This window comes from Sapajus apella, unplaced genomic scaffold (assembly GCF_009761245.1).
Source record: "Sapajus apella isolate SASKATOON/1434 unplaced genomic scaffold, GSC_monkey_1.0 scaffold25, whole genome shotgun sequence".
NCBI lineage: Eukaryota > Metazoa > Chordata > Mammalia > Primates > Cebidae > Sapajus > Sapajus apella.
Window position 1 is genome coordinate 22,691,487 of NW_022436965.1, and position 72,089 is coordinate 22,763,575.

Sequence of the window (72,089 nt, forward strand, 5' to 3'; positions counted from 1 at the left end):
GATGCATTGATGGCCAAATGGGGACGTTTAGACTTCTTTCATTTCTCTCACTTTGCAGGCATTCATAGCTGGTCTCAAAAAGATCTTTTCAAATAGAACCAACTTCTCATTCCACTATCCCAAAATATCCTGTAGTATGTTTTAGAGAAATATAGCAGGTGCTCCTCAGAACCAGCAGACCTGAGGGGAGAGTGATAAATAACTCATTGGTTGGTTCTCCTAGACAGAGATCTTAGGTCATAAAATCATAGAGAATTAATTGTCACTGAACATTGTCTTAGACCAGAAATTCTGAAATGCAAATGTTATAGGAATCATTTGTGGATCTTCCAATGTAGATTCTGACTCTGTAGGTCTGAGATGAGATCTGAGATGCTGTGTTCTATCACACCTCCAGTTCATGTTCATGATGCTAGTCTAAGAACCACATTTTCAGTTATGCTCAACTTTACTTATAATAGGAGAACTGCAATTAAAACCCTAGATGCCATTTTTCACCATTTTGTCACCACCATATACATTTCACCAATGTGTAAGAGAGTTACAACTGTTGATAAGGATATGGATTAACTGGATCCCACATACATTGCTGATGGAAATATAAAATGTTCCAGTCACTTTGTACAATGCTTTGGCAGTTTCTTAAAACGTTAACTATAAATTGAGTTATTCCTATGTTCTCATTTCTAGAAAAATTGACCTAGACCCTAGAATAAATATGGCTCAACCAGATATTTTCTATGGGTTAACTAGAAGTAGCTGTGGTGTAATGAAAAAAGGCCCTATCTTGGTGTCAGAAGTCCTAGATATGACTCGTAATCTTTCTGAGTCTCTCTGAGCTTCAGTTTCTTCTTCTGTAAAATGAGGTCAATAAAACCTACCAGAGTTTTGGGGAGATACAGTGTAACTATAGACTGTAAATTGCATGAACCCAAACAAGTAAAAGTTATTTTGCATCCTGAGATTAACCCAGTGGTGATTCAGTGTGCCTGGAAACACTGGAGGAGGGGAGACAAAAGTGGAAAGCATGATACACAACATGGTTTTTACAGTCTGGTCAGGGAGATGAAGCAAGTACAGGCAGAAGGCCCCAAGGTTTTTGCTATTTTAAAAGAATATGGTGTTAACTAGGTATTTAATTGCTAAAGAGATTCAAAGAACCAACTGTTGGACTTGGATGGAAATAACCTGTGAAGACTGGTAAGAAGTATTGAGATGGGGCATGAAAGAAATGAGGGACATGGATTGATAGAGAGATGAACAAATTGCTTAAGCAATCTAAGTTATTCTGTCTGTCATCTGTAAAATGAAAAATAAAATAAGGGCTCTTGTGAGGATTAGATGACATAGTTACAGGTTTAGCACAGTATCTTAACACACGCTAAGTACTCACTGCTTGAATTTTTTAATCTTTTTTTTTGATTGGAATGGGTGATATGAACCCATAATTCAAAGAACCAAACCAGGTGCAGTGGCTCACTCCTATAACCCTAGCACTTTGGGAGGCCAAGGTGGGCGGATCACTTGATCAGGCTGGAGTTTAAGACCAGCCTGATCAACATGGTGAAACCACATCTCTACTAAAAATACAAAAATGAGGCTGAGCACAGTGGCTCAGGCCTTAATCCCAGCACTTTGGGAAGCCAAGGTGAGCAGATCACCTAAGGAGTCTGAGACCAGCCTGGCCAATATGGCGAAACCTTGTCTCTACTAAAAATACAAAAATAATTCACCGGATGTGGGGTCGGGTGCCTGTAATCCCAGCTACTCAGGAGGCTGAGGCAGGAGAATTGCTTGAACCTGGGAGGCAGAGTTTGCAGTGAGCCAAGATCATGCCACTGCACTCCAGCCTGGGCAATAGAGTGAGACTCTGTCTCAAAAAGAAAAAAAAAAAAAAAAAAAACAAGAAAACAAAGTAATAAAGTATGTATTGACAAGTCTTGCTCTAGTCTCTTTTCCCTTCTAGCAGATACTTCCTTTCTGAATAGGTAATTATTCTTAGCAATTTATGTAACTTTTCAGTGCTTCTTTGAGCAGATACAGGCAAATACAATGTAAATAGTCTTAATACTCCCTTTGTTACACAATGTAAGATACTATACACACTATTCTGCACTTGAGTTTTCACTTTCTTCTTTTTATAAAAGTAACTAGAGAAACTTTTCTCTGTGTGTTTTTAAAGCAGAATAGTATTTTAATGTATGTTTGTACCAGTTTATTTATCCAGTCCCCTACTCATGGACCCTTGGATTTCTTATTATTGTAAATTACAATAAATAACTTTTGCATACCTACTATTTTGTATGTGTGCACTTAAGTCAATGGGTTACAAACCTCAGCATCACACAATATATCCAGGTAACAAACCTGTGCATGTATGCTCTAAATCTAAAATAGAAATTGAAATTATAAATGAATTATTGCTAAAGAAATAAACAAATAAAAAGATGGAAAAACATCAAAATTATTAAAAGTAGGAAAAAAGTAGCAATCAAGAGATTCTGCTAACCTCATTGGGTTGGAAAAAACAAAATAAATGAGCTCAGGACTAACTACCCAGGAAGCTGGTATTTAAGGAAAAATAAAAATACTTCAAGATAAACAAAATCTATGTGTTAAATTCTCAGAAATGGGATAAATGCATTTGTAATTTTAACAAATTATCAGATTTTCCTCCATGGAATTGGAGCCTTTACCATTTTCTTCCCCGCAGCCTTGCCAAAAGAGTATACTGTCAAACATTGGATTTGATATGACCTTCACCAATGATTCTACTACATTCCTTTGTTAATCAGTTCTATTTCTGAACTTTCTAGTCTGTGTTATGGTCTGTTTGCCTATTCAGGCATCATTATCTCTCTCTTTTACATATTGAGATTGTGTAATATGCCTTATTATCTAGAAGGACTAATCCTTCTGCACTGCTGTCATTTTCAGAATTTTTCTGGCTATTCTTGTGTATCCATTTTTCCATATGAATTTTAGAATCAACTTGTCCAATTCCAGAGAAAGAAGGAGGGAGGCCTTTGTTTTTACTTTCATTAGGTTTGAATTAAATTTGTAAATTAAAAATAATTGACCTATTTGTGATGTTTTTAGGCTTCCAGTTTTAGAACATGATATGTCTTTCCATCTATGTTGTTTGTGTCATTATTAAGCACATCTCATACTGAGTAATTGACAGGTTAAAAGGCATGGAAACAAAGGCTAACACATTATTGCAGCAAAGAGCAAAAAGATTAATATGTCCAAAAGTCAAAGAGCCATAACTCTAAATTCTGGCAGAGTGGTCAGAGGCAGGATTAAGTCAGAAAGGAAAAAGTGGGAGAAAAAAAAAGTCATTATTTGGGCTTAATGATTTAAATTGGTTACCTCATTGAATCCTCATTTCAAAGATTATAACAATATAATAATAAGAAGACATATCTGTTAGGATTATTTTACTCATAAATGCAAAGCATTTAGCATAGTATGTGCCACATAGAAAGTACTCAACAAATGTTAAAGATTATAATGCTGATGAGGATGGAAAAATGAGGAGAAATCAAGGTTCTGAATTACGAAATAATTTGTCAAATGTCTTATAGATCCACAATTCAAACTCAGATCAGCCAGTTTCTAAAGCCCAAGCTCTTTGCACTGTGCTATTCTGCCTCTGGGGAAGTTCATTTAATTCAGTTTAATAAATGTCTATTAAATATCTGCTATGAATAATTTGAGTATTGTGTTCCATTCCAAAAGTCACACTAGTGAAGGCTTATTAATTTATAAATAATAGAAGCAAATTCAACTTATCCAGGTATAAAAAGTGTAAAGAAGTATTTATCAGCTAATATAACTAATTATGGAAAAGACTAGAGTAAGGTTGGTCTCAGGGATCTCTTGGTTCAGGGAGTGGAATATTGCCAGGTTCCTTTCTTTCTTGTATCTCTCCCTCCCCTGTTTCTAGCTGTTGGTTTTCTTGCTGCCCTGGCTCTCATCACTGCATCCTTGTACTTTGTGCTTTCACACTGACTGTCCCGGTGAGTCCAGGCTCAAATCATTGCTCCAGGCTCACATTCTCACATCAAACTTTGCTGTCCAGCTCCTGGGAGTTTTCTAACTTCTCAGAAAAGCTCTCTCATCAGCTGAACTGGCTTGGCCCATATTCTCAGCACTGTGACCAGAGGGCTGGGGTATAGTGATTGGCAACTCCACCCCCTTTTGGAATGGCATGGTTGGAGAGGGGAAAGAGCAGTTGCCCAATTAAGATTTAGACAGAGAGAACAATGAACGACAATGACAAAAGTAAATTATAGTATAGCCATTCAGTGTACCGTCATGCAGCCATTTAAAAGTATGCTTTAATTTTAATATGACATGATAACATGGGAACACACTATGCCATGAGAATAGATTAAGAAAAGCAGAATAGGGTGAGCATGATGGCTTATGTTTGTAATCCCAATACTTTGGGAGGTCGAGGCTGGCAGGCCACCTGAGGTCAGGAGTTTGAGACCATCCTTGCCAACATTGTAAAACCCCGTCTCTACTAAACAAAAAAAATTTAGCTGGACGTGGTGGCAGGCCCTTGTAATCCCAGTTACTCAGGAGGCTGAGGCAGAAGAATACCACTGTCCAGATGAGTCACTTTGAACTCTCATGCTGTTTCTTCTAGAGAGTAATTTTAAATTATATACTCATATTGCTATGTCTTGATTTATAGAGCTTAGACAGTATTTCTTCTTTTCCTGATAATTGAAGATTTAGTTTTTAAAATCATCCAAACAAATATCTCTTCTAACCATTGTCCCTAAACAATTATACTAAAATTATTATCTAAATAAGTAGGGAGAGATTATATTATGATGATGATATAAATACAATTTACTAATGAGCAATCAGTGTCCTTCTTTCTTCCTTTACTGACTTGCTGAAAGCCATCCCAAAGTAGCTTCTTAAAGGATGTGTAAAGATAAACATTTAGAGCTTTTTTAAATATATATAAATATATTCTACCTTCAATATTGATAATAATTTGACAAAATATAGCATTCTTCAGAAGCTTCTCTTTATCTCTAGTGGTCAAAAATTTCAAAGTTGTGTCTCTTTTCTCTCCAATTCATCATATCGCACTTGATGGGCCCGTTCAAACTGGAGATGCATCCTTTCAATTCTGGGAAATTTCTATTTTCCTTGGATAATTTCTTTTTGTTTTCTTGGCTTTCTCCTCTGGCAATCTTGTTAGGATGATATGAGACATTGGTATTGATCTTATAAGATTATAACTTTTTTCTGCTATTGTCCATTTATTTAATGTTTTATAATTCTTTCTTCCTTTTTTTTAATTGAGATGCATAGTGGAAAGGTCTTGCTAGGTTGCTGAGGTTGGTCTTGGACTCCTGGCCTCAAACAATTATCCCACCTCAGCCTCCTGAGTAGCTGGATTACAGGCACGATTCGCCATGCCCAGCTCATGTTTTATAATTTTTTTTCTGGGATATTTCCAAGTGTCCTTCACTCAGTTAAATTTTTTAATAATATTTTTAATTTTTAGGAGTTCTTACTGCTTTTCTGTTCTTTTGTCATAGCATCCTGCACTTGGCTTGTGATTAAGGCATCTTTTATACTTTTGAGAGGATATATTGTAATTTTGTTGGCTTGTTTAGATTTTTCTGTTCCCTGGAGAACTATTTGTATTCTCTAGGAGAGTTTATTTTTCCTTTTGTTTTTCTTAGTTGTTTTCTTGCTCCCTTTTTTATATTTAAAGTTTTTACAAATACCTAAAGCTTACCTTATATAAAGAATGATCCTTTATTTTATGTTCATAATTTTATGGTAGAGGTGATTGTCAATTGTTGAGATTCAGAATAGGGTGAACAGGAAGTAAGGCAGGCTTGTCATTGAATACCCCCAAATGTCAGTATTGGAGGTCTTTTCTCCAGAGAAGAATTCTTCAATTTCCTGCCTGGGAAGAGGGGGAACAGGAGGATGATTCTGCAGGGCTCAACCTACTGCGAGGAGGAGGAAGAATAGGTGCTGAGAGTCTCATGATTCAATATATAGACTGACTCCTCCCCTTTTTAGCTCCCTCTCCTTAGAAACTCCCATTTCTGGAGAAAGAATCAGATTGGAAGGAGACTTGTAGTCACTTGGATGTGCAGGGTAGGTAAGAGAATCTGGGGGAAGTCTCACCTCTCTGTAAAACATCTTTCAGTTATTCCTCCTCTCCAGCAAGCCAGCCCTGCCTTTGCTGCATTGGGCCACCTTGAGATATCTGCTAGGTGAATTGGTTTCCTTTCCATCAGAATATTCTCTAAAGGCAGTTGAGTAAAATCTCTCCACTCTGCTTGGTCAATGAGCCCCCTTCATCTGCTTTCCAATTCTGAAAACTTGTTGATTTCTATTCTTTTTGTTTTTCTAGGTTCATGCATTTTAAAAAGCATTTCACAATCATTTTGGTAGACTTTCCAGAGAGGATTAAAACAAATGCAGTTGACCAACCATGCATTATTTGAAGTTTCATGTCTTATCTTTGTTTTCAAATTTTAAAAATGAGTATATACTGTGTTTATAAAGGGGGAAATACAGTACACTTTATTTTTTTAAGTTTATAATTAAGCATTGATAAGGAAAGACTAAAAACTAGATAGAAAATGGACGAGAGAGTTGACATGAGGTTTACATAAATAAATTTATGCTCAACTTTACTCCTAATAGAATTGCAATTAAAGCCATAACTAGAAGCCATTTTTCACAACTTTCTCACCATATACATTTCAATAATACATGAGGAAAACAATTATTTACAAGGATGTGGATTACGTGGAACCCACATACATTGCTGGTGGGAATGTAAAATATTGCAGTCACTTTGTAAAATATTTCGGCAGTTTATTAAAATGTTAAGCCAGAATTTACCACATACCCAACAATTCCACTTCCTGGAATCTCCGAGAGAAACAAAAATATATGTCTACACAAAGACTCATATGTGAAAGTTCATAACAACATTATTCTCATTAGCCAAAAGAAGAACCAACTGAATATCTATCATCTGATGAATGAATAAATAAAATGTAGTAAATTCATGCAATGGAATAGTATTCAGCAATAAAAAGAAGCAAAGTACTTTTTAATGCTACAACATAGATGACCCTCAAAAACATTATGTTATGTGATAGAAGTATAATTAATACACTACACAATAAACCACGTGTATGACTTCATTTACATAAAATTTCCAGAAAAGTTAAATCTATAGAGATAAAAACTATATTAGTGATTGCCTGAGGCTGGCAGTGAAAACAGAAAATGACCATCCATGGGCATATCGTTTCTTTTTGGGGGTGATGGAAATATTCTAAAATTAGATTATTGTGTGAGTTGCACAATGCTATAAATTTAGGTCATAAAATTGTGCAATTAAAACAACTGAATTTTGGGTAACTAAATTAGACCTCAATAAAGCTATGAAGAAAGGAAAGAGTGAGAAAATGAAGGAAGGAAGGAAGGGAGGAAAGAAAGAAAGAAAGGGAAGGAAAATGAGAAAGGGAATGAAGGAGGAAGGGAGGGCAGGAGAGAGGGAGGGGAAAAGCTCTTGGTTTTGGTAATAATTTTTTGACCAGAAAAGTCACCAGGCATCTAAAGTTTCTGGTTGAGAGGAAAAAAAGAATTAAATATAAAATTTTCAAGTGGGATACATGCAAATTTTAAGGCTTCAAAGAGGGGAGAGGCTTGGGTTTTCTAAATTTTAGTTACTAGGAAATAAATTTATTTAAAATATCATATAATACAAAATAATGTTTGGTTAAATTATAGTAACACAGTAGAATATGCATACGTCAGATTAAGCTAGTCCCAGTATGAGTCAAATAACAAACCACAGGAATTTATGATGGCAAGTAAAATACCTAAATGGTGCAAGAGATATCTTTTTATTCATCTTGAAATTGATCAGATGGTAACTCCCAGGGAAGTAAATAAAATTTTAGATCTGATTATTGCAGTCTATATATGTTGAAGGTACTGTGTCATCAGAGTTGATTTGACTTTGCCTCCCCTCTTTTGGGAAGAGGTTTTGAGGAAAATGTTAAGCCAACTTTGTCTTGAAATGTTATAATTGCAAAAATACAGAAAATTTTTGGAAATCTAAAGAGCAGAAAATATTCTTGAAAGAACAGGCTCTGCTGAGAGCCTGACAGATCCTTTGGTGCAATGAGTGCATTCTGATACTTACCTTTGCACAACCAGAAGAAATTATTCTATTGGTAAGTTCCCACCTATTTCATGACTGGCTGACATAATGACAGATCCTGGTTAGGGATGATTTCACCATCCAATTTCACTGTTCCATTAAAACCAGAATATTCTTTTTTGACTTCTCCAATCCAACAAATGGCAACAGTAGTTATAAGTGTATGATCTAGTGTCTAATGACTGGGTTCACATCTGGCTGTATCCTTTATTAGCTGCAGGGCTGTCAGGAAACTACCTCATCTTTCAGGGTCTTCACCTTAACATAAAGGTGGTAACAATAGAACCTCCTCATAGGGGTGTTTGTGAGGATTAAATGAGATGGTGTGCATGAAGTGCGGAGACAAGCACCTTGCACTTCATGGTGACTCAATAATGTAGGCTAGGGTTTCTTCCAGAAGTAAAATTTTAATGACATTTACTACCTATTATTTGCTGCTATGTGACAGGCATTCTGCTAAGCACACATCATGTCATTTAATCTTCCTAATAACTCGTCAAAGTAGGTTTTAATCCCCACTTTTAGAAAAGGAAACTGAGTGTGAAAGAAGTTAAGTGACTCACCATAGCTCACAGACTTAGAGATGGGATCTGACCCCAGGTCTGTCTTACACCAAGTTGTAGCTACTTCTTAGATATAAAAATTAAATCAATACCACCTCTCTGACTGGCCACAGCTGATCTTGTGGAAACCTAGTACAAGAATTTAGTTCAATCATGTGACATATTTTGTGAAGGTCCTTTTGTGAGTAAAGCAGTAAAAGATGCAGTAATGAACTGACATGGACCCATGACCTCAATCCTGGAGTATCCAAGGGGGTTGCAGGAAACAGATGTGTAAACGTATTGCATTTGGATGAAGCAGAACAGAAAAGGTGCTAAACAGAAGTACAAGACAGGGCTGTGGGAGTATGGAGGAGGAAGCAATTAATTCTGGTAGAGCAATAAGGGAAGGCCTCAGGGAGAAGCTGAAAATGAGCTGAGCCTTGAAGGTTGCATAGATTTGATTAGTAGAGGAAGAAATGGGCATTCTGGGCCTAGCAAAGGTGAGGAGGAGTGAATATCACATGTGTTTGGGGACCAGGCAGGTGATCAGTGAAGGAGGCTACAGAATATACTGATGGATATATCGGAAATGAGACTGGAAAACTGGCAAGGGGTAAGGGCAGCACCAGAGGACCTTGAATGTCTGTTTAAAAGATTGAACTATGTTAGAAGGTCAACAGGGAGTCATCGAAAGTTTTATGAAAACAACTCTAGCACTGCCTCAAAGATGAGTTGGTAAAGCAGATTGATAAAAACTGGAGGCAGAAGAAGCAAAGGCAGAGAAAGGCTCCAAAAAACAGTCCAGCTCATTTTTCCAGATAACTTTTTTCTAAACAATACTCCAAACACAGACATCTTTGTGCATTTATTTTAAAAATATACTTTTCATAACTTCCTCAAAGGCAAGATGCTGGGGATGAGAAAGTGGAAATTAGAGAAAACAACTATAACCCTAATTCCCTCTGAAAGTCTACAGAGCAGTGATTTTCACAATGTATTTCAGAGTGCTATTTTTGCACAGAGGTGGTTGGGAATGGGGACGTAAAGAGAAAGACAACCAAGGGCATCTCTGAGTTTCCTACCCTTTCAACCAGAGCAGCAGCCTGTAATAGAATGTCATGACAGATGTTTGCCTCTTGTTTACCACTGAGCCCTCAACCTGACACAGTATTGGGGACAATAGGTATCAATATTTGTTAAATGAGTGAATGGATGAATGGAATCACCTGGATTATTCATCGCAATAATCATTTACTTATTGGAGGCAAATAATAAAGGTTTTGTTTTTGCCTGTATTAACCACTATTCACCAGAGCATGCATTGTAGGTCATGAACACAATGGTGTTCCCTGGGAGAAGATGCTGGTGCAGTTGCTGGGTGAAGGGTGTCCATGAGACCAACCTAATTAAGAAATCAAGGCAATATAGTATATTGGAAAGAGTGCAAGCTTAGGGAGTTGGCAAGACTGGCAGCCCAAATCAATCCATTTATTGATTGCTTGACCTTGGTTAAGTTACCTAACTTTTCTAAAACTCAATTTCTTCTTATCAAATGAGAATATTAAATAATGCCCAGCCTGTATGCTTGTTTTGGGAAGTAGAGCTAAGGTATATTGAACAGCTATTACAGTACCCAAGACATAAGAGTGCTTAATAAATGGTGACCATTGTTTTAATGTTTTACACCAGATTAGACCTCTCACTTTCTATAAAAGATTTAAAATATTAGTAAAACTTTTCTTGAAACACAACAATTGGTTTAAAACTGGCACAATTGCCTACACATACACACACACACACACACACACACACACTCAGAGAGAGAGAGAGAGAGAATATTTGTAAACTCAAAATTTAAAAGAAATCTCAATTGTCTTAGAATACTTAAGAATTTTAATTTGGCAGTACCTAAGACTACGTAGAATTCAGGGATTAAGAATGAAAATAGAGATCCCAGGGCAAGGGCCAGTTCCTAATTTCAGCCTATGGAGGTTAATGACAATGCCAGTCTCAGTACCCCTAAGAGGGATTCATGCTTAACAGGGAGGCCCAATAAGGGTGACATCATGGTAATATTTATTCATCTATTCATTTAATACTGGCTTTATGTCAATTTGATTAACTGAGCCATCTCAAAGAGTGAGAGTGTTCCAGAAAGAAGAAGGGCCAACAACAAAGGAAATTTCTTACTAGCTCAAAGAAAATAGAAAATGTATACTACTAAGAACGATATAAACCAGTTAGTATTTGAGATATAATTGCTAACCTCTGGCAGTGCCCTTTTCCATTCCTATTGCTACGTGGTACTCTATGGTAGTTTGAATTAGTGGCCCAAATTCCTTCTCCCTCCCTGCATCCACTGCCACTTTTCAGTATCTTTCAATCAGACATGAGGGTAGCAGAAACTTGAAAAGCACTTGTGAGATAAAGCTTCCTCTCTTCCAGGCCAAGAGAAGAGCCTGCTTAAATTGGTCCCAGACCAGCCAGCTGGTCACAGAAAGATGGCAGACATATGGCAGAACAAAGCTGGTCCCCGCTAATCTCTAAACATGTGAGACCAACCAGAACCGGCATAGTCATCCAGCCAAGTGCAGACCAGATCAGCCAACATGCAGACTTAGGAGAATAAATGACTGTTGTTCTAAGCTAAATTTGGGGACGATTTGTTATATACTATGTTCATGGCAATAACTAACATACATATACTTTCTTTGCCATAATTCTTTTACTTAAGAGAAATTATAATATGCTGAAAAATCTGAAATTTATTCAAATTAAAGTTTAAAACATTTCTGTTAAAGCTGAAAAAATGAGAGGATGTTAGGAAGGAGTAAGCTGCATAAAATTGTCTCCTCAAAGGAAAACTTACCTAGAATCGTGATATGTAAAATTGATAAAAGGCCAGCAATCTGCTTGAAGATGAGATGTCCTCCCCAGGCCTCTAAAGCACATTTTCCAAAATATGAGAGCTACATGAGAACAGTCATAAAAGTATAATTCTAGGTAAGAAATTCATTTTAGAATGTAATGCTCTAAGAATCATCCACCTTAGTTGGGCTATGCAGAATGAGGCTTAAGATGGTCTTTAGATATGAATCTCCTGGACATATAAGCAAGATTGCCAGGAGAGATATAGTCTGGTGTTTTCTGGATCTCAAGAGACCTTACATAGTGTATATAGTTATGGGTTATTAATTAAAACACAGTAGATGAGTCCATAGATGGTTATAAATTACAAATTCAGTTTTTGATTTAACTTATTTATAATTGATTAATAAGTGAACAAATACAATTTCTTATAATAAACATGTTTTATAATAACCTGTAACAAATCTCATTGTTAAAAGTTACAATTAACCATCTCTAGTGATTAATCAAACAAAAGAAAAATTGTAGATAAAACTTGGTACTTGCCCTTCCTTTAACTCTTTCCCTTTCTTTTCATCTTTCCCTTCCCTTCCCCCATAATTTAGTACATAAATTAGATGCTCTGGGTGACATTAAATGGAGCAGAGCAAGGTAGGCATCCATGCTGGAGGGGCATCCAGAGTGAGCTTCAGGGTCCCAAGCAGGATATTCTTGCAGGGAAGTGGACCAGCATGAGGTGCTGAGGACCAAGAAGGGTGAGAAAGCTGTGATTTCTCATAACAGCCTGACATGAGGAATCAGAGGCCAAGAAGAATGAGGAGGGCACCTATGCATAAGCATAGTATGGCATGCAGGGTCAGAGCCTGAGAATAGTGACAAGGGCATCCATACCTGGAGGAGTTTTGGTGTAGATTGTCAGGAGGTAACCTGGTGTGAGAGGCCAGAGTCGAGAACATTGATAAAGGTGTCCAGGTAGAGGGGCATGGCATAGGGAATCAGAACCGAGGTGGGGTGAGGAGGTCATTCCCATAAAGGGAAAAAGGACAGTTATTGTGAGGAGTCAGGATCCAAGGGATAAGGGGGTCACCCCTGAGGAGGGATGGCCTGCCCTGATGGGTAAGGCAGGGAAAGGAAGGTGTCTAGCATGATGTGGGGGTAGCCAGCTGAAGGATGTGATACCTAATTCAGTGTTCTTTATGATTACCTCCCAGAAGAGAAGCATCTGATAGGGAGGATCAGTTTCCAAAAAGAATAAGGAAGGTACTCATGCTTGGGACATTGGGAGTCAGCAAAAGCAAGATGAGGTCAGAATCTGTGGAGTGGGTAGACTAGCATGAGGTGTCCTGGCTCAAAATGGGTGAGGAGGGTGTTCAGTTCTGGAAGAGGTGGCCAGGGTAAGGAGGCAGAACCCACGAAGCAAGGTGAAGATAAGGGCAACCCAACATGAGAAGTCAGACCTAAGCAGGATGAGAAAGGTTTCCATGCAGAGGTGGAAAGAGTCAGATCTGAAGTAGGCTGAGGAAGGCGTCCACATATGGGGGTAGACCAGTATGATTATTCCAGTCGAGCAGGGTACAGAGAGTTTCAAATAGAGGGTAGTCTAGCACAGAGTTTCAGAACCCAAGTTGGGGTGAAGAGGACATCCTTGCAGGAAAAGGGGTGTCAGCAGAGATGGAAAACTGATTTAAGGAGAGGAGCTGATCAAACAAGTAGATATGTTAGAGATAATGATAGCCAGGTTTTCATTTTTTTGAAGAAAGAAGTTACAAATATCAGAAGGAAGAAGACAATAAACTCAGTGAGTTGGATTTGACTTAGAGATACTCATGTGAACTACAGACTTTTAATATATTGAATTAGTTATATAAATAAATATAAAAGTAAATGTGTGAATAAATGTATTATATTTACATACATATATCCCCAGCTCTGTCCTCTGAAAGGGCCTGGGAACAGTGACACCTCAATTGTAATGAACATACCTGGCACCCAGATCATGGCTTCTATATCCCATTCTCAAAACTAAGAGAAACATGGCCCCTTTGGAAAAATGATTGATTTCAGATCTGGGACAGAGAAAGTAAATGGTGAGGCTAACACATTTATTGTGCCAGAAGGCAAGAAAGCACTCCAGAATGATGGAAACATGTCAAAAGACACAAAAGTCTGCTTAAATAGATTTTCACTGGAAAAACTGAAGACAATTTGATCATCAAAATAAATAATGATAATAATGGATCATAACTGATTGGATACCATAGGCTATCATGAGCCCATAGAAAGATAAGTAAATAATTAGATAAACTGAAAGTTTGATGAGAAATGGGATATGTATATAGTTTTATAATACCTCCATACAAAACGCTTAAGTGAAAAAGTGGAAGAATAAGCTCTCAGTGGAGAAGTCTGGCAGACACTACCTTAATCAAGTGATTAAAATGACTCATTAGTAATGGAACAAACAAAATTATGTGCCACTGATAATAAGATACAGGAAAGGGAGCACAGCATTAGTTCTGTGGTATTCCTGCCAAAGATACACAACCTGGATCTAAGCATGAAGAACCACCAGTCAGATCTGAATTGAGAGTCATGCTACAAAATAACTGGCTTGTTCTCTTCAAAAATGCAGGGAGTTGAAAGTAAAGAGAAGATTAATGAACTATTCTAGACAGGAGGCTGAAAAACATGACAATCAAATGTAATGTGTGATTCTGAACTGGAGCAGCGTTTTGCTATACGTGACATTATTGGGCAATGGATCTGAGGGTTAGATGGTGATTTGTCAATGTTAATTTCCCTATTTTGCTGATCAGGTTCTGATTTTATAAGAGAATAATCATTTGTAGGAAATACTGGCATATTTGGAGGTGATGGGTATTGGATTAGCAATTTCCTTGCAGGTGGTTCAGGTTGGAAATCTTTATTTTTTGTTATAAATTGTAATTGTTTCAAAATAAGAAACATAAAAATAGAACTTTATGATTAAATATCATGGAGAATATCCTATTCCATATCAGTAAAAGTTAAATAGAGGAGTTATGAATACGATAACATGATTAAAGCTAAATAAGACCTTTGCACCATTAGCTTCTGGCAGGAGTCTCTCAGTGCCTTTTGTTCACGGTGCTCCCACACTCACTGCAATGGAAATAGTCTCCAACCTGCTCTTCTCTATATTGCTGAGAAAGATATTAACCAGCATAGCACTTTAAGTTCTTAAGTACTTATGTCAACAGATTATTTTTCCTCAAGTCTTCTCCCTAAAATGTGAACTGTGTGGTTTTTTTTTTTTTTTTTCCCATTTGATCCAAGGCTGAATCAAATTTCTCAAGGCTTTTAATTTTATTCCATGAGATGTGCCCATGAAAGGATCCATGGTAGGATAGTCTTGTGGCTAGGCTGTACCTTCAGGGGTGTTCTCTGAGATTAGCTACAGGGGCTGCTGATTTGGGAAAGTCAGTGTCACTCCTGTGTAAACAAGAGGGCTCAGCCTCAAATCTGAAACAGGAGGAAAAGACAGGAAGAGCCATACTGGCACCCTGGAGACTTGAGAAAGCAGCATGGTAATATGACACAAGGGTCAGGAGACCAGTTCTGAGCTCTGCTCTCCTATAGGGGAGGTTTCATCAGCTGCCCCTTTTGCATAGACCCCAGCATGAGATCCAGACTGGACTGGGCTGCTTAAAAGACCCAGATGGGGCTGATGTACCTCCTGAGTTAAAAATATGTCTTTCTTTGGGACACAAGGAATCACATAATTCATTCTAGTCCAATTTGGTACTAGCTTCCAGGAAACATGAAGTCAAACTTACGGCCAGCAAGCCCTCCAATTAGCTGACCAACCCTTCCTTTACAGAAGCAGAGAAGATCCAGAAGACAATGTCCCAGAATTCTCCCAAATTCCTGCTCTCTTTTCTGTGCCCAGTAGACTTCTTTGTATCCCCCTCCTTCTTTCCTGTCACATTCTCACATCTACTTAACTGTCCTATCATTTCCTGTATATATATATGAAAATATTTGTTCTTTAGTGGCCCCTGTTCTTCTACATTTAAATTTCTCACCTTTTGCTAAACAGATCAATTTTTCCCCATCTTTCCCTTACTTGCCTTTTCTATATTTTATGTAATATCACCGTGCTCTCTTTAAATTTTTTACCTTGGCTTTCATTTGTCTACACTCTACACTCCACTGGTTTCCCTCTTTCTCCTTAAGTCATCCCTTCTCAGCAACTTTTGCAGGCTCTTTACCCCATTCATCCATTAAGTATTACTCTTCCCAAAGTTTTTTCTCATCTCCTTTTCTTACTCCATCCATACTCTAGGCACACTCTTTTATCCCTAAAGTATCTACACATGTACTCAAGTGTCTGTGTGTGTGTGTGTGTGTGTGTTTTATACTTTTTTTTCTGAAGAAAATAGCTTTCTTTATATTCTCTAAGGGATTCATGAAAACACAAAGTTTATTCCAGCATATGTTAATGCTCTGAAATCTATATACTCAGATTGTATTTCTCCCTGAACTCCAGTTCATATATCCAGCAATATAAGCAGCACCGCCTGAACAAGTCATCCTTTTCCTCTCCAAGCCTCTCCCATTTTCTTTTATCTTCTGTTGATGGCACTGCCATCAACTCAGTTATCCCAGTAGTATATCTTAGAATCATCTTGGACCCTTTCCCATGTCCACTCATATCCAATCAAACTTCAGAGTCCAGCATTTCTCCATGCTTAAGATCCCTTCACTTGGCCTGCTTTTCTCAATCTCTTAGGCATCATTTCATGAAGCAGCCTCCTGTTGCCCCCAGCACCAGATTTGCCCCCTCTAAACCATTCACAGACTAAAACTAGAGTGACCTTTTTAAACCACTAATGTGCTCATTTTCTTCCCCGTGCTTAAAACTCTTCTTGTAGAATAAAGGTTAAACTTTTAAATATAATATATAAGGCACAAAATCATCTGGCCCCAACCAACACTCCTTCTGCCATACCTTCATCTGCCCAGTCAGCCCTGACATTTCACTCTATCCTCCAGTCATTCTGAGCTTTTTACAGACCCTGACAGGTGCCATTCTGTTATCAGACTCTGGGACTTGGCACATTTTATTACCCCAGGATCCCCTGGATCTCTACATTCATATCTGATGAAAAGCACAGTGCCTAGGTCTTTGATAGTCTATTGTGTTTTCATACTTTGTCAACATGGCTGAGCTGGAATTACTTTTCTCAGAGCTTCATCACTGTATGATTCCAGTTTAGAGGTGACCAAAAGAGAATTTGCCCAAGATTTGGAAGGCAAAAGTGGAGTGTCAGCCATTATGCTCCACAGGGGATTGTGGATGGCGGTAATGAGAGATGGATGCAGAGGTATGGATGGATCCCAGTTTGTCCCTGCTCTTCCCCATGGCATCTGTCCAGCTTTTCTTCGCAGTGTCCCTTTCTGCTGACCAACAACCCACGCTGTGAACTCAGAGACAGGAGCTATGAAGAAACAGCCTCTGTAGACACCACCCACTTTCCATGGTCCCACTGCGTTAGGAGGATGTGCTTCACATCCAGATATCTTTGCAGGCTTTGACTTGTCTATCCACATTAGTTCTCTGAACTTCAAACTCTCTTTTTCAGACCTTTACTCCCCCAGGCTTTTCAACATTTGCATAAGGATCAGTTCCTCTCGTTAATTTCTTATTCCCTGATACCCACAGCTCTGCTTCCCTGATTGGACTCCTCAGTTATTGTTGAATAGTTGGCTTGCATACATCCTTCAGTATGTCCTCTCTGGGAGAAGCCTCTCTTACCACAGAGTCATCATGGGCTCCATGAAGGGGAGAACACAGAGCCTCCTCATGGCTACTACTCATGGCTAGGCAGCCACTGTGCTCACACTGTGAGACACACAGCTGCACTTCCACCCCAAATAAGAAAAAATCTGGCTCTGATTCTTGGGGTGCTCTTCTCAGGGGTAGAATATCTGGGTGACCACACTGACTCCTTCTGTAACTGCCCTACAAGCAGCTGGCCATTCCCTGAAAGCTTCACTACACCACATGACTATAGGTTGGGGAAAGAAGAGACATAGGTAGTGGTGGGAACTCATTTTTGGTAGGAAACTACCCTGGGGAGATGGACTTCAGGTCCAGATGGGTGTTTAAAATGCTTCTAGGGATAATTGGCCAGGATCCAACATTCCCAGGATCAAGACAAGGCATCACCAGGAACTGAAGATGAGTTATTTCCCCAGGCCAAGAAGGCCTGCTCCAAGAGACAAGTCTAGATACAAGAGACAAGTCTGATACAGATACACTCTGCATGGGGCTGGGAAGGTATCAGTGAAGCCTTCCAGCTCTACCTACTCCTACCTCAGCTCTTTGTCCCTTTGATACCCTGATGCCTGCTCTGCCAAGGGACTAGAACACAAGTAACTCGATCCATCACTCCAGAGCATCTCTGCCTTGATTGTGAGCCCTTCATGGTAGCTTGCAAGATTGTGCCCACCATACCTCCACATTATTTGAAGGCACAGTTAGGAACTGTGAGCTCCTTGAGGAGTGGAGCTATGCCAGAAGCTCCCTTTTAATAGGCTGAGCAGAGATGCTTGCAGATAACAGTTGTGAATCCCCTCCTTTCATAACTATGTCTGCTGGGTGCTGACTTTGTCATCATGAGGTTGTCCTGCATGGCCCAGGTTTGTCCCACTTTATATTGCACCAGGTTGCATGATGCTGGTCAGGCACATTGCTAGCTCACATGCCCCATTTCCCCACATTATATTCCCCAGGCAAAATATAATGTGCTCCCTTAACAGAAGTCAGTCTGCTCAAGGGCCTGGCTTCAGACTAATTCTTCAAAGTCAACTTCTTAAAACAAACCCTGTGACCACATGTATCTCCCTGCCTGGTGATTCAAGGCTTCCAGGGTGCTGCCTTAATGAACCATGAATTCCTTAGGGCTACACTGGTGTGTGTCTACCTTCATCATCACTAGATTCCCAGTGTAGATCCATCACCTGACAAACAGCAGGTGCTGAAAAAACATGAACAATTGCATGTGGACGTAGATGGAGTATCTAGAGTCTCAGAAACTTGTCCACCTATGTCTGCCCCTCCCTGTGAGTATCTCCCTGCTCAGAGTCAACCAACCATCCCAGAGAACTGACCCAGTGGCACATGAAGTAACTTTATGTTCCTTTTCCCAGAGGAAGTCTCACTTATGAAATGATCTTTTCGCCAGGAAGGCTTTGCCTCCTGGGGATTTTCCTAGCTTGACTTGATGCTGACTGGCTGCCCCACTTCTTAGTATAATATTTTCAAAGATTATCATTCTCTAGGAGAAAGAACAGTGTTTCTCAATGGAAAACAGCCTGGCAGAGCCTTTGGTTTTCATCAGGCCTGTTCCAAGGTAAGGTCATTATAAACCGTCCCCTGTCTCATCTTTCCCATCTATAAATGGGCTAACTCTTATCTACCCCCAATCAATGCAGTGAGGCTATGAATACCATTTAATAGGTTGTGTAAGGGATTGCCCCTACCATGAGCTAGGATGGATGGCTCACACAAAACCCTGTGATTCCCCATTGCAGTATTTACCTTGCTATATTGCCTCTCTTGCCTTAACGACGGACTTCTCCCACCACTGGCAATGAGCCCCCAATAGCCCTCGAATCTCAAAATAAGCTCATACTTAATGTTTAGGGGCAGCGTGCTATGGTCAGATGCATCAAAAAGTATCAGTTTTGAAATCAGACTGATCTGAGCTGAAATTCTACGTCTGCCACTTGGGTGCTACCGGTCAGTTCTTTAGACAGTTTTCTCTTCTGTAAGATGGACTGCTATGTGTCCAGAAGGAGGATATGGGAGAGAAACCACATGTCATGAATTCCTGCCCTATGATATATTTTACTTTGTACTTTGGTAACTATTGTTATGTATTAATAAATAAATTCCAAGAAAATAATTCAAAAGAAAAGAAAATCCAAAGGCTATCATTACAAGCTTTTCAGTGAAAGAGTAAAATATTTTAAACTTATTTTAAACAAAAATAAGAGAATGGCTAATTATATTACTGACTCCTTTGGCCCAGAAGTTCTAAGAATAGTCTAAAAAAATACTCTCACAAGAAATGTCCATAGATAACATTTATTGCCAGATTTGTTGCAATAGAAAAACTTGGAGATGATACTCTAACATCCCATACAGCCATGTCTAAAAATGAGTATTTTGCAACGTGGAAGAATATTCATAGTATTCGTTGAGTGAGAAAAAACAAAAACAAATGAACAAAAAACAAATGGTGGGCCACTGTGTATAGTGTAAATGCATCTATGAAAAGAACAAAAGACAACATAAAACATTATGTTTTATGTACTATATAGATCATGCGGAAAAGTTAGGAAGGTTGCATACTAAACTGTAGAATTGGTGATGGGGTCATATTTAGCTTTATATATATTTGCATTCTTTGAATATTACAAAAATATGCATGGGTTTATACTTTTAAATGTATGATTAAAATGTGAAAAATGAAGTTTTTGGGGTATGTGGACAAGTGAAAACCAAAAAATTTTGCAAGTACGCAAACTCAAAGATTAAATGATATTATCATATATGAATGCCAAAAACCCTTCATCAAAGAGAATTGTTTGCAGTTGATGCAGATCCTCAACAAATGGCAGCCTCTTACACCATACATCAAGGGTAACCATACCTCAAGACATGACCCCCAGCTTCAAAGGTCCAATAATGAATCAGTAACATATTTTGAGCGCCTACCACAAGCCAGGAACTGTGCTAAGTACAGTTGAGCACCACTTCATTAATCGTCATGGCAGCCCTATAAAGCACATACTATGGTTATCTCTATTTTACAGATGACGAAACTGAGGCTCAGTTATGGCTAATAGCAATGGAACCAAGAATAAAACCCAGATTACTCCAGATTTTGAGCCCAAATTCTTAAGCACCAAGGTCTAATGTCTTCATGATTTGTTTTTTCAGTTCACTCATCCTTAGTCAGACTCATGAAGATTACCTCATGCTAACTAGACTAGTAAGAGATAAGTATATAAACCAAATGCCAGTGTAGCATTTATAATATTCATGCCCATCATTCAGAACACCTCCCTTCCTTATATTAGGTTTCCAGGGAAGCTGATACATATAAAATTAGTGACTAAGGGTTGGATAGTTGGGCATATTTCATCCCAGCTAAGGAAAAACATGATGAGGAGAAGGGGGCAGGAGTGCAGAGTGGCTAAGACCAGGCCCCTGGAGGCAGATGAGCCTGCCTTCATATCCTGCATCCTCTTTGGGCAAGTCATCCTCTTAAGTGACTGGCGTAGGAAACTCCCAGTGGCTGGTTTTCTTGTCAATAAGATAAAAAACAATTTTACGACATAGGGTTATTTTAGAGAATAAATTTTAAAATCTGTTAAACACTTCAGTATCTATTAGGGCCTAACATGCAGTTGGTGTCAGCAAATGTCATAATGAAGCCAATATAATTTGTATTGTAACATAATATTGTTTTCCCATCTGCTGCTGCTTCTCACTCTGTGGTGCTCCTTTGAGTGTCCACATCCTCATGTCTGTCAGTTAGAATCCCTCCATGTAGCTCATCAAAGAACTGATAAACTCTTTCTGCCCTACTCTCTTTGTGATACATCATACAGGCCACACCCTTCACTTATTTTTGATTTGATTCTAGCTATTTGTGAAAACCTGCCCATCTCCTGAATAAACCCCGGTCACCTTGATTGAATATAGGTATTTGCCAGGTCTCCATGAGTAATACACTCACAAACATTCAATAAGGGGGCTCCTATCTGAGAAAGCAAGCTTTCTTTTCACTGATTATTAACCAGACGTAACTTTGTAAATGTACCTTCCACTAGCATTTTTAGCTTTTGGGATGGACTAGATCTGACTGGAACAAGGATCCAAAATTTACCAATTCAAGGGTAGTTTCTTGTTTTTGTTTGTTTCTATCCCTTTCATCTTACAGAAAGGAAATCAGCCAGATGTTTTTTTCTCACCTGGCATGAATCTTACCCTCCTAGATGAGTGAGAGAGTGCTGTATTCAGCACGAAGCACTGCACTGTTTGATTTACAGACAGATAGATTCTTCCAAGCCCTTGTCTGATTTTTACCGTGGAATCCCTAGGTCAACATTATCCTGGTCTTTGTCTCCTTTGTAGATTCCAACCCACACAGCTAGATAGACAGAAATGGCTTAAAATTCCAGTCCTGTGTGAAAGTGTGTGCAGCGCCTAAAAAGAAACTTTAAGTTCTGCACAAAGGTAGCATATTATCTGCACAGAGTCACCATTACTTAGCAATCTGACAGCAGTGCTGACGAGTGACCCTCATTCAGTGAGCAAAGAACTCATTTGCTGTTTGTCAATAAAACTCTTAGGCCTCCCAGTGCCCAAAGGAGTCACCAAAGAAAAGAGGCTGACAGGCTCTTTGTGTGTAAGGCAAGGAGGGGAAGTTAGGAACAACGAGAGGGTAATGGGGTGTGGCCTGGCTGTACCATCATTAAAGAATAGAATGCAAAGCTAGAAGGTCTTTTTGGAGCATCTGGACGAATGGTTTTAGGTGTCAGGGAGAGGCCTGCCTGCATTGAAACTACAAGGGCACAGTTTAGAAAGACCATTTCCTGGCCCCCTTCCTCAGAAGATTTTGAATCAGTAAGACTGGCTAGGTCTCTGGAACTTGTATTTTTAACACGCTTCTCAGACTATTCTAATGTCCAACCAGGTTTGGAAAACACTGAGCTCATGTAAAGCCCTCATCTTACAGAGGAGACTGCAGCCTGCAGATATGGCGGTTATGACTTAGACAAAGTGACCCAGAGACTAAGTAGCAGGTTTTTTATTTTATTTTTTTTATTGGATTTTAGGTTTGGGGGTACATGTGAAGAACATGCAAGATTGTTGCATAGGTACACACATGGCAGTGTGATTTGCTGCCTTCCTCCCCATCACTTATATCTGGCATTTCTCCCCATGCTCTCTCTCCCCAACTCCCCACTCCCTGCTGTCCCTCCCGTATTTCCCCTCGACAGACCCCAGTGTGTGATGCTCCTCTCCCTGTGTCCATGTGTTCTCATTGTTCAGCACCCACCTATGAGTGAGAACATATGATGTTTGATTTTCTGTTCCTGTGTCAGTTTGCTGAGAATGATGGTTTCCAGGTTCATCCATGTCCCTACAAAGGACATGAACTCATCATTTTTTATGGCTGCATAGTATTCCGTGGTGTATATGTGCCACATTTTCCCTGTCCAGTCTATCATCAGTGGGCATTTGGGTTGGTTCCAGGTCTTTGCTGTTGTAAACAGTGCTGCAATGAACATTTGTGTGCATGTGTCCTTATAGTAGAATGATTTATAATCCTTTAGATATATACCTAGTAATGGGATTGCTGGGTCAAATGGAATTTCTATTTCGAGGTCCTTGAGGAATCGCCACACTGTCTTCCACAATGGTTGAGCTAATTTACACTCCCAACAATGTAAAAGTGTTCCTATTTCTCCACATCCTCTCCAGCATCTGTTGTCTCCAGATTTTTTAATGATTGCCATTCTAACTGGCGTGAAATTATATCTCAGTGTAGTTTTGATTTGCATTTCTCTAATGACCACTGATGAGCATTTTTTCATATGTTTGTTGGCCTCATGTATGTCTTCTTTTGTGAAGTGTCTGTTCATATCCTTTGCCCACTTTTGAATGGGCTTGTTTTTTTTCTTGTAAATATGTTTTAGTTCTTTGTAGATTCTGGATATCAGCCCTTTGTCAGATGGGTAGATCGCAAAATTTTTTTCTAATTCTGTTGGTTGCCAATTCACTCTAATGACTGTTTCTTTAGCTGTGCAGAAGCTATGGAGTTTGATTAGGTCCCATTTGTCTATTTTGGCTTTTGTTGCCAATGTTTTTGGTGTTTTGGTCATGAGGTCCTTGCCTATGCCTATATCCTGAATGGTTTTGCCTAGATTTTCTTCTAGGGTTTTTATGGTGTTGGGTCTTATGTTTTAAGTCTTTAATCCATCTGGAGTTAATTTTAGTGTAAGGTGTCAGGAAGGGGTCCAGTTTCTGCTTTCTGCACATGGCTAGCCAGTTTTCCCAACACCATTTATTAAATAGGGAATCCTTTCCCCATTGCTTGTTTTTTGTCAGGTTTGTCAAAGATCAGATGTGTGGTGTTGCCTCTGAGGCCTCTGTTCTGTTCCATTGGTCTATATCTCTGTTTTGGTACCAGTACCATACTGTTTTGATTACTGTAGCCTTGTAGTATAGTTTGAAGTCCACTAGTGTGATGCCTCCAGCTTTGTTCTTTTTGCTTAGAATTGACTTGGCTATGCAGACTCTCTTTTGGTCCTAGGTAGCAGTTTTATATCCAAAATGTTACCCATAGTCAAGACATTAGCATAAATATTCCCCCACATCTCCAGAAAAGAATGTTCATCTGATAAAAATTGGGAAAAGGCTGGATGCGGTGGCTCACGCCTGTAATTCCAGCACTTTGGGAGGCCGAGGCGGGTGGATCACAAGGAGATCAAGGCCGTCCTGGCCAACGTGGTGAAACCTTGTCTCTACTAAAACTACAAAAAGTTAGCCGGGCATGGTGGCAGGCACCTGTAGTCCCAGCTACTCAGGAGGCTGAGGCAGGAGAATCGCACAAACCCAGGAGGTTGAGGTTTCAGTGAGCCAGGATCGCACCATTGCACTCTAGCCTGGTCAACAGAGCAAGACTCTGTCTCAAAAAAAAAAAAAAAAAAAAAGAGAAAAGATGGTTCAGAAAAGCCAGCCACCAGAGACCCAGGCTCACGCCACACATCGGGGCTCACCAGCAAAAGAGACAGTAGAGGGAAATCAATTCTGTCAATTTACTGGTGCACAAATTACTCCTGCCAGTTTCTTTAAATGTCTCCCCGTACTGAACTACAGACTGTTTCTATTTGCTCTTCAAACACCTTTAGCTTATGTTTGGTACAAATGGGGGAAAGCCTTTTTACGTTGCCATGGTACCACCACAATAAGCTGTTTTGAAGTGTTAGATATTCTGAAATGACAGACTGTGTTTCAAGAAATGAGAATTCTGACAGGGTCAGTAGAAACTGCCTACCTTCTATGTATCATGAATTGTCATGAATCAGTGGTGTCACTATACCAGGAATTTACTCTTGAGACCAAAGAGCATATGTTTTGACAATCTACTCCAGGCCCGGGTGTTCAGTGAATGTGAGGACAGCTTTGTCTCTCAGCCATACACGTAGCTAACTGGCCCCAGATGCTGATGCTCTCGGATCTGAGTCATGGAGAAAGTGCTAGTTCAGTGCGAAATAACTGTCAATGCCCTTCCCTTTGTTTTCTTTTTACGGAGATGCACCTCCTCCACCACTGAAATTGAAGACTAACTCAAGCCTCCCATTCCCAGGATGAGATGGACAAATAGTACTTAAGCTATGACGTTTGTGTTCCAAGCACAACCTTGAGGTAGCCATGTTTTGTCCATGGGCTTGCCCTATAATTGTGAGATGTATACGTATGTCTTCCTCTCTGTATTGTAAACTCCTCAAGGACAAAGGTCATGATTTATTCATCTCTACATCTACCACTGTGTCTGACACATGTTAAGCACTAGTTCATGTTTGTTAGGTGTTCCAAGATCAAATTTAACAAATAAAGAGCAGGGTGTGTGTGTATGTGCACGCGCGTGTGTGTGTGTGTGTCACATGTATTCTGGATGATGTGAGCCTGGCTTAGTGAGATGATAGTGAGACTGGAAAGGTAGAGAAATATGAAAGCAATTTTAGAGGCATCTCCAAAAGTAATTGTTGGCAAACTTTTGTTGACCTCATAAACCCCCAAGAGTTCATTTAAATAAATTTCAGGTCCCCGTATCTAAAGTTTCTGATTCAACTGGGCTGCAGAAAGACCCAGGAGTCTTTTTAATGCAAGTCCCCAGGGCATTCTGAGATACACTAAAGCATCTAGTAGTAGACGATAATCAAAGGATGAAGGATGCCTAAACATTAGTAGTCCTACCTTAAAGCAATTTTATAGCATTTATTAGGAGTTAAACACTACACGTATTAAACAGTTAGGCATAAAGAGAAAGACGCTAGAAAGGAATACACAATAAGATGCAAAACAATCTGAACCAATGCCAAAATCTGAGAGTCAAACAATAAATGTAATTGTAGTTCTCAGATACCGTAAGGGAAGATTCCATGGGGAGGTGAGACCTCAAATGGAAAAGGGCCTTTATAGGTGAGTGGAACTTTCTTGGCAGAGACAGTGGGGGCATCTCAGAGCAATAAGTTCTTGAACTCTACCATGTTTTGAAATCCTAGTAGCTTATGTGCAATATTATATAACCTGATGAGAACCAGACCAGGGATGATAGTCTTATATTCCTGCTACTACCTGGGGAGTTGGGATACAGCTAGAGCTGCTGTACAGTCATATAGGCACACACATCCTGTTTTCTGCACACTCACCGTTTTCAGTCTGCTCCCAGGCTGCCATACTCCACATCAACCAAAGTTTTATGTAGACATTGATGTAAGTGTAGATATATAGACATACATTGATATAGATATAAAATAGATGTAGATATTAAGCATCAAATACAAATAGAAGCAGCCTCCATGTGCTCTTTCTACTTTCCTGATTCTGACCTTTAAGGCATTCATTCAGGGACTAACAAGGGAGTTCTTTTAAAATTATCGTCAGATGAAGGGAAGTAAGAGCCTGAGAAGAACAGGGAAAGACTGATACGGCTTTATAAACAAAGTATCTGACATCAAGCCATTAAACAATCATTTGTATATAGAAAAATTGAAGGAAGTAAGGTAAGAATCTGCTGTGTCAGTAAAAGCTCAAAGGGCCAGATAAGGATAGAGAGAGAGAGAAAAACAAAATAATAATAATAACAAAACACAAAGAAGGGATTAGGAAAACAATAAAAGCTTCTTTTTGTATACTTGTGCAGACTAAAAGGAAAGAACAGGTAGATAGAATCTCATTGACAAATGGAAGGTGTATTAAATAAACAATTAAAACAAAATGATCCACACACTGAGCTTCACTCACAGAGAAAAAGAAAGACAAGAAGCTGTGGACAATTAGGAACTACTGCAATATGATCAGAAAGCCGCTGGGAGCAGCCATCAGAAAGGGGGTGGAGCTCAGGCAGCTGGTATGCAGGCAAATTAGCAGGGCGCGATTTTCAGAGAGCTCAGGGAATTGGTAATGAACCTGGACCTGCCACAGCTGACATGTCAGAGGGAACAGCACAGTGGGATCCCAGGGGGTTGCAAAGAGCACAAGCACAGCTCCAAATTTCTCAAGAGGCCCGGGAAATTAGTGGCCAGTGCCAAGAAATAATAGCATCCAACTATGTCTATATAAGAGTGCACGGTCCATGGTGACATGTGACACTACCTGTAAGTTAATGTTAACTAAAGCAAGGCTGAACTGTTTAAGTAAATATATACGCAAATAAATAGACAGGACAAAGCATACCAGCCACATAATTGGCATGCTTTTATAATTGGACTACAGTGATGACAAATCACAAGTCTTTTATCAGGATGCACCAGGCCTAAGTTCTATTTCCTGTTATTACTGCCAGAGTTACTGAAAACAATTACCTTTAATTTATCACTTACCACATGCCAAGTAATAGTGCTAAGTACTCTGTGTGTGATAATCTCATTCAACTTCATAACCCTTATGATGTAAGTGTATTCTCATTTTTGGACTCAAAGTGATTAGGCAAATTTCCTAAACTCACATTGCTAATAAATGGCAGAGGAAAGACAACCCACATCTGTCTGCCACTGAGCAAGCCTCAGTCTTACCAGCAGCTCACAGTGAAACCCTGACTGGGTCCCTTCACCCCCCATTGCTTAGTTATTTTCATATGTGATATGCAGTGAGGTGGGGTGTCACTCCGTGTTCTGTAATAGTATATGGGTAGTATCTATGGTAGAAAAAACAAAAGCTTAGAATTTGAACAGAGTTGGGTTTAGATTCTGCTAGTGCCATGATGCGGGTAACCTATCCCAAACTCAGCTTCCTCATTTAGAAAGAAGAAAAATCACACCTATCTCAGAGGGCAATTGTAGAGTTCAAGGAGATATTATATTTCAATAGGTGCCTAGTAGCTTTAATATTCTATGATTTTGTTCTAGTTGTAAACTGATCTGACTATAATCACCAAAAGAAGAAATAGTCTTCTTTTGAAAACCAAAAGAAGAAATGGTAATTCATAAAAGAAAACCTTTTAAAAATTAAGTTAAATTTTATAAAAAATTATTAATTTCTAAATATGTTATAGGCTATGATATACTCAAATAATAAATTATTTTAAAGGGGGTATTCAGCCTTTGAGCTTTCATAATTTAGAGAGAAATCTTACAAAAGTTTTATTCCCCTAAGTAACTCAAAATTGAATTCTGAATCCAGTAGCAGATTCCAGAGCCTCTAAGGATAATGAGAAAATTATCTTCTAAAGAGAACCTGTTTTCAATGAAGTAAAATATTATGTGTTACCCAATCACTTTCAGTAAAGGGGTTCCATTCATGTAATAGAAATATTTGGGGACATTTATACCATTTTGTCCTAAGACAATGAACGTTTATCTTTTAGACTAAATGAGCATTTATCTTTGTAACTTCTTCCCCATGCCAATTTTAACTGCTTTTTTGGTCATCATTTACTTCAAGAAAGCTGACAAAATCGAATTTAAGTAGTTTCTTGATATCCTTTATTGTACTTGATGTGGTCAAAATTAGTCTTCTCCTTCATCAGTTATTGTGGAATTCTTGCAGACAAACAAACAGGAAGTGCCAGATGGCTGAATTGGACCAAAAATTGAAGTGCTTTCTCCCACCAAAAATGCAGAAATGCAGGAAATTTAATAGTAAACAAGACTGACATCTTCTGCTTCCTAATGATAAAGTAGGAATGAGAGAATAATGATTTTGATTAATATGTACTGAACACTTACATTGTAGACATTTTTCTAAGATTTAGAATTAATCTTGCTTAAATCCATCATCACACTTGATGCTCTAAACAATCCTATGGAGTGAGTGGTGACTGTCACCCTCATTTTACAGCTGAGGAAACTGAGGCATAGACAGGTAACTAACTTAGCAAAGCCTCACAGTCCATCAGTGACAGAGGGGTGTTTTAACCCAGACAATCCTGCTCTGGAGCCCACACATTCAATCACAGATGCCATGGGTATCCATTGTAAAGGTCCCTTTCAATATTTTAATTACCATTTTATAATGTAGCATTTTTATTAACAGTAATAATGTGTATGTTTGAGTAGCCTATTTATGCTCATAAAACATTTGATATAAGTCTATTTCCCTGGGCCCTTATGATATAAGCAGGTACAAACATCATCAATTTAGTTAGGGAAATAGACTGCAAGAGATGTAATGACTGGAGGATTTAAACATAGGACTTCTGACTCCAAGTCCAGTGCACCTTGCTCTGTACAAAGTTTTCCTGAGAAAAATCAAACCCTGCAATCTGCTGGTGGGTCTGTAGCCACCAAAAACTAACAGTTAACAGCATTTCTTCAACAGCAAGACTCATTGAACATTTACTTTCTGCCAAGGACTATGTAAAGCATTCTGTTAATCTCATGTAAGCCTCTGTCTTAGCCCTCGTGAGTTCATTTAACACTTGTATTTTTAAAGTGATGGATTTGAAGCTCAGATAGATTAAGCAACTCCTCTCAGGCTGCATAGGTCCTAATTGACCTGACAACAACCTAAACCAAGCTGGGCTTGGCATTTGAACACACATCTATTCAATTGCAAAATTTTCATATTCTTTAACACTAAAAGATAAACCTGATGAGGGCAGATATGGTGGTGTCCTTCCAGAACCTGTAGAACTGCTGGCCACAGTCAGTTTCCAACTAGCACACTGTATTAGCTATCTACTAATGTGTGATATCGCCACAAACTTGGAAGCTAAAACAACACTCATTTATTTTCTCATAGTTTCTGTGGGTCAGGAATCCAGATACTGACCAGCTGGGTCTCTGCAAGCCTGCAATTAAGATTTCCACCAGGGCTATGATCTCATCTGAAAGCTTGATTAGGAAAAATACCCATTTCCACATCTACTTGGTTGTTGGCAGGATTCAGATCTTTACAAGAAATCAGAATGAAGGTCTCAGTTTCTCACTGATGATTGGCTTGCGACTACCCTCAGTTCCCAGATTGTTTTTAGCTAAAGCCATCCTCAGGTTCTTGACACATGGGCATTCACTACATCACTTCTTGCCTCCACAAATACATCTAGGGTCTTCTAGCATGACAGTTGACAGCTTTATGACACATAATCCTGGAAATCACATCCCATCACCTTTGCCATATTCTGTTGATAGAAAGCAAGTCATAGGCCCTGTCACCCTGAAAAAGAGGGATACTACAGACATTAGTATTAGATGGCAAGGATGCTTAGGGATGATTCCAGAGTTTGATTATGGCCAATCCCTCTGAAGTCCAATTCATGCCAGAAGTCTGGCATGAAGAACAGACTTCTGGTTCGCAGAGACGGTGGCCTCTTCTCTTAAGAAATCTTGAGATATAAGACAAGAAAGCAAATTTTTGCCTCTTTAATGAAATAGGATACATCTGTAATCATGAACCTCAATATAAAAAGAAAAGTTCACAAATAATAGAAAAATCTCATAGGGGTGCATGAAGAGCCAAGAAAAGATGCGCATGGCTATAGAAATTAGGCAAAGCTAGCAAACAGGAGTTCTCAAAACATGAGCATACCCAAGGTACAAAACCACAGCTTGCCAGTAGAGATTTTCCATTAACCCTTTTTGGTATGAAGCCTTGAAAGGTTAGGAAGGTGGAGCTGAACGAAGAATCACAAACAAACCATGGTTTGCAAGAAGCAGTCTGTCAGGATGACAGGAAGAAAGTAAGAGACTGTATTGGGAATATTCTGCTGTGCCAATCTAGTTTGGGTGGGAGGAATGAAGATGGGAGAACACACACTTATACAATCCCATTATAAGGAAGATTCCTGCTGGCCTGGCACAGGGCTCTGGCACTTCCCAGACACAAGTCTTCTGCACACAGCTTACCTATAAACAATTCACCTAATTCAAACATGATTATTAACTTAAAGGAATAAATATAAGACTGATAAAAACATTATAAGAAGAAAGAGTAAAAGCAACAGGAAAAGCAAAACAACTTAAAAACACATGCATATTGCAACAGGGCAGATGAAAACTTTAACAACCACATCACAATTTAAAAATAACAATAATGGACTGGGCGCAGTGGCTCACACTGTAATCTCAACACTTTGGGAGGCCAAGGTGGGTGGATCATCTGAGGTCAGGGGTTTGAGACCAGCCTGGCCAGCTGGTCTAGACTGACAAAGTGAAGAATTTTTTGCCAGCTAGACAAAAAGATTGGGTTAACTAAAGAGAGAAAAAATACAAAACTGGCTAAACAGTGAGCAAGCTAAATGATAATTGGCCTAAGCAATGAATAAAACCAAACCAAAACAAAAACAGTTAAGTGATAATCACTTCCAAAGTCCTTGAGGATAAGATGTGACCAGTAATAAGGCAATAGGAAAATCTTGTATGAGCATGTTAGAAGTCAGAGAATACTCATGAGTCCTTCTTGAAGAAAGCATGAGCACATTAGGACAAACTTTATCCAATTAAGAAATTAAAGGAGACTAGGGTGGAGAAGAATACTGTTGTCCAGGCTGGAGTGCAGTGGTGTGATTACCGCTCACTGCCGCCTAGACGTTGTAGGTTCAAGTGACCCTTCCACTTCAGTCTCCCAAGTAGCTGGGACTACAGGTGTGCACCACCATGCCCAGCTAACTTTTGTATTTTTGTAGAGACAAGGTTTTGCCATGTTGCCCAGGCTGGTCTCAAACACCCGGTCTCAAGGAATTCATCCGCCTCAGTCTTCCAAAGCGCTGGAATTATAGGTGTGAGCCATAATATACCGCGCCTGGGCTGTATACATAGCTTTTTGATAAAAAGTCTAAACTGTACTTTAAAAAACAGATGTGGGTTTAATAATCTGAAATATTTTCATTTTCAGATTAAACTTCGCTTGATTGCACTATAATTGATATGTATACTTAAACCTATATGTTCAATGTTATACTCTGACATGGCACATCTTGTTTAACTTCGTTTCTGTGATCCAACAAGCTCTCATTATATAATAAACTAGTTTAAATTGTAAAAAATAAAAAAAATGTTTTAAAAAAAGAAATTAAGAGAGACTCCAGCAAAAGGAAAGTAACGAGCATTGAATACGCAACTTTAAGACAGTCTAAACCAGCTACGGATATTATAGTTACAGAACACAAGGAAGTGTTATGAACCTTTACAATGTAGATAAGAAATAACTAACAAAGTTTGGGAGGGTAAATGAGAAGGAATGGTGGCAAATAATGTAAGTATTTATTTCCTTATAAAAATATACTATTCAAAGCTGTTAAACAAGGGCCGGGCGAGGTGGCTCAAGCCTGTAATCCCAGCACTTTGGGAGGCCGAGGCGGGTGGATCACGAGGTCAAGAGATCGAGACCATCCTGGTCAACATGGTGAAACCCCGTCTCTACTAAAAATACAAATAATTAGCTGGGCATGGTGGCGCGTGCCTGTAATCCCAGCTGCTGGGGAGGCTGAGGCAGGAGAATTGCCTGAACCCAGGAGGCGGAGGTTGAGGTGAGCCGAGATCGCGCCATTGCGCTCCAGTCTGGGTAACAAGAGCAAAACTCCATCTCAAAAAAAAAAAAAAAAGAAAAAAAAAAAGCTGTTAAACTAAACCATAGATCTATAAATATATTAGAAAAATAGGAAGTTAAACACTTAAGAAAAATTACATACCAAATGGAAATTGAATGATATAGAAGAGAAGAATAAGGAGAGACAAAAGAATCATGCTGATGTTCTTGGCTTACTGAGGATAATCAAAAGACTATCTGTAGAAATAGAAGATTGATTTAGTATATAAAATTATGGACATGAAAATGATTGCTGAAACAAAATATTTACAACTCTAAAAATATACATATACTATATATATATAATGTTTTTATATAACATAACACATATTGTTGTTACGGTTAATTTTTATCTGACAACTTAGCTGGGCCACGGCACCCAGATATTTGGCCAAACATTATTCTGGAGATTGCTGTTAAGGGTTTTTTGGATGAGACTGACGTTTAAATTGGTGGACTTTATCCATAATGAGTGTGGGCCTTATCTAATCAGATGAAGGCCTTAACAGAGAAAAAGTCTGACCTCTTCTAGACAAGAAGAAATTCTGCCAGTAGATTGCCTTTGGACTCAACTGTAACTCTTCCCTGGGTCTCCAACCTACAAGCCTACCCTCCACAATCACATGAGCCAATTCTTTAAATTAAATCTTTGTCTCTATATTATATGTATATACATCCTATTGGTTGTTTCTCTGGGGAACTCTGACCAATATCTATTATCTATCTATCTATCTATCTATCTATCAAATGTTAAACTCAAATATAATACATAATTCTAAAACATTACTCCATGAAAACTGAGACTATAATTTTTCAACATCCCAAGAAACTCAAGAAATATTTACAAATGTTGACCATTTATTAGGCCCAAAGAAAGTCTCAACATGTTACAAAATGTGAACAGTATAGTCAACATTCTCTAATTACAATGTGATAAAACTAGAAATCTGTTAGCAAATTAGAAAAAAGTCTTTTTCTCATGTAACTCTTAGTTCAAAGAGGGAAAGTGAAAGCATATTTTACCAACAAAATACAATGATCAAAGCGTTATCAAAATCTGTGTGAAGTGTTCAGGAGAAAATGTATAATTATATTAATAAAAAGAAAAAATTATGCTTGTATAATATTTTAATAACAAATAAGAAAATATACTTAAATAAACTTACATTAATAAATATGAAAGAATAAAAATAAAGCGACTCAAGAAGGTAAAGAAAGAACTGTAAAACTAAAAAGCCTAAGAAAGAAAACATTATAAATGAAAGCAGAAATTAATAATTCGGGACAGCATAATCATAAAACTAAAGAGAAAATCATGTTGGTTTTCTTGAGAAAATACAATATACAAGCCATCAACTAAAATTTAAAAGATAGAATGATGTAGAAAAAGCTTTCCTAAGGGGGAAAAAAAGCAAAAAGAAATGTTTAGAAGATTGATAAATTTCACGTATATTTTTTTAAATATTGGGGGAAATATCACTTAAAAAGTAAGAAGCAATGACAAACTGGTTAAAATATAAAAGTCCAATTAAAATCACAGAAGACCAATATCTACAGAGCTCCTACAATCAACAAAAAGTCAATACCCGGTTTTTAAAAAGAACAAAGAATGTAAACAGAAAGTGAATTACAAGTGTCTCTTCAAAATAAAATAATGTTTGACCTCATTTGTAAAAAAATAAAAATTAAAACTATGTTATCTCTTTTAAAATCAGTTAGACAATATAAGATCAAAATATTTGGACACAGGTTGGCAACAATGTAGAGAAACAGGCATTCCCCTCACATAGTTGGTGGTAATGTAAATTGGTAAAATCTCTATTAAAAACAACTTAGTGATATCTATCAAAATTATAAAGGCATAGATCCTTTGACTCAGCAATTTCTACTTTTGGTACTTTATTCTACATATATGGCTGCACACATGTGAATGATGTACACCTTATTCATTAAAGAATTGTTTGTAAAAACAATCCTTTGGAAGCTATGTAAGGAGCTATCAATGTTGGAGCGGGTGGAAGGAAGATCAAATCCATGTCATCTTACAGATTCACACAGACAGATCCAAACAAATTTCTGATCATCATTCTCCCATTTTTGACACCTGGACTGAAACCAAATACTTTCAAAAAAGTTTTCAAATTGAAAAAAGTTTCAACTTTTTTGAAAGTATTATGATATAGTCTTATAATTGAATACTACTGTATATGACCATTAAAAAAGGAATCAGATGGCTCAATATGAATTGATACGAACTAATTTCCAAGACACAATGCATATATTGTTAAATGAAAAAGACCCCAGTGTGAGTTAGTTCAGAATTCCAACATTTGGTGTTTTAAGCAGTAAGAAACATATATACATGCTTTTGCACATGCATAGCACATGACTGTCACGATACACAAGAATCTTATAATAGCAATTGTCTTTGGAGAAAGAAACCAGTGGCAAGTGCAAGAATGAGAGCGAGTCCTACTGTTTACCATCAGCCATTTTGAACATTGTTACCTTTGTACCATGCTTGTATATTATTCACTCAAAAATAAATGAGTAAATATTGAAAAAAGGGAAAATTATCTGAGAGCTGACTGTGGGATTTGAGTTCTAAGCATTTAGTTCTAAGGATCTGAGGTTGGCTCAGAACTGTTTACCCACCATACCCCTCCCCAACTGCCACAATTCAAGATCCATTTCTCTGATTCTTAAGGATTCAAAAATCATTTCTGTACAGGCTTGAGATGTGCCAATTGGTCAGCTGTGTGGGTCTTTAACTTAAGCCCATTCTGTTCTGAGTGTAATACAATGTCATTGACTAATAACACCAAGGATCTACAGATAATGAGGAGACGTGACCTAGAAAAGCAGGAAGGTATGAGGAAGAATGGGAAGTCTGAGGGCCTGTGGCCAGCCAATTACCAACTTGGTAATTGAGAGACTGCTTAGCAAGATGCCCCACCCTTAAATAGAAGGATGCCTACCCCATTTCTTATCCCTCGCCCTGCACTAAGCCAGCCTGAAATAGATAGAAGGAAGCACAGCTACATATGAGGGAAATCGCAGTGTCCTTTCTCAAGAGCAGTAAACATCATTTATTTGGGTTTTGTTGCTTCTAAGATCTATTGTCTTCTGAAATCTAATTTGCTATGTGCCCTAAGCTTATTTGGGGCTCCATGGAACAGAAATTAGTGCAAGGTAGCAGAGTCTCCATGCAGGCCTGAACAAGAGGAGCTCAGTCCATCTTAATAACCTCACTAATGATCAGAAAGAGAGGGCTGACAGCATATAAAAACAGACAGCCTGGTTGGAACAGGTGGGAACATTTCTGAGAATGTCCTCTGCTTTTTTTTTTTTACATTATTAGCACCCAGAGTATTTTTGCTTTGTGAGAGAATTTAATCTTCAGGACTGTTTTTTTTTTAGAGCTGCCATCAACTCCAATAAAGAGAGTACGATTATTGCAGGGCAAAGAGGCTTGCAGGCTCAAGGAGGCAGCAATTCAAGGGTGTGCAAAGGAATGCTGTGTGGTCAACCTCCTTAGCCTCCACTGGGTGCTCATCTCTGGATTAGAACAACTAGATCAACTAGGAATAGGTTTTACTACTGAAGTTACTTTTCGTCTGTCTGCTTTTCAGACCTAGGAGAAGGTGTACTCCTGAATTTGTATTATGGAAAATATAAAAATAAGTTTATTCTTCCATTCATTGAATAAAATGCCAAGTACATATTGAACACGGATGAGTGAAAGAGAGGCAGCCTGTGACACCGAACAAATGTAGGGCCCATCCCTGCCCACTTGGAGTTTACAGTCCAGGTGGTAAGATGTATATAGCATGCATGAGAAGAACCAGGGAAGGCATGAGTTTGCACTTGATTTTTAATTGACTTCACTGCCTTTTTTCCATGGCTGACAGTTTTTACTTACATTCAGGCTCTGCCAGGAAGAGTCTGTAGGAGAAGTTCAGTGGATCAACTGGCCTGTACCAAGTATAGCACCCTCCTCCACCAGGCTGCAACATAGTTTTCAAAAGCAGGACTGTCTGGGAAGGGTTGGGGGCTTTAGCTGGACCCAGAAGCTAAAGAGAGAGGCCTAGGTAGGGCACTTGAGGCAAGAAAGCCGTATGAACTAAACCTTGGAGGCTAGGATGGACTTGACCTGAGAATAAAGTTTCAGAAGGCCTCAGGGGGCCATTTGTAAAGGAGAAGGCTTTTATCAGCCTTCTCAGTGAGGAGACAGCAGGAGAACCACAGTCAAGACCCATGCCTCCTCTCTCTGGAATGCTTATTTCCATTCTGAATTCAGAATGTCCCAGTGATTTGCAGCTACTGGTAAACATCTGAGACCCAAGACCCTAATAGTCAGGTGAGCAGAATTAGAATTTGCTGCAGCACTTCTAGTTCCATGTCATTGACAAATTACCCAATTTTTCTGGCCTATGAAATGAGAATTTTAATATCTACCCTGCAGAGTTTTTGTGATGGTCAAATTTGAATATATGAAAAGGGTATGACACATAATAGGAACCCAAAAATGGTAGTCATTGTTATTGGGAAAGGTTAAATGTGCTCCTTGAAAAAAATATAGGGAAGAGAAACAGGGCTTTCTGTACAATATCTGGCACTGCTCTCAAAAGGAAAGAAGATTGATATCTACTGTGTGTTGGGGTCCTGGACCTTCTGGGCCACTTAGGTAATAAATATTCAAACACTGGATTACAAGATAGGCTCTACTTGCCAGTTTTGGTATTTATTTTCATACCATTTTATTATTGTCATAGGGCCATTAGTTAATTATATGATTCAATGTCTTTTAAGGTTTGTAATATATAAATTTTAAAATTTATATCAATGAAAATGGAGGGAGAAAACCCCAGGGCAGAGGACATGTCTTGATTTGTGTTTTGTAGAACAGTTCAGTCATAACTCTGGTCTCTCTATAACATCTAAATCAGGGTTTCCAGGGGTCACCACTACCAGCAAGTTGCCAGTTTCCAATAGCCTTGGAATGAGGCTGCTGGGCCAAGAGCCCTCATATGGAGCCAGGAGAGAAACCCTTCTGAAATCCACAGGTGCATTATGCTGCTTATAAATAGCAGGTGTCTCCAACCCAGAGGCTGATGGCCTAAGAAGCTGGCTTTGGGCTGGCTTCACCAAGGACAAAATAAGTATAACCTTTTAGTTTCTGTGTCCCTAAGGGTTTAAAAGGACTTGCAAACAAATCTGGCTGCTCAGGGCTGCACCATGATGGTCTCTGACCCTAGGACCATTTGCTTTCATGGGCTCCTTCCTTCATAGAAAACATCTTAAATTATATTTAATTATATGTGTTCATATAAAGATTAATTATTAATATTGTATATTACATTTTTGACCTAAACATTTTTTTTCTTTTTTAAATTGTTGTTCCCTGTACGTGATGTCATAATGCTTTTGCTGCTTTTGAGATTCTTGTGTGTTTTTATTAATGCATAATAATTTTACATATTTATGGGGCACACATGATATTTTGATACATGCATACAATGTATAATGATTAAACCAGGATGATTAGCATATGCATCACCTCAAACATTTATCTTTTTTGTGTGCATTAAGCACATTCCAAATCTCCTCTAACTATTTTGAAATATACAACAAATTGTTGATAACTATAGTCGCCTTACTACTACTGGGCTATTGAACACCAGAACATGTTCCTTCTATTTAACTGTATTTTTGTACCCTTTAACCAATTTTCTTCTTCTTCTGATTTTAAAAGAAATTAAAAAGCTTTGTGGGCCCTAGGCACTGTGCCTACTGTGCATTCTGAATAATTAGGTCCTGATGGGGGTCATAATTAAATTTTAAAAGGTGATGGCAGGGAGGAAAGAATTGCAAATATGAAAAAACAAAAAAACACACATCACAGAAGAGTACAGAGTGGTAAGTTAGAGAAAGCAGCAAATTGGATGGCCAAATTTTGTCAAAGCCCCGAAACACAGTCTTACTTTCTCAGAGGTTAAATCTCTAGGTCTTGAGAATTTGCTAATTTTACATTCAGGCTGATTACAGCTTAATGCAAAGCACCATGGTGATCACTTTTCAGGAGCAAATGTTTTTCTGATTACTTTACATTTGTGTATCTAAAACTAGTATTTCATGAATGCTAACTGCTACAGTTTGAGTTTCCAATTGAATTGTCAAATGGTGACTTTGTTCTTTCACTTGTAAACTTCCATGTAGTGTTTATAGTTTCTTTAGCTTTTCATTTTTTCCAGTGATTTTGAAGTATGTTTAGAAGCTCAGTTCCTGCCAGCCACCCTGGAGGAGGCTTCAGAAAGAGCTGGGAGAATTATGTAAAACCTTATACAGTACTGTCAGAAATTTCACTTTTAACCTGTCCCCAGGCCTGTGTTGTTCCGACCCAAGATCTGAACACAGTCAATACATTTGGCACTCTCTCCTGCCAGTCTCTAGGACCTCCCTAGAGGAAAGCAAGGGGTGCTTTGGAGACATCGTTTTCTGCCCCATGTGAAATAACACTCCTGCCCCATGCTGTTTACTTCAGTGTCAGGACACCTGCTCTCAATTGTTTTCCTGTTTTTGGAGACAGTTACCTGATGTATCCCTTCTCTTTAAACTAGTTCCCACTCCCATCACCTATTGCATGAAGGTTGTTTTCCTCTAAGAAGAGAGAATAATACTTATTGAGCACTTAGTATTAGCCTAAGTTGGTTCTTTCCCGTCATCATCTCATTTAATTCTCACACCACTTAGAGGTGAAAGCAATAGTCTTTAAAAGATGAGGAAACCAAGGCTCAGAGAGGAAAAAAGTGAGAAGACTCAGCCATAAAAATGAGAGGAAAGAGAACATGTACCAGAGAATTAAAGATACAGTTTTACTCAGGCTATTATAAGGCGAATGATCATTAATGAGAACTTCCTCAAAGAAAAGGAAGGGGGCCAAGGGTTCTATGCAAGCAGGTCACTAAGGGAGCTGTCCGTGAGTCCTACGGGAGTCATGAGGAAGGATGGAGGTGAGTTTGTCTTGGAATATACAAGGGCAGGGTGGTCCTCTGTAGTTAGCCTCCTGGGACACAAAGGAGTAGGGTGGCAGATTTCATAATTGTCACAACTTTCAGGGAGCACAAGACTCAGAAAAAGTTCAATATTGTCAGTCCACCTTTTGTTCAAGGCAAATGTCACTTATTGTTGAACAACTCCGAGGTGATCATAAACCTCCTTGAGAGGGTGGAGCAGGATCCAAGAAAGGGTCTCCAGAGGACATTGTTAGTGTTGTTTCTATAAACCACCTGAACCGTCTGTGGAGAGTCAGTGGCAAAGATCAGTTGTTTTAGGGTCTGAAGACCAGGCTTCTTGAAAGGGGAATGCCCAAAATGAAAAAGGGAAGCATTAATATGAACACTGGCATTGAAGGAAAGAGGTGGGAGTGAATCTGAAGGTTAACAAGTCCAATGAGTTCAAGACGTTTGTGGAGGAAACTCTTTCAGTTATCGAGCATCACTCTTTGAGTTTCTTTAAACTCCAAAGCTTGGATGTTGATGCTCTTGGTGACATCATCCATTGTCTTGGTTCCCTTTTATAAAAGGGTATGTATGGCCTAAACATGTCACTGGATTTCCTTGTTTGTCTAGATACAATTTGTTTAGAGAGAACTCTGGCTTATGCATGGTCTGCTAAAGTGGTGAGTCCTTAGAGGTTTGCACCAAACTGTCAGGCTTCAGTTTATAAGATTTCTTCAGGTCCTAGGGAAAAGAGCCAGCTGCAAGGTAACCTAAAGTAATGATAGAGATCTGGTCAGTCAGGTTTTTAGTTCCCAGTGATGCTGAGCCAGGTGGGAAGGAGAAAAATTGAAATAGTTCAAAGGATTGTAGCTAGATCTTGAAGAAAACTGAAAGGATTAAAAATTTGGTTAAAAAAAATGGACAGTATGGTCCAGGTGACAGATCAGTTCAGTTTTGTCCAGGAGTTAAAGAGAAAACAAGTTAAATATCTACCAGACAAGACAGAGTTGGCACATCTATTATTTACTTGCAATTTTAAAAGGTGAAAGATCCCATGAGAGTTCCTACAAGAATAATGCAACTACAAAAAGAATTTGTGTCTTTGTAAAACAAAAGTCAATCCAAAAAAAGCTGAGATAAAATATCTATAAATATAATAATTAACCCTATTTTCAAAGAAAAGTAGATATTATAGCTAATTTATAAAAATGGATGAACATCATCTTTACCAAAACAACTTTAGATTTAACACACTGTAATCCTTAGATATAATAAACCATGAAGATATCAAGTATATAGTTTTAAAAAAATACCAGGAATATATCAGAAGTAATCAAGTGAAGAGATTCTGCAATCCTACAATAGGTCTTAAACATTTGTATATCAAATAAAACTCCACAGTTTTATTAAATGATGTTAATAAAACTTCATAGATTAAAAAAAATTCCACTTGAGAACCATGAGCCTAAAAGATGTTAGATTCAATTTAAATAAGTAAATTGCAGTTCAGTTCACAACTTTAAAAATAACTGAATTGTGACTATACTGTTGTTTTTTGGCATCAGGCAAAGCAGTATCAGGACTATATCATAGACAGCGAGAGAACTGACAAATATCCAAGAGCTTCCCTTACAGCATATGATTCTGAAATATTTGCATTAATAATGTTACCTACACAAATTTATCATAGAAAAGGTTAAGCATCTGCATGTCTTCTGATTTGGCAATGCTTTGAAATTCATCAAGAGTAACATATCACATACACCTCATTATTTCTAGTTTCTCTCTTTTTACAAGGTGAAAGAACAAATTCTTTGTGATTTTCTAGGGTCCCCCTAAGAAATCTCAAAAACACCTTTAGGTGCAAAAGACATCACTTAGGAATCAATTTTGTAAATGCAAAAATCAAAAGTTGTTAGGAGATTTGAACACCTAAGATAGGAATTCGATCATGGGTGTCTGAGAGGTAATATTTTACTTCTCATTTCAAAGTGACAATAAAACATTTAAAAATAAGCCTAAAAGATAACATGATTGTAAAGAATCGTAGCTCTTTTTTAAATGAGAAGCCTTTGTTTCCTTAAATCATCAAGGATTTAGAAAAAAATCAACATAAACCATAAAAGCTTATTCTGTTAAGACACAGAGTCTTTGCTATTTAGGCAGATTATACAGATGGTAAAGAATAACATTTTATAACCTTACATTATGAGCAGACCAATGATCCAAGGAAATTTTGTCACTTTAACAAAGATTAAAAATAAATTTTTGCTTTGAATCAGCACAATATTGAATACTGAAGCTTTTTCTGAAATCATCTAAATAAACCCATCAAACCTTAGCTAGCTGTGATAATAATAGATGAAATATTTTTCCATATACTTTCCATAAGTGTTTTTATCCATTCAGGATTGGTCCTACTCTTCCCTCTTTCTTACTCTGCAACAAGTGGTCATTTTAGTTTGAGACAAAACTACTCTCTGTTTTCATTAGCAAAAAACATATGCTGCCTATCTTGCATATATAGTTGTTCTTTTGCCACTATTGCTCCTAGTGGAATCTCATCCACATCAGTGACCTCGATTCCACGGAGAAAATTAGGAGGCAGGTAACTGTGAACTGTCTGCCACACACCAGCACTTTGCAGCACATTAGCAGAGCTCACACTTTCTGTAACCATATGCATCTCTTACAATGTAATGTCTCAAAAGTGAAAACATTCATTAACACACCCAAACTACATAGCCTGTCTGTAGCATAGAAAAATTAGAGACAAACTTATATAAACTTAAAATTATGGTTAATAATTAATATTTCAGTCCTCAGTCTTACTCAGAAATGATGTCTAACTCAATTTAGCAGAAGTCCAAGATTTTAATTTACCTAAAGATACTGGGAATTATTTTCAAGATCACTTACTGAAAAACATAATTACTGTTGAAATAAAGTCTTCAGAATAAGGATTCTATTTGGTTAAATACAAACTTACATTTTTCATAATCTTAAACATTAAGTAGAAGTAATCCTAGCTTATTTGATCAGTGAGCCTATAATAAGTTTAGAGAGACTACCCCCAAGTAGAATGAAAATGTGTGCTTCTTTATACTTAATGCTATAACTCAGAGAAAATAGGGCTGTTTTTATTGAACCAAAATTATTAGACCAGTTTTATTTGCCAAATATTTACCTGAATTATGTGAACTTGAACTCTCAGAACATTTCTGAGCTAGTTAATATAACAATACCTATTTTTTCCACAGTGAAACTATTTAAGCTTTAGTGTCCTCAATTTCTGGATATTTTAGGAATATTAAATTTATATAAGCACTTATTTACCTCTAAGTCAATGAGAATAGAATTTCTTTAAGAATTTTATAATCTAATTTGGTAATACCATCCAGATCTAGGAAAACATCACACATTCACACAATGAGAGGTAAAGGCCTTTCCAAATTCCAGGCATATAAACCTAAACACACACACACACACACACAGAGAGAGAGAGAGAAAGCTAATAGCTTCAAAGCTAAAATGTTAGTCATAGGTCAAACACAAACGCAGAAATGCAAAACTCACCAGTTTATATCAAAGACCTGTTCTCCTCCCAGTGGATACAAGTTTTTAATTGATTTGAATTAAAAACAGAAAAAAATAGACAAACAGAAAAGTTTAACAAACCATATTCTTTGTCATCTTTTATCCAACAGAGAAAAGATGTGTTTACATTACATATACGTATTACGTATTACGTTTATAGAGAACACCGATTTGTCAGACCATAAAGCCAAGAGAAGCTGGTACCAGAAATTAAGTACTTGAAAAGAATCAAAGTCAAATACTTACTGTGCTACTGAAAGACAGAAGTCCAGAGCACAGGACCAGGAGTTGGACCCACCATTGAGTCCCCAAGTCATAAGTAAGGAGGTAATAAACAGGGCTCCGAGAAGCCTCACTATCTAGATGGAGTAAATGAGGATTCAAAGGTGAGGTCCAATCCTATTTGATTCATCACAAAAGTTATAAAACATAAAAAACATGAGACAATTAAGGAGATTATTTTATTCAGGTTATTCCAATAGAGAGAATGTTCATTAATGAGTAATGCTTCAAGGAAAAGGAAGGGGACTTGAAATTTTATATAGGCAAGCAATCGAGGGATCATCATAAGTCTTATGAAAGTCCTGAGAAAACTGGTCTTATTTCAGAATATATTATACAAGAGCAGTGTGGTTCTTTGTGGTTGGTCACTCCCAAGACACAAAAAGATGGGAGGATTTTTTTTAACCACACTGTCAAAAGCTATGTTCTTTTAAAGCGTCAATCCTTTGCTTCATTCCTTTGGCCTTTCTGCACCTAGTTTGAGAGCTAGGCAGATAGAAGCAGCTTGGTAAGTGCTTTTTTGGGTTGACTATGGTGATGGAGGCACATTACCTAGCATGGAGGACTGCGGGAGGAAGCAAAGGCTCACTGTACCCCAGAGAGAGAGGACTCAGGTCAGGCTCTGAATGTCAGCAATGAATAAATCCTTGGTTAATACTTTTCAAGGGTTCAAATTTACCTCTGCCACTGGAGAAGTTAAATAACTTTACAGAAACTCACGGGTTTTAAAAATTTCTAAAATGGAAATATAATAACATACTTCACAGACTTCTCTGAGCCTTCAGAGATATTATAACAATAAAATGCCTGCCATATATTAGGCACTACGTAAAGCTTTTCTTCCCTTCTCTTTCTTTACGACTTGGTTACAGCCCCATCTCACTGTACTAGAATCATTCTCTCACAGTCAATTGCAAGCTCTGTCTGAGCAGGGAGCATGTAAAATTTACCTTTGAATCATCTTTTCACGGTGGGCACAGTAAATACCCTGTGAATGCCAATTTCTATGTATATAGGCAGAGGCTGAGCTGCTACAATGAAGAGCCTCTAAAATAAAGTGACTTACAAAAACAGAAGTTAATTTATTTTTCATGAATTAATCTGGAGATTAGCTATCCAGGATGAAGGAATAGCTCCACTCCATGTGACCATTCAGGGATGCGGTTCTTGTTATCTTGTTTGCCTTAGGGGGTTAGCAAACAATATCCAATGACAAGCGGACCACCTGTTTTAGTAAATAAATTTTTATATAAACACAGCCATGCTCTTTTGTTTATATATGGCCCAAGGATGCTTTTGTGCCAAAATGAAAAAGTTAACTCATTTCTACAGAGACCATATGGCCCACAGGCATAAAGTGTTTACTATTTTACTACTTAGTAACAGTTGACCCCTATTCTAAGGCAGTATCCCCATCTGCCTGGTTGAAGTTGGGTGGTTTCAAGGTCTATGCTCTTAGAATGCGTAGAGGATAGATGTTCAGAATAAGTGGCCTTTGTTTTCATTAAGCATGATCAGACTTGGCATGTATCATTTCTACTCTCATCTTCTTGGCCTGATATTTGCCACATGGCTATACTCAGCTGCAAGGAAAGTTGAGAAGAGTAGTCCCTAGCTAGACAGTCATGTGCTCAGCATAAACCCAAATAGTTTAGTTATAGAAAGAAAGAAGGACTGCAACCACATATCCTACAAAGGACCAGTGTATAGAACATATAAAGAACTCTTGAAACTCAAGAAATAATTTTTCATTGTCTCCAAAATGAGTAATCTAATTAGAAAATGGGCAAAAGACATAAACAGGTATTTCATTGAAAAGGCCATACAGATGGCAAATAAGCACATGAAAAATTTTCCACATCATTCTCCATTAAGAAAATGAAAATCAAAACCACAAGGAGTTATCACTACATATTTATCTAAATGACTAAAACAAGAAATAGCAGAAATACCAAATGCTGGGGAGGATATAGAGAAATTGGACCACTCATACATTACTGGTTGAAATATGGTAAATCTGCTCTGGAAAACAAGTTGTCAATTTCTCATAAAACTAAACATAATAACTATCATAAACAACTATACATAAACATGCAACAATCATACAACCTAGAAGTTGCACATGTGGGCATTTGTCCCAAAGAAACGAATACTTACGTTCCTCGAAACTCTACACACAAATGTTTCTAGCTTCAAACTAGAAACAACTGGATTTCTCCAATGAGTGAATCTTTAAACAAACTGTGATACACCAATACTGCAGAATATTGCTCAACAATAAAAAAATGAATTATTGCCGGGCACGGTGGCTTACGCCTGTAATCCTAGCACTTTGGGAGGCCGAAATGGGTGGATCACAAGGTCAGGAGTTTGAGATCAACCTGACCAACATAGTGAAACCCTGTCTCTACTAAAAATACAAAAATTAGTTGGGCATGGTGGTGCGTGCCTGTAGTCCCAGCTACTTGGGAGGCTGCGGCAGAAGAATCGCTTGAACCTGGGAGATGGAGGTTGTGATGAGCCAAGATTGCACCACTGCACTCCAGCCTGGGCAACAGAGTGAGACTCTGTCTCAAAAAAAAAAGAAGAAGAAGAATTTTTTCCCCATTTATTTATTTTATTGCATTTTAGGTTTTGGGGTACATGTGAAGAACATGCAAGATTGTTACATAGGTACACACATGGCAGTGTGATTTGCTGCCTTCCTCCCTATCACCTACATCTGGCATCTCTCCCCTTGCTATCTCTCCCCAACTCCCCACCCCCCACCGTCCCTCCCCTATTTCCCCCCAACTGACCCCAGTGTGTAGTGCTCCCCTCCCTGTGTCCATGTGTTCTCATTGTTCAACACCCGCCTATGAGTGAGAACATGCGGTGTTTGATCTTCTGCTCTTCTGTCAGTTTGCTGAGAATGATGGTTTCCAGGTTCATCCATGTCCCTACAAAGGACACAAACTCATTGTTTTTGATGGCTGCATCATATTCCATGGTGTATATGTGCCACATTTTCCCTGTCCAGTCTATCATTGATGGGCATTTGGGTTGGTTCCAGGTCTTTGCTATTGTAAACAGTGCTGCAATGAACATTCATGTGCACGTGTCCTTATAGTAGAATGATTTATAATCCTTTGGATATATACCCAGTAATGGGATTGCTGGGTCAAGTGGAATTTCTATTTCTAGGTCCTTGAGGAATCGCCACACTGTCTTCCACAATGGTTGAACTAATTTACACTCCCACCGACAGTGTAAAAGTGTTCCTATTTCTCCACATCCTCTCCAGCATCTGTTGTCTCCAGATTTTTTAATGATCGCCATTCTAACTGGCGTGAGATGGTATCTCAATGTAGTTTTGATTTGCATTTCTCTGATGACCACTGATGATGAGCATTTTTTCATGTTTGTCGGCCTCATGTATGTCTGAAGAAGAATTATTAATACATGCCACAACTTAGATGAATCTCAAGAGAATTGTGCTGAGTTTAAAAAAAATCCCAAAAGGTTATATTTTGCATAATTCCATTTAACATAACATCTTGAAATGCCAAAATTAAAGAAATGGAAAATAGATTAGTGCTTTCCAGGGATTCGGGAGACAGTGGGGAGGTGTATGTGGTTATAAAAGGGCAATTTGAGGGTTTCTTGTGATGATGGAATTTTTCTGTACCTAAATATAAGTACAGTGCAGGTAAATCTTGAGGAATCTGTAAAAAGAAAAGGAAGAAGGAGGGGATGGATGCTGGTTGAGAACTCACAGTGTCAACCACAAGTGTGTTACTGTTCTGGTGCAGAGATAAGAAAGGACTAGTCTATCATCCTGACTTCCTTTTTGCTCAGCTCTTCTTCTGAAATTTGCTAGGTGGCAGAGAATATTAGCATGGGACAGCAAGTATCTCCCCTTCCCAACCTTCTAAAAAAGGAGAAAAGATGAGAACAGCAGCTGTTTCTTTGTTAGTAAAATAAGGAATTTTTATTATCCCATAAGAATTCTCCCATGGAAAAGATTAGAGAATTAGAAATAACACGCCCCCCTGCTCATTACCAGGTAACAAAATAATAAGCTGAACATTTGAGGGCTTTATTGGAGCAAATAACAATGAAGTTGTTTTCCTTTTTGTAAAACTGGGGTACATGAATCATTTAAATTGCAAGAGGGATTCTTGGAAGTGGCAAACAAACTCTTTTAATCATCTGAGCTTTCCAAGGCAACAAGAATCACATAATAACATGTGGTACAGAAGGAATTACAATCTGGTTGACCAGGCTGAAAAGTACCTTGTGTTCTTGGAATGTGCGCTAGTACCAGTTTGCCCCAGGGTAGCCTTTACTGCCCAGAAATGGTCATTAAACTATCCATTTGTTGTCGTGTGCATTAATGAAGATTATTTTCTCTTTTATGCCAATATGAAGTTTCTTGTCCTAGGCTCCCTATAGGGGGTATCAAGGGTCTTGAGTGAGCCGAGCATAGGTGCTAAATCCTTTCCAGAAGCCTGAACACGGATGCTGAATGAGGGCTGGAGGTAGCAGAGATAGGCAATGCAGGCTCTTGAATGGTACTTTCCTCTGCTTCTTGGCTTTTTCCCATGCCAAGGCACCATCCACTATGTACCATACCTCTGATGTTCCAGAGAGATTCTCCAGATTAGAGAATTCTCTTCGTTCTTTAATGAGGGTGGATTTATCCTTGAATGGACCTGGCAAGAGAACTCCAACTCCAGGGCCCAAACAAGGAATGTTGGTTTTTTTTTAGTCCCACTTTATCATGCATTCCACAAATATTTATCAAATATCAACTATGTGTCAGCAGGCTTCATGAGGATGGGATTAGGCTGGGATTAAATAAATCCCAAAGTGACCCTGACAGCTAACATCACAGGTTCTCCAACCTTCATGTCACCGGGGCCTGTGGGAGCCTGAGGGTAGCTGATCACAACTGTGGGCAGTGTGAGCAAGTTTGAGCCTTCTATAGGCTCTGCATCCCTTATTACCATGGTTTTTTGTTTTTGTTTTTGTTTTTGTTTTTGTATTTGTTTTAAGAGAGATTTACTTAGAAAATACTGCTATGCATCATTTGTATAACCAACTATTATTTGTGTAAGTCAGTGGTTTCAAAGTTTACTGTACCTCAGAATCACCTGGAGGGCTATTTAAAACACAATTTCTGCTTCAGGAGCTCTGAGAAGGGGCCTGAGAATTCACATTTCTAACAAGTTCCCATCTGCTGCTGTTGTTTGGGGACCGTGCTTTGCAAACCACTTAGAACCATCTTCCTAAGAGTTTCTCCTACTCTTTACCTCACTCTTAGCCATATATGACCCAATGTTTGGTGAGGTAGAACTTGATTTTTCCTAAACTAGCAACTTAACATTGCTTCTCTATGTAGGTGGAGCCAGCATGTCCTTTTGACACAGAACTGTATTAGAGAAAAATCTCTTCTGGAATCATCCCTGCTGGTTATGTAACTCTAAAACCAGGAGGAAGCAGTGAAAATGTCTTTGGGGCTTGATATCTCTCCCAGGTCCTCTTGGTGTGCAGAGCTCTGGGTGGGAATGAATTTGAATAAAGCATGGGGGTCTACTGGTGGGAAGGGACCCCCATGTAACTCCCACTTCTAAGTAGTTTTCAATTGCTGCAGAACAAATTACCCAACGTTTAGCTTAAAACAACTCCCATTGATTATCTCATGGTTTCTGTAGGTTCAGCAGTTCAGACATGACTGAGCTAGGTTCTCTGCGCAGGAGCTGAACCCCTTTCTGGGGTTCCAGTTCCTACATGGTTGTTCACAGAATTCAATTTCTTGAGGTGGAGGACTGATATCCCCATTCTCTTGTTAAATCTCTAATTCTGTTGCTAAATCTCTGCTCTCAGCTTCTAGTAGCCACCTGCAGTTACATTCCATATCCCTGTCTTACCCCCAGGGCCTCTCATACTCGAATCTATTCTTCCTCCTTAAGGCAGCAGGGGACTCTCTCTCAGACCTCTTTTCAAGGCTCCAGGCCCCTTCAAGGATCTCTCCCTTTTGATTAACTTAGTCAACTGATTTGTAACCTACTCACGGAAGTGTGCTATCCCATCATATTTACAGAGTCCAGCCACCCTCAAGAGGAAGGGATGCTAAGGGAATTGACCTGGGTGAGGGTGGGGTGAACAGTCATGGGGAAAGTGATGGTGAAAGTGAGACTTGAGGCCATTTTAGAGCCCTGATTAGGATACCACCCTTTTCCCTGAGATTGAACATCACTAGATCACATTAGAGTGAATTGGAGTCATTCTGGTCAAGGTCAAACTAATGAGCAAGGATGTCAAGGGAACCAAAAGGCACTCCCATATAGAGAAGGGGTTGGAAATGGTGACCTGGGCTCACATGAAGGTTTAAAGTCTCCTAAGATGGGGATCTTCTGACTCAGCAACTGGCTAAGTACTTGGGAACAATGACCAAGCAAAGCACAGTAGTGAGACTGCAGATGTGAGCAGGGTGCAGATGCTGGAGGGTCATGTGGAATGTCCTGAAGGTAACTGGGAGTCATTCATGACTAGCCAGGCAGTGACATGGTCAGCCTTGTGTTTTAGATGATCGCTTTAGCCGCAGTGTGAGGAATCACAGCAAAACTGGAAGATTTTGAAGTCTTTAGTAATCATTAAGATGAGGTGGCCTAAACCAGGACACAGAAATGAGGATGGGAGTTAAGAACACTCAGCATGGTTTGGTATTCCCCCAACAGGAACAGCCCTATTGGATACTCGATGAATGCCAATGTCTCTGCCCTTATTAAGGCCTTATCATCTCTCCACTTGACTTTATCAACAGCCCACTCCATTCCATGTATAATAAGCTCTGTTGTGAATAAAACCAGATTCAAACCTCCAGGTCTGACACTGAAGGTTCTTTGTGCCCTGGCCTTGCCACTTTCACCAGCTTCAACTTCTGCACAAAATAACTATGGGGTTACTTTGAATATCTTACCAGTCTCTGAACAGGTAAGATCATATCCTCTCAGCTTAGAAAACTGCAGGCCAGGCATGGAGGCTCACGCCTGTAATCCCAGTACTTTGGGAGGCTGAGGCAGGAGGATCACGAGGTCAGGAGATTGAGACCAGCCTGAACAACATAGTGAAACCCTGTCTCTACTAAAATTGCAAAAACTAGCCGGGCGTGGTGGTGTGCACCTGTAAGCCCAGCTACTCAGGAGGCTGAGGCAGAAGAATGGCTTGAACCTGGGAGGCAGAGGTTGCAGTGAATTGGGATCACACCACTGCACACCCTAGCCTGGACAACAGAGTGAGACTCCATCTCAAAAAATAAAAAAAAAAGAAAGAAAGAAAACAAAAGAAAATTGCCAGAAAAACTCCTACTCATCCCCCAAGACACAGCCCAAATGGCCTGTCTTCATTCTATAACTCTGTGGTAGGCTGGATGATGCCCCCTAAAGATATCCGGGTGCTCATTTTTAGTACCTGTGAGTGTCACCTTTATGCTAAAAAGAGACTTTGCAGATGTGATTTGAGTTGAGGATCTTGAGATGGGAAGATTATCCTAGATCAGATGGGCCTTAAATATAATCAAAGACTTCTTATAAGAGGGAACAAAGGGATATTTGACTATGGAAGAAGTAGGAGTATGATGACATAAGCAAGAGACTGGAGGGATGCAAGGAAAGGGTCATGAGCCATGGAAGACAGGTAGTCTTCCAGAGGCTAAAATAGGCAAAGAAACAGATTGTCCTCTAGTGCCTCCAGAAGGAAACAGCCTCCTGGCACTTTGACTTTAACCTAGAGAAACTAAATCTCAGAGCTTGGCTTCCAGAACTCTAAGAAAACAAATTTGTGTTCTTTTAAGCCATTATGCAAAAATGTATTACAGCAACAATGGAAAACTAATATGAACTCCTTCAGTAGTCACTCTCAAAACCTTTTATTTATGCTTCTAATGAAGTACTACTTCAGGGTCTAATTATTGGTTTACAAGTCTGTCTTTCCCGCTAGACTGTGACATTCTCAGTGCTCTGCACAGTACTTGGCATATAGTAGGTCTTCAGTAATTGCTTGAGAGAAGAAAGAGATGGAGATGGAAGGAACGAACCAAAGTAAGAAAAACGTTCTGTGGGGCACCTTTCCATCATTTTGTACCCCTGTAATCCCCTGTTCATCCCCTGTTCATCCCTTTCTATAAGGCTTTATGGCTTCTTTCTGATCTGGCGTATTAGTCTGCTTTGCGTTGTTATAAAGGAATACCGGCAACTGGTTAGTTTATAAAGAAAAGAGGATTATTTGGCTCATGGTTTTGCAGGCTGTACAAGCATGGCACCAACATCTGCTAAGCTTCTGGCGAGGCCTCAGGAAGCTTTTACCCATGGCAGAAGCCACAGGGAGGGCAGGCATGTCACATGGTGAAAGAGGGACCAGGCTCTTTTAAACAACCAGCGTGAACTCAGAGTGAGAACTCACTACTGCAGGTACGGCACCAAGCCATTCGTGAGGAATCCACCTAACACTTCCTGCTAGGCCCACCTCCAACACTGAGGATCACATTTGAACATGAGATTTGGAGGGGACAAACATCCAAACCACATCACATGGCTATTCAACCATCCCACACATCCAGACTAGGGTATTAGGAACTGAAGAGGGGTGAGAGGAAATCTGGCCAAAACTCACTCTTCAAGGAAACTTATAACAGAGTTAATTACCAAATGTCCCCTGGGGAACAAATTTATCCCCAGTTGAGAAGCACTGTTCTTGAGGGACGCTTCCTTCAGGCTGTAGGAATTCTGTACCACAATAGAACCTCTGTGAAAACCCACATCCACATAGTTGCTACATGTGGTTCCCCCAGCATGGTTTCTTCTCATGGAATCTGACAGCCCAATTTTCATTTACCAGGTTCGGCGCAGCCTGGTCATTTAACCAAACCACTCCTTCCAAAGAATTACTTAAAAAGTGTTTGCTGCAGTGAAATCCAGGCTTAGGGCCACGCCCTTAGCTACACTTGAATATTTCCTAAGTCTTCATCAGCAGCACATGGACAAAACACTTCTCAGGGTGGGCCCCCTCTGGCTTGGCCAAGTGCATCTACTGCTTGCTGAGTCTCCTTGATTTGTCTCTTAGAAGCTGACTTCCTCTGCCACATTCTTGAGACAACTCACTGCAGGCACAGATTCCAGTGTTTTTTCCTGAGCTGAATCTGACCAGAGAAGGATTCACAATGACCAATGCAGACAAATCTTCCATACTGTACCCACTGTTGGAGATGGTGGTGGGAGGTCTTACATTGTTGTGTGCTCAAGCATAAGAATTATCTGTGTAACATAAGTTAATACTGAGACATAGGAAGGCATTCTTTTGACACTGGCTTTCTCTAAGGTAAAACAGGTCCAGATAAGGCGAATTATGCAATTAAATGTGGAAGGAATCCCTGGGTATTTGTTCAGGATGGGTCTGCAGGTGGGAAGCGATGAGCTCTGCAAAAAGATGCTAAATGAAAACTAGAGTGTGCAACCAAATGGAATTAGATAGTCTCCTGGACTAACAGAAAGCTGTGGTCAGCTGAGCAGTAGCCAAAGACATCAGGAAATGGAATATCAGTCTAAGAATTTAGAAGCCAAAAATAGACGGTGTGAGCTGAGGATGCCTCTGCCGTTTTGCAGGTCAGAAGTGATTTTAAAACAAAATCTGAAAGTTAAAAACTATCCTTAGAAGCACATAGTTTTCCATTCTCCACAACTACCCAGCAGACAGGCATCATTATATTTCTCTAATATCCTTCCTTTTAGCTTCCTTTAAGCATGAACATATTCTGCAACTGTTAATGGGTGCTTTTTAACTGAACCATGATGCAAACATAAAAGATTATTTAGTAATAAAGAAACTGAGGCTCAGGCTCATTTGCAGACCAAGGCACAAAGCCAGGACTGAACTCAAACTCTGGCCTTATGGCTCTAAGTCCATTTTTCCTTTCTGCCCAAATTAATGAGAATTACATGTATTCCTTTGGCTATATTTTGGCTCTCCTTTTCAAATTATGCCATCCTAAATCATTTTACTGGAGCTGTTAGTAATGAAATGAGCATATTTCATTTTCATTCTTTTCCTTTCCCTAAGGAGAAGCAAATGTCATGGGTTCAAAAAGAATTAGGTAAGAGTTCACTGATCAAGAGCTGGATTTCCCCAGAAAACCTACCAATTTACAACACCAGGTCAAAACACCTAAGCTTTAATTTAAAGAGCTTCAAGGTAAGCACCAGCACAAATCTGGTCAAATGAAGCACTGGTGGGCAAAGTGCCGTATGAATAGGGACATCTGGCTTTGCATGAGTAGGGACAGCTGGCTGTGTGTAAGTAGGAACAGCCAGCACTCTGGAAGGAGAATGGCTACCTTGGGGAAGTGAAATATGAGTTTGATCCCAGTTTTGCCCACTTCCAAGCCATTCAAGTTTTCTCAGCCAATTTTTTTTTTTTAATCTTTGAAACTGAGCTAACGATATTTACTTCACAGGGTTGTGATGAGGATTACACCAAAAATAATAGGGACATTGGATTTCTGATCTGGCATGTAAGGGGCCTAGGAGTCATCACTCCATCCTAACAACAAGTAAAAGGCTTAATACACTAAAAAACAACTCTTATTAGATTAATTAAATCTAATAAGATTTAATTAATCTAATTAAAGAAGTAATGTCACAAGGCAAACCACTGTCCCCCAAATTGGAGAGACAGGTAGGCAAATATAGAAAATCACAACTTAACAGAGCAAAAACCCACAAAGAGAAACCTCTCTGAAAACCACTGCCAGGGAAGGGAAACCAGAACTGTAATTGACAAATTGCTGGAGGCCCAGTATAGACAAATCTGAGAAATAAAAACTCCAGAGGTAGGTGGGGACCATTTACGGTGGGATCCTGACACTTTTGTGAGTTTTGTCTCTAAGAGTTTCACTGGGTTCTCACTGTGAAGATCATTGGGAAAAATTCCTTCATGCTGCTGTCAGGGAAAGAAGGAAAGTATCCATTTTGAAATATGCCAGAGAATATTCTGTTCTTAATGAAGCCTGCCCTCAAAACATACTATTTACCACAGCCTAACCTATTAGGGTTTAATTAGAAGTCAACTGATCTGGGGGAAGGGAAATATGTAACTCCAGCCCATTGTAGCCATTCTTTCCCACAAAAGAAGGGGGAAAATCCGAGAAGCATTTGTGAAATTCACAGTCCAGGGGTCTAGGCTCACTAAAAGACTGAGACCTAATCATAAGACTATCAAATGCTTCCGTTCCCTCACACCTTGCCACTACATTACTAAAGACCTATTTACTCGGTTTCTCTTACCCTGTAGATCATAACCAGCTATCAAAAAATTACAAGGTATACTAAAAGGCAAAAACACAATTTGAAGAGACCAAACAAGTATCAGAACCAGAGTGAGACATGGCGGGAATGTTGGAATTATCATAAGAGGAATAATTTTAAAACTTGTGATAAGTATGCTAAGATTCACATGAAAAAAGTACAACTCATGAATAGATGGATAATGTAAGCAGAGAGACAGAAATTCTAAGGAAGAATTTTAAAAGAAATGCTACAGATCACTGCGACAGAAATGAAGAATGCCTTTTGTGTGTTTCTCACTAGACTGGAGACAACTGAGGAAAGAATCTCTCTGAGGTTGCAGACATACCAACAGAAACTTTCAAAACTGAACAGCAAACAGAAAAAAGACTGATAATGGAATTGAATATCCAAGAACTGTGAGATCACTATAAAATGTGTGTGTGTTTTTTAAACATTTAATGGGAATGCCAGGAGAAGAAAAAGAGAAAGAAACAGATGCAATATTTGAAGCAATAACGACAGGAAATTTCTTCAAATCAGTGTCAAACGCCAAACCACAGACAGAAATCTCACAGAACACCGAGCAGAATAAATGTCAAAAACTTTAAAAAAACCCAAAAAACCAAAAACCTTCACCTATAATACCATGATCTTCAGGAAAAAGAAAAAAAGGTTCTTGAAAGAAGTTAGAAAATAATACCTTACCTATAGATAAGAATTATGCTGAACTTTCCATCAGCAACCAAGTGTGCAAGAGAATGAAGTAAAATACTTAGTGTTGAGAGAAAAATATCATCAACCTAGAACTTTATATCCTATGAAATTATCCTTCAAAAGTAGGGAAAAATAAAGACTTTCTCAGACAAAAACTGAGGAAATTTGTGGCCATTAGACCTGCCTTGCAAGAAATGTTAAAAAAGTTATTCAGAGAGAAGAAAAATGATAGAGGTCAGAAACTTGAATTTACATAAAGAAATGAAGAGTATTGTAGAAGGAATAGTGAAGGTGAAATAAAACTTTTATTTTTCTTATTCTTAATTGATCTAACAGATAACAGTTTGATCAAAATAATAATTGCAACAATATATTTGATAATTATAGCTTAAGTATGAGTGAAATGAACAGCAATGCTAAAAGGTATGGTAGGGAAGAATCAGCAATTTTTCATCATTGTAAGGTACTTGCACAACTTGTGAAGCAATATAGTATCATTTGAAAGTGAAATTTGATTTGTTGCAAATGCATATTGCAAACTGCAGGGCAACCACTAAAAAAATTTAAAAGAGGTATGATTGATATGCTAAGAAAGGAGAAAAATCATACAAGTGCTCATATAAAATTACATAAAATGCTCAATTAAAGCCACAAAGTGCAGAAAAAAGGGTAGAAAATAAAAAGTAGGAAAAAATTTAAAGGACAATAGAAAATAGTTATAAATATGGTAAGTATTAATACAACTATATCAATAATTATTTTAAACACCAATTATTTAAATACATCAATTAAAAGACAGAGATTGTCAGAGCGGATTTAAAAACTCAAGACGCAACTATAAGTTACCTATAGGAAACCCACTATAAATATAATGACACCTATAAATTAAAAGTAAAGGGATGGAGAAGAATATACTATATTAATAGTAATCAAAATAGAGATAGAATAGCTATAATTAACTTCAGTCAGAGGAGCTTCAGAGCAAGGAAAGTTAACAAGAATAGAGATGCATTACGTAATGATAAAGATGTCATTCCTTCAGGGAGACATAATAAACGTTCATGTATATGCACATAACAATAGAGCATCAAAATACATTAGGTAAAAACTGATAAAAATGCAAAGAGAAATAGATGAATCCCCTATTATATCTAAAGACTTAAAAACCTTTCTATCAGAAATGGACAGGTTCAATAAACAGTAAATCAGTGAGAACATAGCTGAACTCAACAGTTCCATAAATTGACTGGAAATTGGCTGGATATAATTGTAATCTATGGACTAATTTATCCAACAACAGTAGAGTACACACTCTTATCAAGCTCACATGGAACATACGTCAAGATGCACTACATTCTGGGCCATAAAACACACCTTAACAAATTTAAAAGAATTCATGTTATACAATATACTCTCAAATCATCATGATCCGTGATTGAATTAAACTAAAAATCAATAACAGAGAGATAGGTGGAAAATTCTAAAATGCTTGGAGACTAAGTAGCACACTTCTAAATATCACATGGGTCAAAGAAGAAATTTTCAAGAAAAATTTTAAAATATTTTGAACTAAATAAAAGTGAAAATACAACTTTAAAATTTGTAAGATGTAACAAAAACAGTACTTAGAGGGAAATACATAGCATTTAATGCATATATTAGAACAAAATAAAAATCAAAAATCAATAATCTGATATTCCACCTCAATAAACTAAAATAAGAAGAGTAAATTAATTCCAAAGTAAACAGAAAAAAAGAAAAGATAAAAATTAAGGCAAAAGAATCAATGAAATTGAAAATAAGAAATCAATTGAAAAAAAATCAATGAAACCAAAAGGTGGTTCTTAGAAAAAGCCAATAGCCAGGCCAAGAAAAAAGGGGAAATGACACAAATTACTAATATCAGAAATGAAAGAGGAACCATCTCTACAGATCTAATAGACATTAAAATGATAATAAAGGAAATGTAGGAACAATTCTATGTCCACAAATTTGATAACCTAGCCAATTTTGTGGAAGAAACAATCTGCCAAAACTCACACAACAATACATTAAAAACCTAAATAGGTCTACAGCTATTAAAGAAACAATCAATAACTGATGACCTTTCAAAAAAGAAAGCACTAGGCCCAGATGGGTTCACTGGTGAATCCTACCCAACATCTAAGGAAGAAAATGCACTAATTCTCTACAGTATCTACCAGAAGATAGAAACAGAAGGAATATTTCCTAACTGATTCTATGAGGCCAGAAAAGCCTAATACCAAAACCAAAGACAGTACAAGAAAAGAAAACCGCAGACCGGTATCTTTCATGAAAATCAATATAAAAACTATCAACAGAATATTAGCAAATGGAATCCAACAATGAATAAAAAGAATTATGCACTGAAACCAGTGGGACATACTCTAAGTATGCAAGTCTGATTCCATATTTAAAAGTCTATTAATGTATTTATCACAGGCTAAAGAAGAAAAATCACAAATCATATCAGTAGATGCAGAAAAAGCATTGACAAAATCCAACACCAATTCATGATAAAAGAAAAAATGCTCAGCAAATTAGAAATGGAGGGAAATTTATTCAACTTGATAAAGAACATCAATAAAAAATATACAGTTAACATAATATTTAATGGTGAAACTAGAAGCTTTCACACCAAGATCAGGAGGAAGGCAAGATGCTCCCTCTAAACACTTAATATCATACTGAAAGTCTTAGTAACGCAATAAGACAAGAAAGGAAAATAAATGGTATATGTATTGGGATGGAAGAAATGAAATTATATTTGTTTGTAGACAACATGATTGTCTATGTAGAAAATCCTAAAGGATCAACAACAATAACAACAAAAATCTCCTGGAACCAATAAAATTATAGCAAGGTTGCAGGATACAAAGTTACTATACAAAATTCAGTCACTTTCCTATGTGCCAGCAAATGGAAGTTGAAATTAGAGACACATTACCATTTACATTAGCATTCCCCCAAATAAAATACTTATGTATAATCTAAGATATATATTTATGTATATATCTAAAAATATATGTATAAGAATTATATGAGGAAAACTACAAAACTGTGATGAAAGAAATCAAAGACCTACATACATGGAGAGAGATTCTATATTCATGGAGAGGAAGATTCAATATTGTTAAAGCATCAGTTCTTTCCCACTTGATCTACAGATTCAACACAATCCTAAACAAAATCTCAGCAAGTTATTTTGTGGATATCAACAATTATGTTCCAAACTTTATATAGAGATGCTAAAGACCCAGAATAGCCAATGCAATATAGATGAACAAAGACAGAGGACTGACACTACTGAACTCCAAGACCTACTACAAAGCTAGAGTAATCAAGACAGTGTGATATTGGTGCAAGAATAGACAAATATATCAATGAAACATAATAGAAAAGCCAGAAATAAGTGCACATAAATGTGGTCAACTGATGTTTGACAAAGGAGCAAAGGCAATACAATAGATAAAAGATAATCTTTTCAACAAATAGTGCTGGAACAATTAAACATCCAAATCCAAAAAAACAATCTAGCCACCCTTATACCACTCAAAAAAATGCTTTCCCTGCATTTAACTAACAATGGATCACAGACATAAATGTAAAATGCAAAACCATAAAACACAAGATAGCATAGGAGAAAACCTAGATGACCCTAGATGTGGTGATGACTTTTTGGGTCCAACACCAAGGCACAGTCCATGAAAGAGATAATTGATAAGCTGGACTTCATTAAAATTAAAAATTCTGCTTTGCAAAAGATATTCTCAAGAGAATGAGAAGACAAGCCACAGACAGAGAGAAAATATTTACAAGACATATCAGAGTGCTATTAACCAAAATATACAAAGAGCTCTTAAAACTCAACACTAAGAAAACCAACAACTTGATTTAAAAATAGGCAAAAGACCTGATAGGCATCTTGCCAAAGAAGATATACAGGTGGCAAATAAGCATATGAAAAGATGCTCAAAATCATATGTAATTAGGAAATCACAAATTAAAGCAGCAGTGAGCTACCACCTACTAGAATGACAAAATCTAAAACACTGACAATACCAAATGTTGTGAGGATATGGAGCAACAGAAACTTTCATTCAGTGCTGGTGGGAATGAAAAAATGGTACAGCCATTTTGGAAAACAGTTTAGCAGTTTCTTGCAAAATTAAACATACTTACCATATAATCTGACAGTCATGATTATTGGTATTTACCCAAAGAAATTAAAAACATGTTCACATAAAAACCTGCACATAGATGTTTATATTAATCTATATTATTCATGATTGCCAAAACTTGTAACCAACCAAAATGTCATTCAATAGGTGAATGGTTAAATAAACAATGGTGCATCCAAACAATTATATATTATTCAGAATCTTTTTTAAAAAGCTATCAAGCCATGAAAAGACATAGAGAAAACATAAATGCATATTACTAAGTGAAAGAAGCTAATCTGGAAAGGCTATGTGCTGTATTATTCAAACAATATGACATTCTAAAAAAGGCAGAAAGGATCAGCTGTTGTGAGGTGTTGAGGGGAAGGAAAAATGAGTAGGGGGAGCACAGGTGATTTTTAGGGCAGTAAAAGAATTCTGCTTGATAATATAATGGCAGATGCATGTCATTATATACCTGTCAAATCTGTAGAATCTACAACACCAAAGTGAACTCTAACATAGACCATGGACTTTAGGTGATAATAATGGGTCATTGTAGGTTGATTATAGTAAAAAATGTACTACTCTGGTGTGGGATATTGGAGTGGGGGAGGCTGTTTATATGTGGGAACAAGGAGGGTTACAAGCTCTGGACCTTCCAGTCAGTTTTGCTGTCAACCTAAAACTGCTCTAAAAATAGTCTTTAAAATAACAATATGAATATTAATAATAATAATAGCCAACATTCATGGAGGGGTGGCTTTATGCCAACCACTGTGCTCAGAAGTTTGATAATAATCACTGCCAGTATTTGATTAATTCTTTACTAAGTGCCAGACTATACTCAGTACATTACACTTATCTCATTTATTCCTCCCCAAAATACTGAAAGGAAGGTCTTACTTCCCTCATTTCACAGAAGAAAAGCATACTTAAAGAAATTAAGTGACTTGTCCAAGGTCATGATGGAGCCAGTGCACAATCACAATTAGTTTCCTTCTTTTCTTCCATCTGCTGAAAGTCTAAGGCAGGTCTGCTTCTAGACTGTGCTCCCAAACCAGCAGTTAAGGTAAGATTCTTTAAATCAAGCATGACTTGGGGAGTTCAAAAGGCCTCTAGTATGAATCCAGAACTCTATAAAACCCTCTGGCAGAGCAAAGATAGTCAAACTACCTTTGTAAAAGATATCATTTCTCTGCCATGAGAAGAAATAAACCTTCATACAGGAATGGACTTCACTAATAAAAGGCAGACGCCTGAGAATGCTTTCTGTTTCAATGCTTGATGCCAGCCACAGTCCCAAAAGACGATGAGAATAGAAACACTTCATTGGCAATCAAGTGGGTCTGGTTGGTGAGATTCCCAGCTGTCATATTAAAACACACCAACATGATAATCACCTGGCCACAGTGGCCACGGTTGACTGGTTCTGCTGCTGGCTCATTCACAACAGTGTCAGACACCGCTTTTCCCTGAAAATTCCCTCCACAAGCCCAGTGGTTCCCCAAGACCCATTCAATCAACTACTTAATGAATTACTCCAGTGATGTTTTAAATGCCTGAGAGAAACTTGAATGTAAAAGTATAACATTGCCCTTCTGCTCTCAAAGAAACTTTTAGCAATCAAAGCCTCCCCCAAAGTTGGTAAGGGGCAGGAGAGGGTGTCAATTCCCCCTCAGATTCCATGGCTACTACACAATGGAGGAGAAAAATTATAATCCGACAGAATCCAAAATCTGGATGCTGTTAGGCAGGCAGAGGAGAGGTAGGATGCTAGTTAGCAATCAGCAAATGCCCACCACTGAGGGTCTCTGGATTCACTGGGCCTCTCCATCAACTAGATCACCAGGGAAAAGAGGAACATAGATGCCTTGAGAAACCACAGATGTCAATTACAATCATATATATTACCTCACTTCATTCTCTCCACAGCCTTGTAAATTAGGTTTAATTTTATCAATCGGCAGGCAACAGGAGGTCAGAGGATTTAGGTATCTTGCTCACACTGACAGAGCCAGCAGGTACTAAAGCCTAGATTTGAAGCCAAGGCTATTTGGCTTCACAGTTCTTGCTTATTTTACTGCACTGTTACCTCCCTCAAAAGGCAATGAAGAAATTTTTGTATTGGATTCTGGGACTCAACAGTTAGTGAAAAGGAATAGAGAAACAAATTCTGAGACATGAACATTGGGAACCAGGGAGAAGTGAGAAGGCAAGGCAGCTAAATGGTTAAGTGTAATAATACTGACAGAGAATATAAGTCCCCTGAGTAGGGAATCTCCATACATTAGTCCATTATGATGGAAATTTAGCTGGGACTAGCCATCCAAAATAAAGTTTACATTTCTCTGTATCATTTGTGGCCAAATGTGGTCATGGCACTAATCTCAGGCCAATAAGATATATACAGAATGCCAAATGGAAGTTTCCAAAAACCCTCCTCAAAGACAGGTGAAATATCTTTTCCCTTTCTAGATCTCTTCGTCCTTGCAGAATGGTTAGGGGACATGTTGACCACAGATGGAGTAGCCATCTTGGACCATGAGATAATGGATGAATAAAGGCCATACACAAGATGAAGAGATACAAGGAGCCCAGGTTCCAAGGACTCCAGGAATCAAAGCCACCAAACCATGTCTGGACAGCCTAATCTGATCATACTGATACACTAATTGTAAAAATTTGAATGAATTTTTGAAACACCCTGAATCGCAGTTTCCTCCTCTGTAAAATGAGCATAATACTGAGGACAGTAATTGCTAATTTCATGGGTTGTTGTGTATACTAATTTATGTAATGGATTAATTGTGCTGATTAAACAGGTATTTAGTAAGAAATATCCATATGTGCTATCACTAGCTCTCTTCCTACAAGTCAATCTTGGATCTCCTAATTGTTTGACAATGAGGGGAGAATTTCCTCAGGTGGAGTGTCCTGCTTCATCCTCCCACACGCCATCATGCCTGGCTAATTTTCTTATTTTTAGTAGAGATGGAGTTTCACCATGTTGGCCAAGCTGGTCTCGAACTCCTGACCTCAGGTGATCCACCCACCTTGGCCACCCAAAGTGTTGGGATTACAGGTGTGAGCCACCTTGCCCAGTCTGTTCACTGCCTTTTGAGGTAGATCTTTGGGTCTCAGCTCCTGTTCATCAATAGCCACACCACAAGAGGGTCATCTCTTTTATCTTTTTCCTTTCCCTAACCCTCCCCTGATGACCTTCCTATTTTCCTGAGAAAATAGAAGCCACCAGAAAAGCACGTCCACATACTTCTCACCTCTGCATCTATTCCCCCTCCCTGCATCTACTCTAGTATGCTCTGCCTCACCTCCTGTTACCATGGATGAGTTGCCTGCCCTGCCATTCAAGGCCAACTCCTACTCCAGACCCCATCTCCTTCAGGTCAAAGAAATGGCCATACTGTCTCCTACTCATTTATTTGTCCTCTACTTCCTCATTCTCATCAGCACACAAACATGCTATCTGATCTTAAAAAATCTCTTGTCCACACATGGTCCCAGGTATCTCCCCACTTCTTTGCTCCTCTTCAGAATTCCTGAGTGGTCTATACTTACTGCTATCTTCAAATCTTCTCCTCCCATTTTCTCTGCAGGTCCTCCAATTAGATTGTTGTTTCCATGACGCAGAAACTAGAGACCTCAAATTATTAAATCCAAAGGTCAATTATCCTTTCTCATCTTGCCTGATGCATGAGCAACATTTCACACAGATGAACAAGCCGTTCACCTGGAAACATTGGCTTAGAACATTGGTCTCTCCTGACTGTGCCCAGCTTGACCGGCTGCTCACTCTCACCTTCTTCCCTTGCTGGCACCTCCTGGTCTCCTTGCCCTCTAACTGTGGAGTACCTTGGGGCTCCCTTATCAGCGTTCTTCTATTCCATATCTGAATTTACTCTTATTGAGAACTCATTCACTCTTGTGGCAAAACAAAACTATCTATACACATAACACAGACAATGCCCATCTTTTTTTTTCTTTTTTTTTTTTTTTCCTAAGACAGAGTCTCTCTCTCACCAGGCTGGAGTGCAGTGGCACGATCTCAGCTCACTGCAACCTCCCCCTCCAGGGTTCAAGCGATTCTCCTTCCTCAGCCTCTCAAGTAGCCAGGATGGTCTTGATCTCTTGACCTTGTGATCTGCCCACCTCGGCCTCCCAAAGTCCTGGGATGACAGGACAGGTGTAAGCCACTGCGTCCAGCCCAGATGATGCCCATCTTTTTATCTTCTGCATTTCTTTCTGCCTTCTTTACCTCTCCTTCCAGCCTCTGCTCAGAGGTCACCTTCCCAGTGAGGCCTTATCTGACCACCTTATTTAAAGCTACAACCTACTCCTATCCCAGTAGGCTACTTCCTTTCTCCCTCCTCTTTTATATTCCTTCATAACATTTTTAACTTTCTAATGTATGGTATAATTTATCTTATATTTTCCAATACTGGAACATAAGTTTCATGAGAGGAGGAATTTTTGCCTATTCTGTACTGCTAATTCTCAGTACTTAGAATTGTGCCAGGCATACTGTAAGTGCTCAATTAATACTACGAAAAGAATGAGTGAGTTAATACCCTTATAAGAGCTATTATAATATTAAGAGGCAGAAAAATTATAATTAGAAACATTCATTTTCATGCAAAATTGGTGGACCTAACTGTACATCTGTTTATTCTCACCTGTAAGACAAGTCTCACACCTCACAGTTGTATTGTACTTTTAGCTTTCAAAGCACCTTCACAAATATTCCCTACAGAATTTTGTGAGCCAGGTATCTGAGCTCCACAGAGGTCAAGGGGATACCAAGTATGACAGGCAGAATCTTTCCCCACCCCAAAGTCCATGTTCCAATCCTTAGGAACTGTGAACATGGTACATCAGATGACAAAAGGACTTGCCGATGTAATTAAGGTTACAAATCTTAAGAACGGGATGGTAGCCTAGATTACCCAGGTGGATCCAATCTAATCATAGGCAAATTCAAAAGCTGGGAACTTTCGCTGCCTGGAAGCAGGAGAAATGTGGTAGAAACGTCAAAGAGATTCAAAATGTGAGAAAGATTCTTGACCTGCCATTGCTGATTTGAAGATGAGGGAATATGGTGGCCTCCAGAAGTGAAAACAACTCCCAGCTGACAGCCAGGAAGGAAACTGGGACCTGGCTCCTACTACTCAAAAAACTGAATTCTGCTAACAATCTAAATGAGCCTGGAAGCAGATCCTGCTTCCCACCCCACCCACAAGCCTCCAGTTAAGAGCCCCACCTGCTCAACACCTTCACTTGGGCATTGTGAGCCCAAAGGACTTATGCCTGAACTGTGAGATTATGAATGAGTGTTGTTTTAAGCTGCTAAATTTGTGAGAATTTGTTATAGTAACAATGGAAAACAAACACAGAAGTGGCTATCACTGAGTGACAAGGAACCCTGAAATATTTGTAATCAGGGAGCTTTCTTCTATCCAACAGTCAGGCCCACTTTGAGAAAAATCTGGCTTTTGTTGGCTTCCCAAAAAACGTCAAACTGATGCTTTGACCTATTATTAAAATGCCACTGCCTTCTGATTCCCCTGGTGTCAGAAATTTAAATGAACCAAAATGGTGGAGGTCATCCTGTATCTTTCCCCAGGTTGCGAGGACACATTTTAGAGACTTTCCCTTCAGCATGGATTGGGTCTGGGTTTAACTAATGGTCTGAATTTCTATTAAGCTGCAGGGAACATGAGAAATGGCTGCTTTCATAGAATTAGTAAATGCCACCAAAACTAAAGGTCAAAGCAAGTTGACATTAAATACAGTACTTCCAGTGGGGCGATGCGGGGTGCTTTAAAGAGCAGCTCCTGCAAACCCCTGCAATGCCTTTTCACTGAGCTTGTTTTGAGTGCTAATGGAATCCAGTTAAACTCTTTGTCAGTCCCCGTCCTTTCCCACCTGCGACCTATATTAGCCACAATAAGTCTGTTTTCACTGACGAAGCCCCCACCCTGACCAACGTGGAGAAGGGCCATGTGATTGGTTCCACATTTCAAACATTACACTCACTCATGCAGGCTGCAGCATCACTGTGAACTGAACATCTGTTTATTCTCTCATATGGCTGTGGAGGGGCAGAGAAACAAAGAAGTACGGACACAAGGCAGATTCCAGCTGAGCTGAATCTGCACATGAAATCAAGCTTAAACCAAAGGCATGGTAACCTGGGAGCTTCAAGAAGTAGAGAGGCAGGCATGTGATGTAGAGGGAATATGCAAAGACTTGGGAACCAGGCTGCTGTAAGTGCAAATCCCAGTTCTACCACTTATTAGCCGGGTATTCGTTGGTGTGGTTTTAACCTCCTTGAGCCCCAGTTTCCTCTTCTGTAAAATGGGGACAATATTAAGTTAAAAATCAAATAAATACAGAAATGTGCTCTCCCAACTTTAGTGCTTTCTATTACCCTTACCTTGCTTTATTTTTATTTCATGGCAATTATCACTATCTGATATCTATATATTCATGTGTTTATTGATTAATATATCTCTCCCCCTACCCTATCCATCAGAATATAGCCCTGAAAGGCAGGGACTTTGCCTTTTCACTGCTGCATTTATGGTGCCTACAGCCATCAAAAGACAATAGAGTTTAGTGGTTAAGAGCTCAGGCTTCAGAGCCAAGTTGTGGGAGATCTCATGTCGATGTGCAAACTACCAGTTCTATGAATCTGGAAAAATTATTTCACTTCTAAGTTCCTGTTTCCTTATCTGTAAATTGAGGATAACAATAGAACCTCCTTCAAAGGTTTATCCTAGGGATTAAGCTGTGAATACATGTGAAGGTCTTAGAAGAATGCCAGGCATACGGCAAATACCCCCCAAAGTGTTAGCTAATAAAAATAATGATGATACTGGGAATATTTATAATAATAAATCAGCATTATTGAATGAATGAAAAATATTTACAAAGCTTTTTGAACTATGCCCAGCATATAACAAGAGCTCAGTAAATAACTTTCCACAGTGATATTTTAGTATATGATTTCTTGTTGTTGTGTTATTGCCAAAAACTATGTGAGTATATGCTGGTATATCTTCAACAACAGACTCTCGGAGGCAGGATGTTGATTTTTGATGTGCACCAGTGTCTGTGGCCTAAATACTCCCATCATAGCTGATTTCAGCTACGAGTCTGACACCACTGAATACAGCGTTGAGAAGAGATGCACTATTTCATTATGAAGTATTTCATTATGAAGTATTGCTACCACACGAATAACAATAAACATATAAACTTGAGAACATACATAATGAAATAATAATTAAATGATAGGTTTTAAGTATTTATTACCTTTGTTTTAAATATAATTTAATTATAAGCTTGTATAATATAATTTTAATAATGGCTGAGTTTGTTTAATTTTTAATAATAGGCTTCTCAAAATTTAACAATTGACTTTTGTGAGCCAGTACAGGCTAACTCCACTGGCTGTATACATGTTAGTCTTTCTACCACAAATAAGTACCCTTTCTCTGCCCCCCCCCAAAAATAAATAAAAACACAAATACTTGTGCACAAATATGGGACAGACGTCTTGCCCAGTCAAAGCACTGGAATCAGATCCCAAAGAGGAAATGAATTAATCCCCCACCAAATATATTAGCCAACTCTGGTGCAACAAGCGTTTCTTAGGCCATTCTCTTCTAAGGGATAGCCTAGAATCCCTGATTATACTAGAATTTCACTGTTTCAAATACTGCTGGAAATAAATGGGCCATTAACCTAGACTTGTGTGTATCTGGATTATGTTGTCATTAACAAAAGCAAACTTTAGAAATTTGTCTGGAGGAATGAGTAGAGAGTGATAGATCGTAGGGGTGAAACGTGTGTTACACCTAACTACAACAGAGACTGCAAAATGTAGCATAGGTGGGCAGTCATAAACCCAGCTATAATTCCATCTCTGTCTGGAAGGGAAAACAGGTAAGGTGGGCAGCATCGGTGTCTCTAACAGTGATTAGGAGGCAAGTTCTGCAGTGAATCAGCTGTTCAAATTTGACTCCACTAATTACTGTGTGACCTTAGTTAACCATTATGTGCCTCAGTTTTCTTTTCTGTAAAATGTGGCTAGTAATAGTCTCTAACTCACTGGACTGGTGGGAAGGGCAACACATTAAAGTTATTCTAATAGTGCTTGGTGCACAGTAAGTTCTTAATATTGTTAAAATTTTATAGATTCTTATTTTATAATCTTTTAGAGATTGTTTAGCTTTCTCCAATTCTTGGGGTATTAGTTTTACTGTTTTCTTTTTTGACTATCTTTCCTTCATGGAATGTATTTGCTAGTATGGTTTGTGATTTTCTTTCTATTAAGCATATCAGCAACACAGATGATCTCCTATGGACCACTCATATGCCCAGGATTGTGGGCTCCTCTGTAGAGGGGTTCCATGGTGGGCTCTGACAGTTCTCTAGTAGCTTTATTGGTTAGAACAGTTTTCACTTCCATTTCTCAAATCAGCATTCTGCAGTATAAAGGTAAGGCAACATTTTGACTAAATATTCAATTGTGATTCTTGCTTAGAATTCTTATTTCTCTAAGGTGACATTATTTCCATAGAGGGTCTCAAACAGATGGCAAGCTCCCAGATGATCAGATTATTTCTAGTCTTTGCTTCAAGGAAAGGGCAGCCCTTGAGGTTCCCAGTTCAATGCAGGAGATTCCTTTTTACCTCTCCACCTTGCACAGGCCTGAGGTCTCACTTCCTGTTTCCAGATGGGAGAAAAATCTCCACCCTGCCTGAAGGTCTTTATCTGTGTCCTCTAGCATCAGTTCCTATTTACCCCAACACTTTCTGTTCTTCTTCTTTTCTGAAACCTGAAGATTTTCTTCTCTGTCTTTCAAGCTCAGCTATGCGTTTAAATCCAAATTTTTAAATGTTCAACTGAGCATTTCTATGTACTAAAAGTGGGAGGGGGCATTTTACATCTGCTCTGTCTGGCACATTCTTCACTAGTTTGTTTTATATCTAATGGATAGAGAAAGAAGAATTCCTTTCAGGGGAGAGTTCTGTATTTGCTAGAAAGGAATATGTCATAAGCCGCATGGGGCGAGATTACGAGATAAGAAAGGTAATTCTGACCACCCACCACTCACTGATCGGGCTGCATGGTGATTCCAATATCTGGGCCATCCCCATGCTCCAGAAAAAATAAACACCCTTATCTTTCCACAGTCTGGGTCCTGCCTAACGGACCAACTATGGAAAAAAAGCCCCACTATGGAAAAAAGAAATTTAATCAGCTTTTTTGTGTTGAAGGCTCTAAAATCAGAGGAATCGAGATGAGAAAAGAAACAAAGAAAGGAAAGAGATCTTAGTGTCCAAGGGTCAGATACCAGACTAAGCACAGAGTTGGACTGTGGCCCAGGAAATACCAGAGGGGCACTGTGCAGCCCACCCCTACTCTGGGGCCTGGGACAGTTTCCAGGACCAGGTCCCGATGAGTGCACAGACTCCTTTCCCAGCCTAGGCTTTGAGGCTTTGTTTCCAGGCCCAATCATCACTCTGATCTCCCTACCCCACAATTCTTAGGACCCTTGTATGCTGAATACCCTGGCTGGACAGAGATGAGCAGATACCCTGCTACACTTATTGCCAATAAGAACATTTACAACTATTCATGCAGCACTTTATAATTCATAAAACACTATGTTTCAACAAGTATTTTACAACTATCCAGTCAGGTGAGTATTTTTAGTTTTATTTTATGAACTAAAATTTAACATCTCTCCACTGCAGAAAAAGTGGAGAGGAAAAACAGATATATACTTTTATAAGTTGTATTCTTTTCCTGTACTCATCCTTACTCTATTTTACATAATTAAAAACATCAAAATCGGCTGGGCATGGTGGCTCACACCTGTAATACCAGCACTTTGGGAGGCCAAGGCGAGTGAATCACCCGAGGTGAGGAGTTCGAGACCAGCCTGACCAACTGACCAACATGGTGAAACCCTGTCTCTATTAAAAATACAAAAATTAGCCGGGCATGGTGGTGCATGCCTGTATTCCCAGCTACTCAGGAGGCTGAGGCAGGAGAATCGCTTGAACCCAGGAGGTAGAGGTTACAGTGAGCTGAGATTATGCCACTGCACTCCAGCCTGGGTGACAGAGTGAGAGAGACTCCGTCTCAAAAAAAAAAAAAAAAAAAAAAAAATCTAAATCTAAAGCTAAATTTTTTTTGTATTTAGATTACTTACTTCACAAACTTCAGAGGATGTCTAAAAAAAAAAAAAAAAAAAAAAGAACAGCTACTTGGACTATATTCATCTAAATAGAAAAGCTACAACAGGATTAAGACTTGTTCACCAAAGCTGTTTCTTTCAGAAACAAAGCCATAAACCCAAAGCTATTAACCCAGAGCCATGAACCACAGCCATGAAGTCAGAGTCACAAACCCAGAGATATTAACCCAAAGCCTTATACCAGAGCCATGAACCACAGCCACAAATTCAGAGCCATGAACTTTGAGTCAAGAATCCATGGCCATGAACCAGAGCCATGAGCTTAGAGCCTGCAGCATGGGAGACCGTGCCCCAAAGGCTAACTCTCACTTTTACACTCTGAGTTAAAGAAAGCAAAATGCCGGTATTCTCAGAGTAGCCCTTTTGTCTTTGTTTTAAGTCAAGAGGGTTCCATAATTTTGAGACAGTCTCAAAGCACTTCTTTACACCCTTAAGAATTTTAGAAAGTATAAAATGCTGAGCAATTATGTCATCAATTCACTTGACAATTTGAAAAACTGTGTTCATTTCAATCAAAAGTGTCCATTTTAATGCTGAAATGGTAAGTCTGCATTCTACAAATTGAAGTCATACACAAACTGAGTGACAGAAGCCAAATCTGAGCCCAGTCAGACCTTTCAGTCACTCACAACTGATTCAGTAATAAGGAACAAGTAGAAGGATTACTTCTAGGACCATCTGGTTGTGATAGACCTATTCCTCCTACCTATAATTATGAAAGTTCAAATATTAATAAGTAAAAAATAAGGGCTTGGGGTCTCAGTTTCTAACAACTGGCTGTAAGGTTGCAAACCACACCCAAAGCCATGAATCCAACAAGCTGACACTATGCTTCTCTCCCATGTTGCAGACTCTAAGCTCATGGCTCTGGTTCAATGGCTTTGGATTCTTGACTCAAAGTTCACGGCTCTGAATTTGTGGCTGTGGTTCATGGCTCCGGAGTAAGGCTTTGGGTTAATATCTCTGGGTTTGTGATTCTGACTTCATGGCTGTGGATCATGGCTCTGGTTCATGGCTTTGGGTTGATGGCTCTGGTTTCATGCCTATGGTTTGTGACTCTGGTTTATGGCTGTGGGAGCCTAGGCTGCCACCTGCAGTCCTTGACCAGGCCAAACTGAGCTGAGACACAGCATGATGGGTTAAGAAAATCAAGCACTAGCTCAATTCCTAGCACCTCCAAGGAAATCATCAGTCCATAGTCCAATGTTTACCAAGTCCTGCTTATGCTCCTGCCCTGTTCTAGACTCTAAGAATCAGTTACCAGGGAGTGAAGCAAGGAAAAGAAAGATGAAAGAAATGAATAGAACAGTGCACCTTTAAAAAAAAAAAGTTTACTGTTCAGTTTGAAAGAGAAGGTAGCTATGAAGGAACATTTAATAAGACAAAATGTAGAAGAAAGAGCCAGATGAATGCACATGGTGGGAGGGGGTTGTCAAGGGAGTTCAAAGGATAGCAAGTGGGGGGAAGAAAGGAGTGTGCCAGACTATTTGGTTATGGGATCAGTCAAAGATTTATTATAATCTTTCTACAAGAGATAAAGCCTCTGGTAGACCAATCCAAAGAGTCCCTCTTAGTACAGAAATTATACAGAAAAGGAGAATGGCTCAGTAATCATTAGACTAGTGGCAAAAAGAATGTTTGGTTAAAGGTCTAGACTCTTGACTGACAGCTGGGTGGGTGGGTGATTAGTTTCCCAGAACAAGTCTTAATCCCATTATAGTTTCCAGAAAATAGGTTAAGCATTTTACCAGGAATGCGAATTTCTTCCCAGAACCAACTTCTGAACTTCATATCACATAAAATTCAGTCCTAGTCTATGTTAAGGGCAACTGTTCTTTTACAACAACCACATCCATGCCTTTTGTGGCCTTGTCTGTCCGTATAAGGCAACAAAGACCACAAAATTCATATTTACATTGTGTAGACTTGCTGCCAAAGACCAGGTCTGGACTTTAACATTTGCTCTCTAAGGAGAAGGATGACTTTGATTAGTTTGCTTTGATGTGGGAAACATATAAGAACAGATTTGGGGGTATTTGGGTCTAAAGCTTGTACAATTTGGAGGAAACTCATTACTTAAAAATACAAAATTATGAATATAAAATTAGGAATAAAGTATTTATTTGAGACGAGAAAAGAAATCACCTTGGTGATTCAGGTCCTACTCTTCAGAAACCACTTTTTCAGAAATGGTTACATAGTAATGCTTCCCAACTGCACCCTGGCCTCCTCTCC

General features: G+C 38.7%; 1 long non-coding RNA gene across 1 annotated transcript; it reads right to left on the reverse strand.

Moving 5' to 3' along the window:
* Positions 1-11,636: 11,636 nt before the first annotated feature.
* LOC116560217 lies at positions 11,637-36,493 on the reverse strand. Its single transcript, XR_004272855.1, has 3 exons — positions 36,387-36,493; positions 32,568-32,662; positions 11,637-11,750 (listed from the first exon to the last, which is right to left on the reverse strand). It is a non-coding gene; the product is annotated as an uncharacterized LOC116560217 (long non-coding RNA).
* Between the last annotated feature and the right edge of the window lie 35,596 nt (positions 36,494-72,089).